Genomic DNA, 69,927 nt, shown 5'->3' on the forward strand with positions numbered 1-69,927 from the left:
GGACCAATATGAACAAGGTCACCTTCGCCACCTCTTACCTGGAGGAGAAGGCAAAGACATGGTGGATTCTCATCTCCCTGAATTTCCATTCCACCACAAGGGGACACTACCGATATCTCTCATGGCCAGTCTTCAAGCAGATGCTAAATGACAAGTTCATTGATCCTGCAGTGCAAGAAGTACACAAGCAGAAGATCAAGAAGTATAAGATGGGAGATAAAGTGGCAACAGAATGCTTTGATGAGTTAGAGAGACTCATGAAGCTAGCCAGAATCAGGGATGACATAGGAAATGATGGCTGAATGGTCAAAGCCCTCAAAAGAGGAGTTCCCCCTTCATACCTCATGATGATTTCTGCTATGGGTGTTAAACTTTAAATGCCTGTTGGCTACAATCAGTGGAAGGAACAAATCATCGAGATGTACAAGGAACGACAAAGGCAGAAAGCAGAATCGTTGACACTGCAAGACTATGCCAGAAAGCCAACCCTGCCAACCCAGAACAAGACTGGGGAAACTGCTGGGAAATCATCAGGATCCTCAATAGCAATGACTTATGGCAGTCAGAAGACCAGCATGGGAACCACATACACTGGTGCAGAAAAACCAATAGATATAGACTGAATGAAGAAGGAAGGCAAATGCTTCAATTGCGGGCAGAAGGAGCACATGGCCAAGGATTGCTCAAAGAAGAAATAAACCTGTGAAGACATATGAGCACAGATAGCTGAGCTACAGAAGAAGGATGAAGAACTTGGGAAGGAAACAAAAATTGAGGAAGTAAAAGACAGGGCCAATCAGTGAGCAATTCCACTGAGTTGGCCAAAGAGCCTTATGGTGTGCCAATACTAGCCACTAGTCGGACTGACAATACCTCTGTAGTTACACCCATGTTACCACTATATATGCATTCGAATATACTATGATCAGTCCCCACACACACCAATAAATCGCAAGAAAAAACTCAAATGCCTATGGGCTGAAGCAGGGCAGTGAGCCCCCCAAACTGGCTCAAGCTGTTCAACACAGAATGGACCTGGAGGGCCATCAAAGAAGCAGCTGATGACAATACGGCAAGGGCCATATTAGGAGGATGAATACACAAGACTCAGACTGGGGAGGTGATCAATAAAGTGATAACAGAGATATGAAGCACCTCACAAAGCAGGGCCCTTGAATGGCTGGATAAGCTATGGGGACTCCGCAAGTTTATCAGGCACACCAAAACCCCTGGAAGAGACTTAACCACAAAGGCTCAAATCAAAACCCTAACCAACTGGTTCATACACTCGGTAACAGCCCTGATCGACAGTGGGTGCACCAGAAGCTTGATAAACAGGGCTTTTGTTCTCCAAAACAAACTCCCAACCTGATCCACTGCTGCCTCTATCCTGGTATACAACACCGATGGGACTAAAAACCAAGCAGAATCGATCACAGAATTTGTTGAACTCTGCCTGACCATTGGGGATCATTCTGAACAGATTGACCTTGCAGTAATAGATCTCGGAACAAAGAAATTGTTCCTGGGACATGATTGGCTCATCTGACACAATCTGCTTATCAATTAGAAAACCAGATGAATCACCTTTGCCTGATGCTGATGCTGGAAGATCCCATTCGAATTGTCCGATGAAGACCCAGAGGATAGATGGGATGAGAAAATGGAGGATGGAGAGACCCTCTTAGTGGTGGACTTACAAAAGGAGGTCCACATTCAGGCCATCCATCATGCCAACAATCTGGCAGCCAAAGCCAATGAAGGGAGAGAAGAAAAGACATTCGAGAAGTTAGTACCAGAGTGGGTATGAGACTACAAGGACCTCTTTGACAAGGAGAGTTTCAACAAACTCCCAGATCCGAAACCCTGGGATCACGCCATAGAACTAATCCCCAATGCTAACACCAATCTGGACTGCAAAATATACCCCCTCAGCGATCAGAAGCAGCAGGAACTCAACAGATTTCTTGATGAGAACTTGTCCAGCAGATGCATACGACTATCCAAATCACTGATGGCATCACCATTCTTCTTTGTAAAAAAGAAAAATGGTAAACTTCAACCAGTTCAAGATTATTGAAAGCTAAATGAAATAATGATCAAGAACCAATATCCCTTACCCCTAATCTTGGAGTTGATGGACAAACTCCAAGGTGCCAAGTACTACACCAAGCTTGATGTTCGATGGGGATATAACAACATGCGAATCAGAGAAGGAGATGAATGGAAGGCCACTTTCAGGACCAACCATGGCTTATTCGAGCCCAGTCATGTTCTTTGGACTTATCAACTCCCCTGCCACATTCCAGTGGATGATGAACGATATATTTAAAGATCTCATCACCACCAGAAAAGTCACAATCTATCTTGATGATATTCTGATAATATTGAAAACCAAGGAGGAACACTGGAACCTGATACAACATGTACTCGCCCTCATGAGGAAACATAAATTATTCCTCAAAGCTGAGAAATGCGAGTTTAAGGTATTAGAAATAGAGTATCTTGGGGTGATTATCAGTGAAGGAAGTATTCAGATGGACCCAATCAAGATAGCAGAGGTGGTCAAATGGCTGGAGCCGACCAAGAAGAAGGAGTTAGAATCCTTCCTTGGATTCACCAATTTCTACCGACAATTTATCCATGATTACAGTCAAATTGTCAGGCTGATGACTCAACTCACCAGCAATACCCTGTGGAGATGGGAAAGCCCCCAACAGCTTGCCTTTGCTGACCTAAAGCAATGACTAGCCAAAGACATCGTCCTCACCATACCATCTCAGAAAGAAAGGTTCCAGGTGGAGGCAGACTCCAGTGAGGAAGCCATTGGAGTGGTACTCTCTCAGGAGCAGGACAGAAAATGGCGCCTGGTTGTATTCCTCTCAAAAGCATTAACTGTGATGGAGAGGAATTATGAGATCTATGATAAGGAGCTACTAGCAATAATGCTTGCCTTGGAAGAATGGTGACACTATTTAATCGGAGCCTCCAAAACCTTTGAAATCTGGACTGACCACCAGAATCTCTGATATTTCTGACAACCCCAAAAATTAAATCGCTGACAAGCCCAATGGGTTACAGAGCTCACCCAATATTAATACACCCTTCATCACAAAGCAGGGATGGCCAACAAGAAGGCTGACCTCTTATCTTGGTGTGCAGATTATGATCAAGGAGGAAATAACAATGTAGGAGTCACCATCTTATGACTCGAGCATTTCCGAGCAATGATAATGCCTACGGAGGAGGAAATCCATGAATGGGTCAAAAGTGCAACCCACAACAATCACAAATGGGGCCAAGAGGTCACCCCATCTCTTAATCATGAAAGAGGAATGATCAAAGAAGATGGAATGATCTGCTACAATGGAAGGATCTATATCTCTAGAGACCAAAATCTCTGGGGAGAGATCATCACCACCTGCCATGACCATGCAACCACAGGACACCTGGGCATTGCCAAAACCAAGGAGTTAGTCCTACAGGAATATTAGTGGCCTAAAATGGGATGCAACATCACAGCATATGTTAAGGCCTGTGAGACTTGCCAAAGGGAGAAAACTTCAACACAACCACGAGCCAGTTTCCTTCACCCGAATGAAATTCCATCATCCCCATGGACCCACATTTCAGTCGACATGATCACCAGATTATCTGATTGCAATGGGTATGATGCCATCCTCATCATAGTTGATCGATTCTCAAAGGCAATCATCCTGATTGCCTGCTCAACAGAGCTAACCTCGGAAGGATGGGCAAAAATACTGTGAGATGAGGTATATGCCAAATACAGCATGCCCCAAGTTGTTATCTCAGACAGGGGACCACAATTCGTCTCCAAATTCCTTGGTGACCTATACAAATTATTGAATATCAAGCAGAATGCCTCCATGGTGTATCATCCACAAACTGACAGGCAGACAGAATGGGCAAACCAAGAAGTTGAAAAATACTTGTGACTCTTCATCAATTATCAACAAGACGACTGGGTTGAATAGCTAGCACTCACAGCATTCCAGCATAACAATCATATCCATTCAGCAACCAGAAAAACCCTGTTCTTTGTTAACTATGGGTGACACCCCAATGTCACCTATTCCAAGTACCACCAAACAATGACCCCGACATTAATGGACTTCGCTGCCGATATGGTAAAAATCCATTCCAAAACGAAAACCACCCTTAAAAGAGCCACAACAGCAATGAAATCCCACTATGACAAGCACCGACAACCAGCACACATATACTCTCCCAACAACAAAGTCTGGTTAGACATGACAAACCTACACCTACCACAACCAAAATGAAAATTAGTGGATAAACACACTGGCCCCTTCCCTATTATCTCAAAGATAGGGGCAAGTGCTTACAAACTCTGTCTGCCAACCAGTTGGAAGGTGCATAATGTGTTCAACGAAAGCCTCCTCTGGCCATATGTGTCTCCAGCATTCCCAAATCAGGAATGGCCACCACCACTCCCATCTGAGCTGATTAACAATGAAGAACATTATGAGATCGATCAAATTTTAAACCACAAACTCCAAAAAGTCAAAGCAAAAGGCAGTGGCATAACAATGATGGTGGACTATCTTGTCAGTTGGAAAGGGTATGAATCTGAATCCAACCAATGGGTAAATGAAAAGCAAATGATGGCAGACGACGCAATCTACAACTATGAACTATCTCTAAATTAAGCCATCAGGATGATGGTCTTAAGGAGGGGGTAATGTTATGAATTTTCCCTTTCCCTACAGTTTTACCCCTATCTATGCTTAGTCAGGAGAAGTATAGGATCACAGGAAGGTTTAGTCAAACACAACTAACCCACCCAGACAACAAATGCTCGATGATACAAGCAACCTTTTATATATGGTAACGATGCTCAAGGACAATGGGCACCATGGACACAGAAAGACACAATGAGTAATAGTATTATTAGCATGACTTGTACAGTATTTAAGACCTACAGCTCTCACTGGTATACCCCAGCTTCAAGCTAAAGTTTATATTCACCATTCTACGTCGAGTCTACATCTGACCTTGAGTCACTCTGATCCAGATACACAGTCAGTGAACTCAGGTGATCCCTTGAAGTGTGAAGGGATGCCTGTTTATCACATGTATCTAGTCACATGATACTTGAGCCTAACAGACTCCTAATGAATAGTTAAAACTATTTGACACAGAATGGACCTGGCAGAGGATCAAAGATGCCAGGACCAATGAGAAAGCAGCAGCAGCTTTACAGAGATGGATCTACTGGATATGGATTAGCAAAGCCAATGATGAGCTGATCAAAGAAATAAAAGAAGCAGGATGAGAAATAGCACTGGAATGGCTGGATGAGTTAAAAGGTCTGAAACAGTTTATTTAGTGACAGAAGACCTATAGATAGGATCTCACCATGAAGGCACAAATACAAACACTCACAAACCAAGCCATCTTTGCAGTTATAGCACTGATTAACAGCAGCTGTACTAGAAGCTCCATCAACTGGGCCTTTATTGACAGGCACTAACTCCCTATCTAAGCCACAGCCATCTCTATTCCAGTCTATAATGCTGATGGAACTAAAAACCAGGCTAGTTCAATCACAAACTCTGACTCACCATCAGAGATTATTCTGAAAGGATTGATCTCACCATCATGAAATTAGAAACTAAGGAACTATTCCTCAGATATGATTGGTTAATACAACACAATCCACTCATCAACTGGAAGATCAGATGCATCACCTTTGTTCAGTGTTATTGTTGGAAAACACCATTTGTACTTCTAGATGGTGATCTAGAGGACTGATAGGATGAGGAGATAGAAGATAGTGAGATGATTCTCACAGTCAACATAAATACTGCACTACATCTACAAGTGACCTATCATACCAATGATCTAGCCATCAGAGCTAATAAAGGGAAGGAGAAAAGAATGTTTGAGGAGATGATCTCTGAATAGGCCTGAGACTATCATGACCTATTTGCCAAAGAAAGTTTTGATGAGTTACTGGACTCCAAACTATTAGACCAAGCAATCAAACTGACACTGAATGTGAGTGCCAATCTTGACTGCAAGATTTATCCTCTCAGCTATCAAAAACAACAGGAACTCAACAAGTTCCTTGATAAGAACCTGACCAGCAAACAGATCTGACCATCTAAATCACTGATGGCCTCCCCCTTTTTCTTCATTAAGAAGAAGAATAGCAAACTCTGACCAGTACAGGATTACTGAAAGCTGAATGAGATGACTATTAAAAACTGATACCCACTCTCACTCATCTCTGAACTGATGAATAAACTCCACAGGACACAATACTATACCAAACTTGATGTTTGATGAGAGTATAACAATGTGCAAATCAAGGAGGGAGATGAGTGAAAGACAGCTTTCTGGACTAACTGGAGACTGTTCAAGCCAACAGTTATATTCTTTGGGCTGACTAACTCCTCCACAATCTTCCAGTGGATGATGAATAATATTTTCAAAGATTTAATTGCCACTGAAAAGATAACTATTTATTTGAATGACATACTAATTATATCCAAGGATAAGGAAGAACACTGGTGATATGCTTGGTAATGGCTAAGTGACTAAGAGAGATGAATGAGGAATGAACTTTTAAACACCAACACCTAACCACTCAATACACAATCACCAAATACAGTTGAGGTCAGTTGTTTTGAGTATGATAGAAGCACTCTTGCAGTTTTAAGTAAAATCAAAGAAACAGTCAATAAAGACAGTTATTCAACTCTATCTTGCTTTCAAAGATGCAATACTCATGAGAGTAGTTTATAGCAATGTTTAAGTATAATTAGGACTTAGAATCAACACAAAGTTGCACTCCAAATCAACTTAGAATATTCTAAAACCCAATGAACTCTAAAACCCAAATACTAAGTCTATCAAGCACTTAGGCTTGACTAGCTGCACTCTTGGCTGGCTAGCAGTCCTCAAAACCAAAGAACCTGTATTCTGATGCCAAAACCCTTATAGTTTAGAATCCAAATTAATCTGAAACTCAAAATACAGTTATTATTCCAATCCAATCCTCTCTAAGTGACAAAGCAACTTAAATAAATCACTAAGTTGAAGCAGAACTCAAAATCCATGGTCTCAGGAACTAGCTACAGTGGGCTAGAAGGCCTGAGCATAGGTGTGTATCGCTTGCCTGCTATTTCCCTCCCATTCCCTTCTTTTATACATCAACAACAGATACAGAATCTATAAGTAAAGCATTCAAAATAGTATTTCTCCTGTTTTAAAGTGGAATCACACTATTATCCCAGAAGGGCAGCACTCCTGGACTCCCCTAGGCTTGATCAGACCTGCCTGGCCACCACACAGCTTTATTTTAAGCCTATAGTGTCTGTGGGTACCTAACTCCTTTCTGTCTACTCAGAGTTTTAATCCTCTGAGTTATTCTTAGTAGCTTGATTGATCAGGCCTGGTCAGACACAGTCAACTGGTCCTATCCACTCTATTCCTCTCAATTCTAAGTCCCTTAGATCACCTGATACCTAGAAAATTTGGACTTAGGCATTTGAGTCAAAATTCAGAGTGCTAGCCACAGATCATTAGGTCTCTCTTCTTACTGCTCCTGGATGATGCTATCTTTACTCAATACTCCACAACTGGCTATGGTATTATACCCCTAGCTGTCTTGGAATATACTTGTCTTAGTGGCATGTAGAATTGGCCTCAGTTGAGGTACTATTTCAGTCCAACTTGGACTTAGTATTTTCCAAGGTGTGGTGCAGAACTTTTCTAAGTTCAAACCTGACTTAGGATTTTTATTCTTAGGCCATATTATTTTTACAAAGTCCAATTTGGACTTAGTATTGGTGACTAGCATGACTATCAGCTTGAAGCCTCAGCCATAGTTCTCTACTGGCCAATGGTCTTCAGTTACTAGCATATTCTAGTGTGTTATGCAGAATTCACAAATTATAGGGCTGAACATGTACCCTGCATATCACTGAATGCTATCAATCAATGTCTCTATCTCTGACCTCACAGATGACTTTCTTAAGCTACTAGCTTCTATCATTGGAACACTCTTAGGCTTACTTGCCATCATCCAACTTTGCTGCAGACATCAATCAATTACAGCTTGAGTAGTCAGGCACTACCATTCCTTCCAACAGATACAACAGATACTGCAAAATGTCACCCCCAATCTCCCCCTCCACAATATCCCTCTCTCTACTAGAATCTCCTTTCAGCCCACATTCAGAACTGTATCCAAAGCTGGGCCTAGTTGCTCAAATGAAAGAAGTGCTCAGAAAGAAGAAGAACCCTGATGAACTCATGTATCCTCTTGAACAGCTAGCAGACACAATGAGCATTCAAACACAGAGTTCTGAAACCTATGGGTCTCACTAGCAGTCTCAAACTATGAAGATGAAGATCTCTCCAACAACTTCTTTGAGGAGTCACCATCCTCTGACCCTTTCACTGCTTTTCCTGAGCCCAGTATTGGAGACCATATCAGGGATGCCATTATTGAGGTACAACAAACTCATGGAAGAAGGTTTAAGTATATCACTCTTCAAGAAAGCCCAATCTTTCCAACCTCCAGCCCTCTCCCCTCAATCTCCAGTGACATATACCTATCTGGGGCTGACTACAGTGCTCACAGGGACATTAGGCAGATGGAGTGAGAGAGATGCTTTAACCAACTTGAAGAAGAAGAGCTTAATCATTGGCAATAGGAGGCTGATAAAGAATATTATAATGTTCAGTTCAGACAACAACAATGAGAACAACAGGCAGTAGAGTGGGGACCAGCCCTACTAGAGCACTACAGATTATACACAGAGAGCAAGGATGACAGACTTGGAGAAATCCCTGCTGATGAGGCCCAGCAGATTGGAGTCACCAATCCTCCACTCTTCAGTCCCACCAACAGCAAAGAAAGCAGACTCTGAGAGTGGGGTTCAGACAATGAAAATGATCTATGATCTGGCTCAGCTAAAGTTGTCACTATCAATGAGGTCCATGAAATCAATAATGACTATGAGCCTCCCCTCTACCCCTCTATGAAAAAAGCACTAGTAACAGCAATAGTTCCCTTCCCTCTGATGCCAGCTCTATTCTTGGCAGATATAGTATCTGAGTACCTTCAGGAGCCAGAGTCTCCAACTGAGCTCTCTGATGATTCCTACATGAATGTATTGCCACCCTCTTTCTCAATGAGCAGTTCTATGGAGACTTCCACCAATATAGCCAGAGAGTGGAGAGAGAAAGAGTATGCCAGGCAGACTGAGAGGCCAGGCCCTTCCAATCTCATCAGCAGTATTCTACTGGAATCACTAGCACAGGAATAAGACATCAAACCAACTGGAAGCTTTCCAGTGATAATCAGAGCTCCTGAGCTGCTCACCTACAACCTGCTCATTGACTCCCCTGAGAAGGATAAGAAGGACAAGAAGGATATTTCAGCCAAAATTGATTCATAGACACAGTACAGAGATACAGGTAAAAAAGCCCTCAAAGAAGAAATCTGATGTGCTAGAGAAAAAGAGTTTAAGAGATTGTACCAAGAAGAGACAGTGACACTATGGAAGAATATCAGCTGGCTGATGACTCCTCTAGAGAGGAGATATCCATCTGCAAGCAATAATGAGAAGAGATATATATTACAGTATGCTGCCACTGATCATGCAATCTACATTTACAATAAGACACATCTGAAAGATCAGTTGAAGGCCCTGCCAGCCTTCAAATATCAAATCTAGCCCATGCTGAATATTCCACCAATGCCACCAAAATGAGCTGCATACACAGCTCCTTCAGTGCAAACTACCAGCATCTGATATTCTCACTCCACAATGACTAGCTGAGCTGCCACATTCTGAGCTACTTGACCCAAGCTCTAGGAACCACTATGATCCATCAGCTTCTGAAATCCATGGACAAGACAAGGAAGCTGACTCTTAGAGGCTCAACCCTCAGCTGATGAAGCAACTGGAGAAGATGATTCTGAGGCCATATAACCCAGCTTCATTATATGTGATGAACATATTGTATAGAAGAAAGTCCTGCCCAGAGGGAGCCTGAATGATGATGATGGTTCTTTGCACTTATTCTCAGGACCCCTGACTGAATGGTGATGACCTCTCTTTGATGAATATTCTAACCCAATAAGAGCATTACTACAGAATGCTGCCATGCTTTAATGTAAACCTGATCTGCTCTAGACCCTCTGACCATTCAAAGGCACTTCTGATGATATAAATTGCTTTCTAATTGATTGCAAACAGTATTTTGAAGTCTACATTGCATACCTAGATGCTGACATGAACAAGATAGCTTTTGCTGCCTTCTATTTTAAAAGCAAAGCCAAACGATGGTGGATTCTTATCACCCTGACCTTCCACTTCACCACTTGCCAGCACTACCAATATCTGTCCTGGCCCATTGACACACTCTGTCCATGTTCAGGCATGTAAAATTGCAAAAATTGAGAATACATGGACTGCATTCCAGTCCAGTAAGCATGTAACTGAGAATAGAATAAGAGTGCACAGAAACCTAGCCATTATAAGGCTAAACTGAAGTAACAATAAGCAGAGTGCATGGCCTAGTAGCAGACTAATACCAGAGAGGTTAGACTGCATGTGAGATGCTAGCACTTAGCTCTAAACATGCCAATACCATTATAAGGGGACATGCTAAAAAGGAAAAGAATATCAAAATATGATCAGCAATTCTGATTACATTGATCAAGAATTCACAGGCATTGATGCACTGATGGGACATGCTTTAGAACAGAGAACTGAAACTCAAAGAAAGGTATCTGAATAATGAGATGTTGAACAGAGAAATGAAATGATGGTAACAAAGGAATAGATAGAGAAATAGTACTCTCAGAAATGAATAGCACACATACTACTCAGAGACTTACACACATACCTATAGTGCCTTAGCATGCATAATACAGCAAGAGACTCTGCATCATACTGAGGTATGACACATACCTATTGGATTAGTTAATTAATGCATGTCAGGCCAGAAACAGTGCATTTTGTGAGCTGGATGGAATGTCAAGATACTGGAAAAGAGAACATAATCATTGTGGCTGACTCCAGACATGGGAGATAACTCTGGGGGTCTGAAACAGTTTACTGCTGTCAGGAATGTATCATCAGGGCTATAAGAAAGTGAGCAGACTTGGCTAGACCAGCTAGTTGATGTCAGCTAGCAAGGAAACAGTGGGCAGTCCTGATCCAGAAGAGAATAAGTGTGGCAGCTATAATACATGTGCAAATAATACCCATGGGATCTGGCATAAAGTCCCATGCTTTGAAGATACCATAGTAGGATTGTATTAGTAAGTACCACAGTAGAGTATTTAAATATAGTATTGTATGAGTAGGAAAAAGTTTCTGACTCTCACAGTTGCAGTGTATTGGGCACAGAAAGCCTTGCACTCTAGCTCTGAGTTTGTGTTTGTAACTTTAGATGAGAGAATAAACTCATTATTAAATATCATTGAGAGAGCTTTGATAACTGAGTAAGATATTGAAGCTTGTAAAGGACTTGAGCCTGGTTTGATAAGAGGTTTTGAATTGTGCTCTAACCTGAGAATAAGAGAGCAGTGTCTGAAGGGCATCATCTTGAGTTTTGAGGTATTTGTGATACATGATGCTACAAGTGGCAGAGGTTCAAACTCTTTGGTCTGTCAAATGGTGTTTTCTTATGTTTTGTGTCTCTGGATCACATAGGTTTGAATCCTGTGGATCTATAATCAGTTTGAAAACTTGTGAACAGAGATCTGTGCTCTTTAGCATTAGTAGACATATTTGTGATTGGTTTTTACTTAGAGCATAAAGCTTTGAGTCATATATTGAGTGTGTTAGAGATTTTGAGTTGATCTGAGCTGTGCTTAAGACCTCTTGAGAGTTTTGTGGGAGTGTTTCAATGTATTGTATTGAGCTGCAGTCTCTTTGTCTTGAGGCCTGACAACATCTGTTGTCACCTCTTATTTTGATAAAATAAAAAGCTTTGAGACTTAAAGAGATCTAGGACTGTCGTACACATGCTATTGCTGTTTATGCACTGTGGATTTATTGAAGAAGACAATTATATTTGTTAATTACTACTTTTATTGCATTATAATCCCCCTATGAACTAAGAGTTTTGTGTGTGTGTTGGTGTGAGTGTGGTCAGTGGATAGCACTCTGCTGTATCCATTTTCACCTTACACACACTCAGATCCTCTTCACTGGCCCAGGATGGTAAGTTCTGAATCAAAGCCAATTTCAGTGAAGGGGCCATAGAGGTGGTTCTCTCTCAGAAGCAGATGAGATGATGGTGACCAGTGGCATTTCTCTCTAAGGCTCTAATGGTCATAGAGCAAAACTATGAGATATACAACAAGGAGTTGTTGGCTATTATGCATGTTGGCTGAATAGTGGCACTACTTGATCAGAGCAACAGAGGTGTTCAAAGTGTGGATAGATTATCAGAACTTGCATTACTTCTGACTTCCCCAAAAGCTAAATTGATGACAGGCACAATGGGTGACCAAACTGTCTGAATATCAATATACTCTTCATCACAAAGCAGGGGCAGCTAACAAGAAGGCTGACCTGCTGAGTCAATAAGCTGACCACAATCAAGAGAAGGAGGACAATAATAGCATAGTGCTGTTGAAATCAAAACACTTCAGAGTGATAATCATACTAATGGAGAAAGAAGTCCATGACAAAATCAGAAGCAGCACCAGACAGCCAAATCTCTGGAACCAAGGAATTGTCATCTCATTAAATCATGAATGAGATATAACCAGGAGCAACAATCTCCTCTACTATGATAGACACATCTATATCCCTCAAATTGCCTCACTGCATGGGGAAATCATTGCTATGAGCCATGATCATGCAACAGCAGGACACTCAGAAATTTCCAAAATGAAGGAGTTGGTATTGCAGGAGTATTGGTAGCCAAAGATGAAAATAGATGTGGAGAAGTATGTGAAAGGATGCAAAACATGCCAGCAAACTAAAATATTTACACATGCATGTCTGACATGCCTGCATTCAAATGAGGTCTCCAGCAGACTCTGGATCTATATCTTGGTTGACATGATTATCAGACTCTCAGACTGCAATAGCTATGATGCAATCATCATTATTGTTGACCAGTTCTCAAAGATGATCATTCTGATCACCTGCTCAACTGAACTATTCTCTGAGGAATGGGCAAAGATTTTATGGGACAAAATATATTCCAAATATGGTATGCCACAGGTCATCATCTCTGACTGAGGGCCCCAATTTGTCTCCAAGTTCTTTAATGACTTATATTGGCTTCTTAGCATTTAAAGCAATGCATTGATTGCCTACTATCCACAAAGTGATGGGCAGACAGAGTGCATCAACCAAGAAATCAAAAAGTACTTGTGAATATTCATTAACTATCAGCAGGATGACTGGACAGAATGATTGGCCCTAGCAGCTTTTTAGCATAATAATAGGATTCATTCTGTAATAGGTAAAACCTCTTTCTTCATCAACCATGGTTAACATCCTGACATCACTCAAACTTCATGCCATCACACAACTACCCCTGCTTCCACTGACTTCACCACAGAAATGGCAAAAATCCACATTGAAACCCAGACAGCTCTCAAGAAGGCTGCCATCACTATGAAACAGCAGTACAATAAACGTCACTGAGCCTCTAATATTTATCACCCTAATGATAAGGTGTGGTTAGACACCACTAATCTTCACCTTCCACAATCCAAATGCAAGCTTTCCAACAAACAAACAGGACTGTTCTCTATACTGGCAAAGATCAGCATATCTGCTTATAAACTGCATCTCCCAACATCCTGGCAAATTTATGACATCTTTAATGAATCTCTTCTCACTCTGTATATTGCCTCTGCCTTTTCAAATCAAGAATGATCATCTTCTTTACCATCTGACCTGATTAATGATGAAGAACATTATGAAATTGATCAAGTCTTACATCATAGAACATGAAAAATACATGCCTGCAGAGAAGGCATGACCATGACAACTGACTACTTTGTCAGCTGGAAGGGATATGGATCAGAGTCAAACCAATGGATCAATGAGAAATATATGAATCTTGACAACACCATCTGTAATTATGAACTATCTCTAAATTAAGCCATCAGAACAATGGTCTTAAGAGAGGGGTAATGTTATAATTTTTCACCTTCTTTCAGCCCCTATTCACACTTAGTCAGGGCATCTAGATGAGTGCTTAGAACCATGAGACAGTCTTAGTCAGCATAATCAGTCATTGTCTCAAGACACATAGCAATGCTCCAACAACAGAACAATCTCTCTTTTGTAGGTAACTACAACACTCCAGGATAATGAGCACTATAGCTTGAGTATATACAATTAATAAGACTATATTTATCTACAAGGACAATAGTATATAAGTAGCATAGATGATATCATATATCTCTAGTCTCAAGCCATCCTTTATCTTACCATTCTATCTCAAGTCAACTTGTAATGACCTTGAAATATAACACTACTAAAGACATCAAGTGAATTCAGATGTGATTGTATGAATGCAATACAGCATCTGTCTATCATGTGTTATTAGTCACATGTCACTTGGGCCTAACATAGTCATAGTCAGCAGGTTGGCTATTTTATTTGCTGTTCCAGCCTTATGCTAGAGTGTTAAGTCATACTTGGCTAGTTCTGTGACTTACTATGTCTGGCATCAGTTCAATTTTTGGAAAAGGTGGAAATATTAGAGATTCTGATGGTCTGTTCAAATCTTGAACTTCTGGATTGCACCCATGAGATAATGCCACCATTTGGCCAGGGTGAGCATTATGGCAAGTAGTTCCTTGTCATAAATCTCATAGTTCTGTTCTGTCACTGTGAGGGCTTTAGGCAGAAAGGCAACTGGTCATCACTTCCCATCTCTCTCCTGTGATAGAACAGCACTGATGGCTCCTTTACTAGAGTCTGTCTCCACTTGAAATCTTCTATTTCCAGTTGGGATTGCCAAAATGACATCTTCTGCTAATTGCCTTTTTAACCAGGTGAAGGTGTTAGATTGGGTGATACTCCAGGTCTATGGGGCATTGCCAGTAAGCTGGGTCATCAGGCAGACAATTGTGCTGTAGTCTTTGATAAAACAATGGTAGAAGTTGGTAAATCTGAGGAACAACTGGAGCTTCTTCTTCTTTGTCAGTTCTGGCCATTCCATCACCCCTTAGACTTTTACTGGGTCCATATGGATACTTTCTTTACTGATAATAACCTCTAGGTATTCTGTTTCAAGTACCTCAAACTCACATTTCTCTGCCTTAAGGAATAGCTTGTGCTTCCTTATAATTATCAGAACTTAGCAGACTAGGTAGGCATCAGTGTTCTTCCTTATCTTGAGACATAATAAGGATGTTGTCAAGGTAAATGGTGACCTTTCCAGTAGTGATGAGAATATAAAGTGCCCAGACAATGGCACAGGCAACACTAGGATAGATGAGACAGAGATGAGGCTAATAAGCCAGAGTGGTCTATAGAGAAATGACACTGGGCATACAGGCATGCACTTTAGACCAAGGTGGCCCAGATAACTTTTCATTTACTCTGTCTCACTCCTTTGTAGCATGTAGCCTTGAACAGTTATAAAAAATACCAGCCATACCCCACTCCAGTGGAATTTTCTATCAGGCAGAAAATAGTGAGCAAGACAATAATATTTTTACAGTGCAAGTTAAGAGTATGAGATGCTCTTGAAGTCAAGGTATATCTCTTACTTTCCATCTTTTCTGTTTCAAAGGTTAAAGAGTTACAGTTCTTCATAATGTTCAAGATATCACTCATGAAGTCCAATCCCTGATTTTTCTTTGTCAAGGCTGACAGTGTTGCTTGAATTCTACCATGTCTCCAAAATGCATAGCCACTAACCAGCTAGAAGCATAGGCTGGCTCTCTCAAAGGCCTTGTTGATTAGCATTTGATCTGTTAGCAGGCAATTCAATTCTTTGCATACTGCCCTTATAAGTTGCCTGGGCTTTTCCTTTTCTTGGCATCCTAGGCAGAAGGCTTACAAGGTCTAGTTTGTGAACTATTTATCTTTACTTTCTCATCATTCTGAATTGATATGTTTAGGATGATCAATGATGAAACCTTCATCAACACCTTTAGCCCCTGGTTTCATATAGTGTCAGCTTGACCCTTGGCACCTATTATCTCTATCAACCAGCTAGAGACAGATCCTTATGTCTATGGTAGCTGACCATGTGAAAGGTTTGTGACCATATTATACACCTGCTCTTGTTCTCTTCAGGGTGTGCTTTGTGGACTAGAACCTCTTATAGGCCTTCCACATGCCTGGATGATACAGTGAGCCTACACATGCAATACAGAATTCTTTTGGTTCATTCTCTGGACAAGTTCAGTTTAGCTGGATCCAGTATCAAGTATTATTTAGTATCTTTCTAATAGGTTTCTGCAGGTGGTAGATCAGATAGAAGGAACTATTGATCAACCCTTCAGTAAGCCATCATCAGAGTATTTCAAGTTATTTCACTCACATGTTCATTCTCATAGGTTCAGCAATGTTTCTAAGTTTTTTCTAATGAGACTGCACTACTCTAAAGATCAGCTGTCATCGCTGATACAGTTGCCCACAATTTGCATGTGAAATTCCATGGACTCTGGCACAGCTACTAGACTGGGGCTACATCAAAACATCCCCAACTAGATACAATTGGTGTGTGTCATGACTTTTTTTTTGCAACATTGATCTCAGTCCCTGACTTCAGGTATGATAGGTTGTGAATTTCCTTTCCTGTCTGAGATAATAAAATATTCAGTGTGTACCCTCGTGGTGGGGGCAATCTTTTTCTCATGGAGACAGAAGCCGTGTTTCCCAGTCAGAGTGATCTCAGGCCACATGGCCAAGTGAATGCCGATAAAAAGCTTGGCGCTATCGGCGAAATAATGGAACAAGCGTTGCGGCTGCGGACGCTGCTGCGGGAATTGATGTATGAGCCTCGAAGATACATCCGTTATGGGAGGGGTGCCGCCACCCGATCAGACACAATGTATGATGTCGAGCAAAAGACAAAGAAAAAAAAAACAGAAAAATTTAATTGTTTGTGCTCACGGAAAACAGCATATAGGCTGTCGAGTTTCTCCCTCGCTTTCCTGAGGGAATGATGGATGGGATAATGGATATCATTGTCCACCTGGGACTGGGACTCAAGCCTGAAACCAAGAATCTATCACTACCCGTAGCCTCGTACGTTTTACGCAGTCACTTGTTCGCTTGGCTCTAATTTTTTATGCAGAATATAATGTGGCTTCATTGTATTCTGATTGGCAGGCTGTCAACAGGGTCGGTGTTTACCTTCTTCGATGTTTCCTCGCAGATCATCGTTCGACTGCGCTTATGTGCACGTACTACGTACACTCCGGTAAAAAGGGAAGATGAGGAAATTACAAAGATGTCATGAATTTTGAGCTCCCTCAGGTAGAGTGTTTTCTTGATATGGAGTGGCCTACGTTGACAATGATGATACAGTGCTTCCGGCAGCCTTCGTATTTCGGTCCTGTGAGTGTTTTTCCGTCTGTATTCCCCCCTCGGTAACTAACCTGGTGGTATCGGAATTAGGTATGGCCATTTGACCAGATAACCCCGGTGACACTCTAATGACACCGTCGTCATTGGCTTCTGCGCATAAACATTGGCTTTTTCTTGGACCGCATTCCATCAGATTTGCACAGCGAACAGCGACGATACACAACGTTCGCCCGTATGGCTGGAGCACCCACCCGATGTCGAAGACGATCAGCCAATAGGATATCGCGAATTGGACCAACGCCATAGCTAGGAGCTGCGCCCGGTGGGGCTATATAACCAGGCATATCTCTTCGTCAAAGTCCATCCATCTCCAACATGGTCTGTCTCACGTCTCTTGTCTCCCTCGCTCTCCTGGTTGCAACCAGCGTCGTCGCGCACCCCGGCGAGACTCCTCCGACTTCAGTCCAGCTGTCTCGTCGCGCTCAGCTTGAGACAGCAACCGGCCGTTCCCTTGCGGATTGTCAGAGCCATTTTGCTCGACGTGGATACAAGGACAGGTCAGCTGCTCGTCGTACGGCACTTGCTGAGGAGCTCAGACAGAAACGTGGCATTGCCACTCGTTAGCATACTCCTCTCTCCCTCACCTTATACATTTAATGATTTTACTCTCCTCGTCAGGCGCTCCTTACAAACGCGCTCTTACCGTCGAAGAAGTAGTGGACACGAGCCACCTATCGAACGTAACGGGCCTTACCTCCGACTCTGACCCTTTCTCCTCTAACGCCTCTTGTGTGCTCACTCCCGAGCTCGAGCAAGGCCCGTACTACATTCAGGGCGAATACGTCCGTTCAGACATGCGAGAAAGCCAGACCGGAGTGCCCGCCTATGTGGACATTGAGTTGATCGATGTCTCCACTTGCGAGCCTATCCCCGGCGTCTATCTTGACGTTTGGCATTGTAATGCGACTGGGGTCTACGCTGGAATCGTCGCCTCGGGCAATGGCGACGATACAGATGAGAGTAATTGGGTCAGTCGGATTTTCGCTCTGGTTTCTCCTTTCCTCTCCTCTGATCGTTACTTGTTAGAACACGACATTCTTGCGTGCGATCCAGCCGATAAATGATGAGGGATATGCTCAGTTCGAGACCATCTTCCCTGGTATCTCTATTTTCTATATACTACATTTTTTCACGGACTGACGGCTGTTTAAGGGCACTACTCTAACCGTGCGACTCATTTCCACATGATCGTCCATGAAAATGGAACGATCTTCGATAACGGCACATTCTCTTCCGACGGCCAACAACACATCGGTAAGCCTTATGAGGCCGCGTCATCTGTAGTTCAGTCGCTGATACCACCCACAGGCCAAGTGTTCTTCGACCAAGACCTCATCACCGCCGTCGAGGCAACCTCTCCTTATGTTACCAACACCATTGCCATCACGGAAAACGAATATGATCGCGTGTTCACTGCGGGTGTCGAGCCTGACAGTGGAACCGGTGTCGACCCGACCTTGGAGTACGTCTATCTCGGTGATGGCCTCTCGGACGGTCTCCTTTTGTGCGTGTGTATCGTCTTCTTCCCTTTCCCTCATACTGATGCTTGTCGCTCAGTTGGGGAACAGTCGGTGTAGACCTTACAGCCAGCTACGAGTCTTCTCCTGGCGGTTACCTTACTGAAGCTGGAGGCGTCGTAAACCCCAACGCCACTGCTATTGGTGTTAATGGAGTTTCGTCTTCCTCTGGGATGAACGGCACTGATACCGGCTTTGACGGAGGGAACAGCACGACTACTGACAGCTCCACGACCCAGTTGCTCTGCACATGTACCTCTATCTAGACGTAGTGACGCTGACATTTATCCGGTGGAAGCTTTAGCCGAAAATTTCAAATTATCGTTTAAGCGTTTTAGTAGCCTATTTGTTTTGATATTTCGAATGAGTACCGAAATTTCAGCTTGCGTCTGTCTTGAAACAAAATGAATAATATCGCTAAAATCTCGACACTTTTTTAGATGGTTCATGGCGTCGCGCTTGGTAGGTTTCGATCTTCCCATAGCATTAACAGTCAGTCACCGTTGGGTTCTCGAATGGATTTACTTACGTGTTCATTCCTTTCCGCACGGGTTTGGCAGTATATAAGCTAGTATTTTTCTTAGTTAGCTCACATGGCGCATTTACCCCAGACGTGACACATTTTTGCTACTTACTTGGTTTGAGTACGACTTCTCAATTCTGACACATTATTCGAATGTATACATCCAAGACACGCCAATATGGGCTAGACAGCACCGGATATTAGAATGATAACGTACAGACGCGTGCTTCTCATATTGATTCCATTCATACGCACAGCGGAGATCGGCAATGAACACGAATTGGAAAAGTCGACCACAAAGTTGCCGTGGAAGTTTATTGTAAACAATGGAATCAGAGACGTGGTGGAGACTGTTCTCCAGGTGCTACATACAAATGGCAAGGCTCTTTATTGCTATCGAGGATGTTCACATTCATCAGGGGAGAATAAATGAAAACTTCAAGGACGAAATCGGATGGAACACGCTGGAGGTTGGTTGGGAGGCGTCAGTATGCTTTCAAGAATGAAACGAACGCAGGTCTTTTCAGCAGGAATCAGGATTAAGTATCGTTTTCAAAGGAATATGGGTAGTAGATTATGGATGGAAAGCCATCGCCCTTCCAAAATAGTGATGGAATCCATCAACAAACCTAGAATTGACAGCGAGAAATGATTCTCGCGCACCTAGGATAGCTACGAGAGAGTCCAGTCTGGAAAGCATTTGACAAGTTACTTGAATGCAAGCCATTGGAGAAATAATCTAGTAACAGTTAGTCAACCTACAATAATGTTTCGAGAGATCCAACACCTTTCGGTGAACACTGTATCTGAGAATTCGTGGGAGCCTACTACGTTCAGGGAAAGATGGATCTGGCCGAAATCAGAAAACGCGCAGTTGATCTCGAATCCTGGAAGGCAATAGTTTGAGATGACTTGTATCGATACTTATTCATAAGAAAAGGAGCAGAGGAAAGCCAACGAGGAGCGGCCCGAATTCGTCGTCACTGGCTGAAAGGTTCGCGACCTAAGCAAAACTATCCTGGGATACCAAGTCGACCACGATCATAACTGTCAATCTCTCCCGCGAGACTCGAAACGGCGGCGGTCTCCGCGCTGTCTTCTCGGCTAGGCAGACTAGGGAAAGCTATTCGGGAGGATTTTGATTTTCGTGAGCCGCGGAAGGGAGGCTACAATTATATGCCGAGGAACAAGTGGAAGGAAATAGTGAAGGATACGTGCAAGGTAGAACTTCCTTGGACGATATCGAGAGAAGGATTCATGCTTCAAGTCGTGGGGGATGTAATTGTGAAGGAATGTCGGCTGGAGACTTCTAGAGGAGATCACAAAATTGAAGTTGGCGTCTGAGAATGAGAGGAGCACTTTGGTAGATCCGGGAGTTAAATCCAGCCTTCTTGAGGGGCGGGTCCCAGTATACATTGCGACACATTTAATTTGCACAGCCAGCAAAGCAATGGCGTGCTTATAGTCAGTCGTGTCTAGGAGAATGACAATGGCGATATTTTTCAGAGATGTATGTAGTACCTGTGACCACCTAGCCCTTCTATGAATCTTATTCCTCGCGTAGAGCCACAAAAAGTTGTCGGGGTATAACCAAAGTCCTAGTGATTTCTCAATAATAATGTACAAAAAAGAATTGTAGTATCTTCTGTCCAGCAGATAGAGTGTCCTTGCACATGATATTCATCCTCGGGACACCGAAGGATAAGGTTTAGGTTTCGGCTTAGGCTTAGGTTTAGGGCCTCTGACTGGTCCGCCAGATACAGGTCCTTCGATGGGTCCTCTAGGTTTCTGGTCCCTTCATCCAGCGTCAACGTAGCATTTTAGCAATAGAGATACTGATACTCACGCGTCATCTTCCTCCTTGTTGGATTTAATAAAAGTAGCGGAAGAGCAGCGGTTTCGAATAAATAAGAAAGGCTTCAGGATCCTGGGTTCGTCATTATGGCCAGGAGGTCGTTCTACTGAAAATGTACTCACCAGCGAAATATATTTTCCACTCCTTCCATCAAATTAAAGGCTGATCCCTTCTGAGTCTCTGCCGTAGCTTCAACGGTCCGACTCTGAGCGGCCAACATATTAATATCGTTGTTCTCGACGCCGCCGACGCCGCAGGTAATCTCCGTGGCACCAGTCACCAGTTCTCTGAAAATGGAGTCACTGCGAGTACAAACGCGGCCATGTCGGAACCGACCTCTCAGTAGGTTCCAGTTCGAAGGGAGGCATTGTGAAGTGGGGGATTCTCGAGCTGTAAAAAAAATTAAAAGGTTTTTATACGGCTGTGATGCATGGCTTGCCCGTATTCATTGCAGTGAATTCTTTTCTTGAAGCTGTTCAGTGGCATTCACTACTTCTGGCTGTTTGTTTACAGCGCGCTAAAGCTTAAAGTGGCCAAGCGCAACAGATGCCATATGAAGCCTGTCAAGCGCCCATAAACTCAAGTATTGCTTTCCAGTAGAACCAGGCTCAGGTAGGTGTCCGTATAAGATACAAATGGAATGGTGACAGAAAGCGTCGAGCTGGAGGCCCGTGAGCCACATGCACGTGATCACAACGAAATTCAAACCACGGTCGCTGAGCACTCGTATCGCTAAGCGCATCTTTAACTCTGGCTGCATGCGGGCATCTCTTGCTCTCACAACTGGGAGATCTGAATATCATCTCCTGACAATCACCACAGAGTTAGCACTGAATCATTCTTTACAACTTTTCCTGTTTCTTAAGATCTCCTTCTCCCTCCCCTCAGACCTTCAGCGCTGAATCGCACTCATGGAGAACCCAAATATTGTATCTGTGCTGTTTGCTGTTTTGAACGGGAAGGAAGACGAAAGGCTTCACAATTTCTTGTTATTGGCGGTGCTCTCACGAATTCCGAACACAGCAAGGCTCGGTATGACCGTTTTTTTGTACCGCTTCGTGTCCGTTCTGTGCACTTCACGCAATGTTTTACTGGTTACTTTCTAACAAAACAGTCTAATGAATTGCCGCGGCATATGACATAATCAAAGCTGTTACGCAATGATGCCTTCAGAGAACACAAAATGTGCTTTTTCCCTTGTTACGGAGTAACAGCATTTTTCTTAAGGCGCTGTACTTACGAGATCATTCTTCCTTGTGAACCAGGCAGTGTCTGTGGCTCTGAGCAGTAGACGCTCATACGGGACACCTGTCGGGCTTCCCCGGTTTCTCGGTGATTGCCTAATCGCCGCAAGGTATTACTTCATTCGCAACCGCGGAAATCTCTCGAACTGAATACGTCTTTTTTCTTTCAGGCAAATACTCGGGCAACGATTGTCATTAGGAGCACCCACCGATGCAAGGTGAGGTTGTGAAAATGCATATTCTCCTTGGTTTGCACCTCCGGCCGGGACCTACTGAAGTAATGCTGTCTGTGATTCGCTGTTTAATTGAAAAGTTCCATGATACAATGTCCCCAGTCTCGATTACTCGTGTGGCTTCTGTTGATTTTGGCTTGGAGAAGCTTCTGGCTATAACTTTAAATTCGTGATTTGTCGTTATGGAAGTGTGACTTGACGTTCTCTCTGCTCGTGGCCTCGTGTGTTCTAGGCGATCCATTATTTATAACATCTTGTCGTGTCGCTTGTAGATTCATAGTGAGATGCTTTCTTCTACATAGATTTCTCCTCGACTGAAATTCTTTCGAAGACTGCCTTTTTCCGTTTCGCACATGGATCGTTCTCTATCAGTGGGCGCTTATGTCTCAGTGTACCTCGTTTCCTTCGCGTGTTGATGTAGACCACAGGACCTGAACTACAGGCTCCGAACTGTCCCTATATTGTAAACGTTGGATACCGTAGCTAATTGATAGAGCAAGGGTTTAGTAGTCGAGGTACGGGAAGTAAGAGAACAAGAGCGTGAGCGTGACTCGTGAGAAGATAGTATCCATGAGCGAGGCATGGGTTCGAGCGAGCTCGAGGTAATCTTACAGGTATCTTGAAATAAATTAGCAGACTAGCGCGAAGCTTAGTTTCCGTGGCTTCAGGTCACGCAAAGTGTACGGTTCAAGATAGGTAGTAAGAATTTGATACCTAGTACATGTAGCTATGTTTATATACAAATGGGTGTTACTAGAAGGTTCAATAAGTTTCGTGAAGTCATGAGTCATAACGAGTTCATTAGGTTGAGTAAGAGAAAGTACAGAAAGGGATAGAAAGGAAAGGAAAAGGCTTCAAGCGACTGGAGACTTCTAAACGTTCTGGGAATTCCATCGATACACCGAAATCCATAACACCCTAAGGCCCCTCCTTTATGGCTGACATGCACAATGTCTACGGAACGAATTCAGCTAAGAAATTTATGGTCGCTACCGACTCGTTAATCGGTGTGATATAACCCTATACGAAGTGAGCTCTCCAATTTATTTGGGGATCCATCCAGCTGATAAGCAAACAGGATCTGATATCCGTCGTCCACAGCCACTTCCCGAGCATCGACAGACAATCCAATCAATTAGATGTGTGTGCTGGGCAGTGGGTCGATATTCCCCCAGACACTTGGTGGGAAACGAAACAATTTATCGATAGGATATTGGTTATCAGTCGTACGCCACGCCTTCCGTGTTATTTATCATTCTCATTTTCGGGCGTAGGACCAAGAACGAACCCAGCTTCGTCTAGCAGGACCTCACAGTTAATAACGATCTGGATACAGACCATTACCGGAAAGAGGAGACCGGTGATACTATCGGAATCATCATCGGTTTCTGATTTGGCGAGGATGGTGCAGAAACCTGAGGGGATACAGCCAGAACAACAGCGTCTGTTCTATAGGGAGAGGGAGCTCAGATTCGAATACACCCTATCAACTTATGGAATTCATGATGGATCGACGATCCTCGTTTGAAAGACGGGAAGAGATCCCAGGTTGAGCCAGATACATCTGCTGCTGGGTTCACGACGATAACTAGGGAGGGCCTGATCGAGGATGCTCGGCTGTGAAACACTCTTTGGTGTATTTTGGCATAGGAATGAAAACGAGCTCACGGTTTATTCTCTGCAATGACCATAAAGAAATCCTTTCTGCGCGCTACTTAGACTCCCGTAGCTTTCCCCGGAACAAAGTGCGGAATTAAACCAACTATGTTGATCAGGTATGTTCTGCGTGCAGGCACTATCCTCGAGCTATATCCCCTTTAAAAGGGGGCGCTGGAGCCGAGGAACGCACTTGTATAGCCTCTGTACCTTGTGGACTTGACATCGATCAATCGAAGCGTGTATAGGTTTGGTGCGGAGAGGAATTAACGAGGTTATGGCGTTTCTGTGGGGCTAGAAGTCTTATCAGCAGAGGATAGGTCAGCAACAGAGGACCTGTGCACACTGATTCGGTTCCGCCGGCGACGCAAGGTTTCCTCTTCAATCACGATCATGCACTCGGAGACGAAACCTGCTATACTACGGTTACGCTCTCTTGACGTATGTCTTTCAATCAAGTCCATTTACGGGTACCCAGTGAATCACCCGAGAGATCTCCATTTCAATCGATCTTCCTTCTTCTGTCGCTCAATGTTCGCACAGCCGTCAATTCTCAGAGAAGTCGAACACAGCCCCACGGGCGACGGACATACTTCTAACGTATTTCCGAGTTGTCATAAAATCCAGTACGAAGGAGCAAAAGCTATCCTGACCGCCCCTCCTTCTTCCTCCTCCACCAAAGATGTGCGACCCAGCGATTAAAAGATACATCGTCGCTACTGACGGAAACACTCGTGTTTTTGTCAGTAGATCTGAAGTATCGCAGTACGCGGTAAGCATTTGACATCGATGAGAAATGCTCTGACTCACGCGCTGCGTGGAAGGATTTTGTTGGCATCACTCGGCAACATTTCTTTCCAGGCTCGGACTCCTTGGCACTGGTCGTGCAAACTAACGAGCTGGACATATGCGCCGGGCACTACGTCGACATCCCACCGAGCCTATGGCAAGAAATGAGCGAGTTCGTCTCTAACATCAGAGTCGTCAGTCGTGAGTACCAGGATGTCATTGTCATCCGTTGGTATACTCACTTGGGGGTAGGACTCGCTCCAGCGACGTCTCCACTGATGGCGATTTGCGTGAAGACGATCGCTGGGAAACAGATTCCGCTATCTCTACCTCAGTCGGCATTGGTCGCCGACCTAGCAGCGCTGGTACAGGAGTCCGAGGGTCATCCGCCGGAGGAGCAGCATCTGATTTATGGGGGACGATGGCTGGCATTCGAAGATCGTCTTTCATCGTATGATATTCGTGACGGAACGACGATTCATCTCCTTATCCGAGGAAAAGGTCGCGCATGACGGCTTTGGACGATACCCTGAAGGACATTATGGACTGTGCTCTTAACAAACAGTAGATTATTGTAATTCTTTCATATACGGACAAGCATAGCCGGTCACAGATATACCTAAAAGTAAATTAATTTCAGGAGGTGTGGTATTTTACAATATAAATGAGCCATAGAGGCCTAGGAATAAGAGTACTGTCTAGGAAATATCGCTACATGATTCATCCATATACTCTGGTGCAAAATATGTGTTCTGACTTATTCATAGTTCATTTATATTTTAAAATACCACACCTCCTGAACATAATTTACTTCGGATGCTGGGCTCAATATCATTTCCACTACACAGGGCGATGCAGGTAGAGAATTGGAGGCTTCGGATAGGGCTATCGCAGAATGATACAAGAGAGAACGTCCCATTGATCTCCTCGCTAGTCTCTCCTAGACAGACGACGATATACCTTTTTCACAGGATGAGGACGGTATATGTAGTCTGCTGCCTAACTCGGTCAAGTACCGTGCGACTGACCTTATTATGTAAAATATGATAACGTGACCGTGACGCGTCATTAATTTGACGCATTGGCTTTTTGCTATCACTCGTTTCACGCGATACCAGTGTCGTATTTCCTCGTGTGTACTTCCCTTGTATCCATGTATCCTGAAAAGCGGAAATGCTGCAAGATTTCTACAACAACTCTACAAAAGAGGCATTAATGAGATGTGCTTCCTCAACACAAGCGTTCGACCAGGACCCATCCGACTTGACAATCACCTGCCATTCCTTCTCGTTCAAATGCTCAGGATCTGTACAGATACCTTAATATTTGTTATATGAAGTAATTTCTTCGACAAGATTTATGCCGGTTTGCCGGACCTCCACCACTGTATCATGACAGAGAGATATACCTCGAAGGTGGAATGCTTCGAGCTCAGAGATCTGCTCCGGTATATTTTCAAGGAAGTAGGAGATGGATACGCACGATGTCGAATCATTGTTCTGATAACAACGCCAACTGGCTTCCTTTTTGCCTCAAATCCAGCGTAGAATTCGGGGTTATCGCGTACTTCCAGATGTAGAGAGTGAATTCTTGCTGGTGTTCGCGTAGTCCATCTTGTTAGTGAGATACAACATGTTTGAGGGAATTAGAACCTTTCGAGGTCTTCCATGAAATAATATTAAATTTAGATAGAGGATATTGCTCGAGGGGGGGGGGGTCGACGAGGTAGATGGGAAAGCCAGTGTATTGTCAGACTATGCAATAGACCTAGTCACGCGGTACTTAGGGCGCGACAACTACAAGACTACCTTCTCGCATCACCTTCGTGCTTGATTACATGGTTCTTCCTCCTACCAAAGATACAACGATGGGAGGAGGTCGGTTCCCGGGAATGGGACGCCCTCTCTGGTAGCGTTCTAAAATTGCGCTATCCAAAGCCTCTAATTCTCTACTCACACCGCCTTGTGTAGTGTAAATGATATTGAGCCGAGCATCCCTTGGCAGGGAATCCATTATGCGACACAGGACCGGCATTGCCGAACTCTGCAAGACGTCCAGAGTCACCTTTGACAGGTTTGAGTGCCGGATAAGGCTGGTTAGCGATATTTGTGGGAGTTCGTTACCGGGCGCTGTCCTCCATTTATGAGAGATAGACAAAAGAGGCCCATGTAGGAGGACTTACTGTACCCATCAAACGCGTCGCAAATGACTCGCAATTCCTGTAGTTTGCTTCGGGGCTCCTCGACGCTTCGGGAAAGATTGTCCCTGAGAAGAGTTGCGATCTCATACTTTAACTCAGCACTAAGCAAAAAGTTGGACGTGGGGGCTAGATCGATGACCAGCTTTCGTAGATGACGGACGGAGAACTTGATTCGAGAGGATTCCCGGATCATCTTGAGAAAATCAACCATATAAGCATCAGGGAAGTTGGAGACGGAAAATTCTTTCAGATGGTGTCCTTCGTTATCTATTACAGGCTCTGCTTGCCTACTGGGAACTTCTGTAGAACTGAAGCGAATATCTGCAAGAGTGAGAATGTCGAGCGTTGGGCAGGAGCAGATAATTCGATATAAAATATCCCGAGATAAGAATACCTTTGAGAACTTCAGGTAAGCCAGATTGGAGGTCCAGCTGAGAGCGTCCAAATTTCCGTCAAAGCGAAACGGGACAATTTGGTCAATATCGATAAAGAACACACCAAGGAAAGGCTTCAAAATATTTGACCACAACCCGAGGTTCAATAACGCCAGCTCGTCGATAACCAGTATGTGGAAATCCGGGTCACTGTGACGGCCAGCTACTGGTCGATTGAGGGAGGTCCGGAACCTCGCATTGGTTAAGGTGATTTTTCGGAGGTCTCCATGTGCGGGTGCGACAGTAATCGCGGAATCTCGGAGACATAGGGCCATATCATCCATGTCGTTGAACTCTATGGAAGGAAGTAGAACGGAAGTGTATCCAAGGTACACAGGATTACGCAGGATTGCCGAAACAAGCGAGGCAGTGGCAAATGACGGAAAGGATATCTTCGTTAAGACCCCCGTGCGCTGGTACTCATCACGACGATAGCCATCCACAAAATCGAGGACAGCGCCGAGGGAGGTACGGTCTGCGCGAAGGGCGGTCATCTCTGTGGAGCCAGAAGGGATATGAGTGAACAATAAGGATTAATATGTACTTGATGCGTTCACGCTGCGTTTTATAGCGAGAATTCCGAGGATACGTCATGTACCAACACTGTGCGGACATACCTTTTCTCATGAAAAACACGTTTCCAGTGGACATATGGCGACGTAGTGAGGTGCGAACCACGCAGTCTTGCGAATAGATAGTCCCGATAGAATATGCTATTAAAGCAAGGGGCGCCTCCGAATAGTGTACGACAAACTTGGTAACGACAGCACAGCTTTTGTAGTCGTCACCACATCGTTGTGGGAATTGTATCGTTGCTATCCTAATAAATATGATCATCAGTGGTCATCACTTCATGGTATATAGAGATGAAAAGGCTGTGGCGTGTATAGAGGAAGAGATCCAGTACTGCCTTCGTGTAGTCGTAAGACAAGCCGACTGGGGAAGTAACCGGTTTCGGTACTTCTCAAGAGAGCAAGATAGCGAGCTTGACAAGAAGGCAGCCGTCCTTTTGCCGTACAGAATCGTGTAGATCTCACGCCTTTCACAGATTCATCATTCGGCACATTATGCCAGTCGGCCAATACCAGGTATTTGAATATATATCATTATCATCAAGCCAAATTTCATGAGGTCCTGACCATGCCCGACGTGCCACCAGGAAACGAAAACAAAAATTTTCTGATGGCGAAATGAGCAAGAGTCGGTGAGAATCAATGAAAGGGGTCCAGTAGAACGCTCCGCTCCCATTGTCGCATACAGTGAAGTTTAGCCCAACAATCGAGACGGGAAAGAAACAAACCAAAGCATTAGACCATCGCAGCATCTCCACCCCCATAATGTTGTGAAACGGCGTCAATTGGTGCAAAATCGAGGAAGCTGTGAGCATTGCGTCCGAGGCAGATACCACGTGCCGCCCGCACGGGATGCCACGTGGTTATTGCCACCTCACTCTTTTCCCCTCATATCAGCACCAACGAATCGAACATTGCCTCAAAGGTCGTCTTCAACCGTACTCATTATCGTATTTTTATAATTGTCAGGACACACTGATGCGCGAAAATTTCCGGGTACTGGACAACAGTACAATATTTCTCTGATTATCCGTAACTTATTGTGACCTAGCATTTTGTAGTCGTTAGGTACCGACAGCTGGTTTTTCAATGGGTAAGTGCCCCCCTCGCATATTATTCCTAGAGTTGACAAGGATGTCAATAAGGCCCCGTTCTTTGCTTGAGTCCTACGGACCCTTCAATCTTCATACAACTCAGATTCTGCGGCGTGTCAGCATATAACAGATTATTAGCTGTTCCTCGCTCATTCCACCAAGTACAACTAGAGAAATTAATGTTACAGGCATCGGCCTATTTCACAATTGTGTGTTTACTTCGATTTACTAGACTCGGAAACGTTGCATTCAGACACACATCTATCCTGACAAGCGGACTTGTGGCTGCATCGAATCGACGGCGACGCAGGAATATGCTCCAATTTTATAGGAGAAAGGTTCTGTACCCGCAACGCGCGACCGGCACGAAAGGTCCGTGAGTGATATCTCCCATCGGCGATAATGAACATATGTTTCAGCAATTGAGCAGACGACCAAACCGCTGCCGTTGGCATTGACGTGTGACGTCCTCCCCAAGAAGTCATATTCTCCTTGGTATGTCATTCTTTGGCGTTTCCTGCATTCAAATAGCTGACCGCTATCATACATTATGATGAAAAGACACCTGGGTAGCCATGTCTTCCATGACCACCTGAGCGGGTGTCCGGAGCGGTGAGGACATCTGGTTATCATATTTTACTCCGATCTTAGGAGAGGATAGAGAGTATCTCGTTTTCTTTGGATAGACCGCCGTTTCCATCTCGGATGATAACGAAACTAGCTTGGATGCCTGCGGCCAAGTCGGCGAGTGCTTCATCGTACAGAAAACCTTATTCCCCAATGGACTGGATCTGGTCTTGATGGAAGGTCGCTATCGCGCTGGCTCTATACGGATGCTGCCGTGTGCGAAGTTAATTTAGCACTTTCTTTACCCCAAGGGGCAGTGGCCTCACGGCCATCCATCCCTTATCGTCTTGGCGTCAAGACACAAGGTCTTTTGCGGATTATCCTAGAAAGCCAGTGGTCTTTGGAGACAGGCCTTTATTCCTATGAACCACTGCCCGCTGACCACGGCGAAATCTAGACGTGATATTATTAGGTGACATTGGTTCCATTCGACTGGACGAGTTCTACCCTACATATTTCTCCCTCGAGTGCTTGGTCACCTTAGTATCTTCTATCTCTACTGTCATATGCCCCGCTCAGGCTAAACATTCTCTGACTCGGTTCTATCAACCGTTATTTTCAATCTCACATCCTACGGAACAGCGGGGTCTCTGTCTGCTCTTCGAGCACTTTACCGGCCTTGATTGTGCCATATGTCATATGTCTTTACTGGGAAATATTGAAACCAATAGTGAGTGACACATTCTCTGTTCGAAACCGCGTTTTCTGATATCGGATAAGATACCGGTGTTTTGCGAAGAATACCGCGACGAGAAGCCGGATCTTCGAGCTACTTTCTTATTTTACGATATGTTCCGATTGAAGTGAAGCGAATATTCTCATATGCTACGCTTCAGTGCTCCCGATTGTCTTCCATTCCTAAAACTCGACATAGCGAATAGACCGCAACCTCATCCTTCTAATCAGCCTAGAGGCACAACCGACCAGAGATATAAACCAAAGTTTGCTTTACGGCTTCTCTCTGTGACTGTTCTATGAATCACCAGACCCTTCCTCCCCTCGGCCCCATTTCCGTGTCTCGAAGGTCTTAAATTAAATATGAAGAAGGAAGAAGCCGAGTCTAAATCCCAGTTCCAGCTCCACAGCAGACGATAGGTTCAATTTCCGAGGACGAAATAGCTCCCGTTGTCGCCATATTTGGCTCTAGTATTGTTGTTGCAGAGCCTCCATGAATACAAGGGCGTCAAATTCGTAACAACCAATTATCTTCCCATCATAAAAAGCAGTCGGATGACTAGATCAGCGATCAGGAGCTATTAATACTTAGGGCGCAGCAGCCTCCACAGTCCAGAAACACATCCGTGGTATCGGATTTCCAACCCCCTTTCAAGGATCCACTGAACGTTGCCGAGGGTACCCAGCTGATCACAAACGTCGCCCCAGAGCAACCGCGCGGGCCGAGAATTTTTGAAAAAGAAACGAAGCGGACCGGATTTCCGGTGTTCTGACCGTTGTGGATCGCAACCCCAAATCCATCAGTTTCAGTATTTAGGCACGGCTGCTGGGTATTTAAAGACGTACAAGCTGATTGCCCTCGGAGTCAAATTTCTGCCATGTCGACCATCTCGAACAATTTTGACGCCATTTCGGATGCCGTAGACAGAGGTAGACGCTAATCGATTTATTGAACCGACGAACGCTGACTGCTAGAGCGTTATCAGTAAACATTCTCAAGGGGACAGCTAATGTCTGGGACAGTCAATCCGAGTTCGACGAAGGTCTCGACAAGACACGGTTCCGACAGTACGCCAACGCATGCGACCGCGTTAAAGGATTTTATCAGGAACAGCATGGTATGTCTGTCAACAGAGATTTCTCAGAGCTACCCCTCTTAGTCATGCTATTTTAGAGAAGCAGACCGTGCATTTTAACCTCGAGGCGCGCGCAAACTTGAAGAACAATGTACGTGCGAGAATGGGTGCGTTACAGGATAGCGTTTTGAATTGTCAATGACACCGACAGCCTAGGCGTATGGGAGGCTCTCGAGCTCCTCAACACTCTCATAGACGAGTCGGATCCCGACGTACTTCCCCCACCCCCTGACTGCTCCCGCCCCGACCCATTAACCCTCCCCACAGATTGATCTCTCCCAAATCGACCACCTCCTGCAAACCGCCGAGTCCATTCGTCGTGACGGCAAACCCGAGTGGATGCAAGTCACAGGTCTTGTACATGATTTGGGGAAACTGCTTTTCCTTTTCGGTTCAGAGTGAGTTGGTTGCCTATGTCTAGGACGCGTGCCTAATTTTGATATATATCATCACATCAGGGGTCAGTGGGATGTTGTTGGTGTGCGTTGCTAGCTTTCCATGTGTCTTGATACTGATGTCTGTCATATACATACAGGATACATTCGTCGTGGGATGCCGTTTCTCTGACAAGATCATCTACCCTGAGACCTTCAAGGCGAACCCAGACTCCTCCCACCCTGTTTATTCAACCCACTATGGGATGTACGAGCCGCACTGTGGGCTGGACAATGTCATGCTCTCGTGGGGACATGACGAGGTCTGGATCTTATTCGTTCATGGGAATTATGGTTTCGCTAACAGCGGCCCTTGTAGTATCTCTACAATGTTCTCAAAGACCAGTCTTCTTTGCCAAAGGAAGGCCTTGCTATGATCAGATACCACAGTTTCTACCCGTACGTTACGTTTGTCTCCATATCTGGCACCGTTGACCCTGACAATGAGCATCAGATGGCACCGTGAGGGAGCGTACTCCCATCTTACCAACGAAGAAGATGAAAAGTGTCTCGCCGCTGTTCGAGCTTTCAACCCATACGACTTGTACAGCAAAAGCGATACTCCCGTGGGCGTAGAGGCGGTCAAGCCTTACTATCAAGCCCTGATTGCCAAATATTTCCCGCCTGTTATCAATTGGTAAATGTAGCACTGTAGATCGGGAGCCCATTTCGGGTAGTATGCCATCGACAAGGAGAGGGAGAATTTATGCGATAGTTTTTCTTGTTCATATTTAGTGTCACTTATGGCTAGTAGTACGAATCTTTTCTTCTGAAAACAGCGCGGCTTTCGCTGGAGATAGTTTCATTCGTTAGGGCGGAAACGAAGCCTTATAATGAGAGCAGCGTCTTCTGTAATAAGCTCCAAAACAGGTGGCAATCGCACTAGTTAAAAGTGATATACACCTAAGTCTCCAATGATGTTTGCTCCACGGCACAAGAATCAACTTTCCCAGTCCGTTTTCAGCGGTGACGCCTAAGAGCCGTTCCCTGGATAGTATTGCATTGTATTTCGAGGCGCAACGTCCCGAAAAGTGGCCTGTTTTACCGCATCTGAGCGCTCAGTGACGGGAACTTCTCTGCACAACTAGGATGACTATACACGAGATCATGTATGCGAGGCTCACCACACGGAGTCTAATGATTGACGTGATATTGGAGTTGCAAATGTGCCTGTAGTCAGGACCCTTATTTCTCCATGGACATATATTATTTACACTTTATTTTATTTTATTTTACCTGTCTATGTACATGCTTGCTATATACATATAGTATATATGTCGTAGTTGTATTCCGCACCTCAGATGTATCTCTCACATTCCGAGTGCGTGTATGACTTATCTTATTAATTAGATATCTGCACAACACTCTAACACGCGTATTACATGAAAATTGGGTATATGTAAATGCAGGTACTAGTGGACCTTACGCGATACTAAGGCGAGGGCTTGAACGTTGATGCATTAAATGGTAGCTGCGACGCCAATGTCCGATCCGTTCCCACGATCCGGCAAACATCTTGGACGCAACGAAGTTGAGCGAGCCATAGTGAATATGGAATACATAGTGTTCATAACTGCCGCCAAGGAACATGGACCAGTGTAGGATATGCCGACACCCAGTGCGATGATTCGTAGAAGTCTAGCGTTGGAAAAAAAGTATAGAACCAGCAATATCACGACATATTCTTACCCCAGAAAGAGCCCCCTTTTAAATGCATCCGATCTGAGAAATAACTGTTGGGCAGTTGAATCATCTCTTCGGTTTACCACGTCCTTTGCCCACCCTCTGCCTTACGTCATCGAACAAGTCCTGGAAGATCCTCCCTGTAATCACCGCGGCTATCGTCATTCATGCCTTCTTCCTCGTCTGCATCCTCGCCCCTAACTCACTCAAAATCGGATGAACATCTCCCAGAAACGCCCTCCCTCTTCGTACCGATGACCATCTTCTTCATTGGACTTTGGGGCCGAGTCCAACGTGTCGTCAAGCAATTTCATCTTGATGAACCAGACGGAGAGGACGTTCAGTCAGAATTGGAGGATCATTGCAATAGAACGTTACGGTTGCGCTGATCAGTTCGGATTAGAATACCACGATGGCGGAAGTGTCGGTGGCGCAGGATCTGCTGGTGTGCGTGTGTATCATTCACAGAGGCTGTGGATCATCTACGACCCGGAACTACAAGTTAGAAGGGGGTACTTGGAAGACGAGCAGAGAGAAGATTGAGAGACAGGTCATTGCTGCAGTATGATGGGCAGGGCTTGGATTATCTGAACCTTTTTCATGTATTTCGGCTTGCCAAGGTTGGTACGGATGGAAGTGGACCTTGAGCAGAATTAAGACTGACTGTTACACAAGGAATGAAATTAAGGTTTTCCTGGAGAGTCCGACTCAAAACCATACTGGAGCAGAGCTTGGGAATACTCATTTATACGCAGACATAGAATGAAAGGGAAAGTACAGTTCTCGGTTAATTATCGTACAAGATCTACCACGACACTATCCCTTTGTAGTATCCATACTGAACGTCTTAATTTCGGCCTTGTTTCTCTCGATCTTCTCTATCAACGCCCCATGGATCCCAGCTTTATGGTTGGCGGCCCTTTCCATATCCTTATCTTTGTACCACAACTCAACTTGAAGCAACAGCAATTCATTATCGCTGCTCAATCGTTGTCCCAAGTCTTTCCACGCTGCGACCTCGATATCAGGGCCAGCATCAAGAATGTATACCGGGATACTAAAGTACATTGTACAACGTTGAATCCCCAGGGCTGCATAGTCAAGCTGTGGCCGAATGGGCAAACCGGCAAAATTATCGATGGTCATGCGTTCCACAATGCGATTGCTTTTGAGAAGGGCGGTCACTGAAACATGCGATATCAGACCAGGGGACAGATGTAAATTAGGTCATATACACTCATCCCGGCCGAAATGTATATTGCGAACACTAGGGACGGACAATAAGGTCTTCAGAGTACCAAGGTATCTCTCTGTCCCTTGCTGTGCCGACGACGGTCTTTCCGTGGAAGTAGATATCACATTCAAGGAGTGTAGTTCACCTAGGTCTGCAGCCTCCATCATTTACATAACCCTACATATATCCTCCTGGCTCATGTTCTTCATGGATAGATCGCACAGATGTGTGAGATCGGTCTTTGTGACCTAGCGAAGAGGAATTGGTTCTGCTTTTTGTAGCCGCATCTTGTCCAGAACCAAGTTTCTCAAGTCAGGGGAATGGCTGAGAATCACTTTCATTGCCTCAGGTTCGACTTTTGATATCGATGATAGAAAAATCTTCAACCATGAATAGGACGTCCAAATTTTTACTAGGGTCTTTAGTTATAGAACCGATGCGTCCAGTGCGTGTGCGGGTAATATTGATGTATTGAAAGTGTGCCAGGATATATGACCATAACCACAGATCAATATTTGTCGACGTAACAATGAGATGGCCGATATTGAATTTGGAGTACGACCAAAGCTGAGAGCATGCGGACTTGTCGACAATAGTTATCATGTGTAATGACACTGTGCAAAGACTATCAAAAGTCCTAAGTCCGTCTCCCAGAATCAAGGTCTCCAGCTGCCCGATATTCTGGAATTCCACATTCTCGATGCGGAGGGAGGAATAATTGCGCAGGTGAGGAAAGTTCTGACATTCAGAGAGGAAGGATAGGATGCTGTCGAGAGTGTGAAATTCTAATTCTCCGTTGTGATCAGGTCTTCGACCCACACTGGTGAGATGGGAATGGGGAGAAGTGAGAGACGCCATGCGCAGGGAAAATAAAATCAATGAGGAAATAGCGGATGATAAAGCAGGTGAGCGTCCATAGCCCTTATATACGCGTTATGTTCAGTCAGCTGCTTGTGATGTGTAGCGTTAGCGAGAGTGAGTAGTTATCCGAAAACGACCAGATCCCACATTTCGACACCTTATTGAATTGAACGTAATGGGAAATAGAAACATAACAACGTTGGAAGGAAAGAAGATGCGGCACTTTTTGTCGGTGGCGCGTTGTTATCTCTCCGTTTTCAACGTCCCACGTACGATTAAAAGTAGTTCGCAAAGAAGAATACCTCAAAATAAAAGAAGTGCCGTCGCAGTACTCAACCGTTAGGTCTATCCGAGCGTTAACTTTCCCAGGATCTTGGATACGAGCCACACCGCTAAACACGACAGACCGGACAAGGAGATGTATCATTAACTCTTAAGGAATGTGATGTTAGAACTACCAAAGATCATAGTTTGCCACCAAATTGAGACAGTTCAATAACAGAATAGAAAATCATTGGAAGTTGTCACGCAACAACAAAAGAAAATGCCGCACCTTTTGTTTGGTGGCGCATTATTACATCCCGGTCGACTGTCGCTAGTGACCTATGGAATATAATACAGAATGACCTGAATACCCTCGGTATAATACATCCACGACGTGACCAGAGGTTATAAGCGACGGTTGTGGCAAATGAAGGAACGTCACAGTACGATGGACAAATCGATATATACCTCCTTCCTCAGTGCGCACGAACACGACATCAAGATTCCTAGCAACCCATCATGTAGACCAACCAAGTGATGCAGCGAAAGATGGATGAGATACCAACTCTCATCCACTCCCAGCCTTCTGGTGGCGCAGATTCTGTTGGAATTGTTTGAATTCAAATTAAGAAGAACAGACGATCAATGCGTACTCGCAAAGGTGACTGAAACACCTCTGACCTCCGTTCTAAACATAAAATAATTCACGAAAAGACTAATGCCGAAAAAATGTTTACTCCATGGAGACACAACAGGAAAAGGTGTGAAACTTACTAGTCTTTGTGTCACCTTAAGAGCCTGAATAGCAGAGGAATCGTGTGCCCATTGATATTGAAGAATTTAGTGGCTATATGGAAAGTAAACAAGAAATGCACACTTCGAAGGAAGGATGGGACTGAGAAAATATGGATGCATTTCGTCTTCATGAGGCTCGATATGAAACGACCGGAGGTGGGGATCACGGCCAGCTGTGGAAGGAAATGTGCAGTGATTGCACCTGCCGCTACCTAGATATAATAACCAACGAAATGGCTGAACGCAAAGCTGAAAATCGCGTACGCTGAGTGAGGTTATCCAGAACCTAAGTATATCCGTGGACGACGGCATGAGGATGACAGCACACGCTGTATTTTGTGTGGTACGCACGGTACATCAGATATGATTGTGCAGTGACCACTTCTCCGCAGAGGTCCACTTTTCCATAACATTAAAAAGGGATGTATAATCTAGAAAAATAAACTACAGAACGACGAAACTCACATGGAGACTTCATTAGCCGCAACATCGATTCGTGACTCTGAAAGACCATAGAGGGAAACCGTGTCGTTCCTGAAGAGTCCATGATAAATGCTGTTTGCTTCTAATCCGGCTGCTTGAATAGCGGAAGCGGCCCGTAGGTCCAGCAATGGTATAAAATGTCTAGTATTTTGAATATAAGAATCATCAGACGGTCTGTACCTGCATTAAGCCCTCACAGGATGCTTTTTATACACCTCTAGTATCGTATCGTCTTTCTCCATTAAAGTGGCGACCTCGACCCTCGACGTTACCGCCAAGGGATCAACGGCGGTATTCTTCCTGTATTGTACAGCCTCGAGATGTACGGTGTGTAGACGGAGCAAATCCCTAACCGGTTCTTGCCACGTGCGTGGACCGGCCTGGATCTTCGGCATTCGAGTCCCGCGTTAATAATCTGGCTATGACACCCTGGTAATTCAGCTGAATCCCTGGCGCTGCGCTTGTGCGTACTCATACTCATCCTGTCTGGTAGTTTTATTTATTGTACACAAGTAATATGCTTTGAAAATACAGCAAAATTTCTTTCCGAGGGTATTTCTCTTACTATACGCTTCGGCGGCGTATCACCGCGGCCCTTTCCACCAGGCAGGGTATTGTCCCTCCATGTCGCCGCCCTTACGCCAGCAACGAGCCTTCGAGTGTCCCACCGTACCACAATTTTTACAAGCATTAGAAAACGAGGCAAACGGATCAACTGTCTTCACAGGTTGGGCAGGCTGCGTCGATGTTTGTGTCGGTCCTAGTCATGCTTCAGTAGTTTTGATCAGCAAGGAGCACCGTCACGCACGAGAGATAACCTTGATATTATGAATCTGAGGGCTAACCTCCAGCCACATATCATCCTCAATATCAACATACCGTCCAGCGCAGATACCCAACTCATTGGTTTGGATGATCATTGACTCTCTGGCGATACTCGGGAAACGTTGGTGAAGAATAGAGAGAAAGTTCTGGGAATATCATGAACGTATCATCATCACCGACTTTGGAATGCTCACATCATAATAAGTGGCTTCATGTCTACGGATGAAAACATTTGTGTCGCCATGCGTAGCGACGATGTACTCCGAAAAAGTGGTCATTGTTGATAGATGTGAGAGAAGAAGGGGAGCCGTGAGAGCCCATATATAAAGCACGGGCTGCCGCACCCATGGCCTCATCTTGTGACCCACAGATAAAGTTCAGATAGATGCCCAAGCATCCCGCAACATTCACCCAGTAATATGCAGGTATCGCCTATATATAGCTCCCGTACCCCCGGTGGCCACATACATTTACCGTTACACGACATATATTTGAACTGTATAACCGTCTCACTGGGTCCAACGAGGAGAATGGCTACGATGTAAAATATGCTACCTAATGTATATCACTGCCCACTGGTAATGAGCGATGACTCTTTGAACGGTGATATCCTACTGACCGGGAAACCAAATGGTGAATTGGCGAGGAGTGAAATAGAGGAATCGCAAATATGTACTAATACAGACAGAGAAGAAGAAAAGGAAAACAGAGGTGATATAATATACAGGGGGAGGTGCGAGTGCGAGCAAAAACATCAACAAGAAGATAAAAGAATAAGATTTTACTGCAGTATGACGACGGGGATGACGACGGTGAAATGTGGTGAACGACGGCGAAAGACGATGTGAAGATGACTCGTAGAGGACTCATTTCGATGTCATCCCCAGCCCGGCACCTGCCAAAATCATGGCAGCTGACTGAGAACAAAATGAGGGCGCGGCAGAGGTCATCTGAACGCTGGAACACTGAGCCCGCACAGAAGCCTTCGAAAATGCTCCGTATCCACGGAACCCGCAATTACGCCGAACTTGTGTACAGACAGTAATCCACTTTGGTCGTCCATATAATCCTTATCGGCGACACTGATTTCATGTATGCGCTGCCTTGATACACAAGGTCCCTTCTGACACCACACCCGAATGGAGAAGTCGAAGATTAAAACTGAAAATACGTTCGAACTGCATCGCGGGGTCCAAGAGAGGGAAATAGCGCTACGCCATGTATAGCTAAGCTAACAACGAATCAACGCTAAAGCCCGCCCTAAATTCGTGATCCCTGCGGGTGCCGGATCTCCTAGTCCAACATCAGGTCAGCATCCAACAAACGACGACGATAACATGCTTACGAAGATAGTATCCATCTTGCCACCAGTTGGAAATACCTGGTATAACAGAAATGGTTAGGTCAGTAACTGTGATGGTCGCAGGGAGCAACTTCTTACAGATAGCCTCCAGAGTACAGTTAGCCATTGCGACAGACCTGTATTACCAGCTATGCGTTTCATGTTTGTCAACGCGAATCATTACAAATATTGGATAATAGAAACCCAGGGAAAGAGTAAAGGGAGAAGGAGGGACGACGATGACTTAAGATCAGAGATGGTGGGAGGAACTTTTAAGAGAAGGATCGGATCGGATCGTATGACATGATCAGTTTGTTGATAAACGCATGGCCCATCAGAAATCAAGGGATGTGCTATATCAGGTACAGACTGATCCATAACACTATGAATGAACTATTTAACATGTTCCTGGTATCAGAGAGCAAAATCCGTTGACTATACTATTAAATAAAGGTGATCCCAACACATTTTGCTTTGCATAAAAGCCTCGCCAAAACTCTAATTATATTCCAATCACTCTCCCTTGCTTTATGACTGGTGAAAACTAGTCAGGTGTCAGGACTGTTAAGATTATGAATCTTATGATAGTCGCACTATTGGGCTTCTATCAGTACCATCTGAATTGCTTACCGGAGAAATGATATCAGTGACATTGCCTCATTCAGCATCAGTCTCTGATCTAGAGAAGATGTGTACAATTGCAGTGTGTATTTTATGTATTGGGATGAGTGGTTAGAATCTTACTGCAAGCTATCTGCATATAATATTCATGGAGGATCAACAGTTCATCAAGTTGAGTATGACTCTCAGGCTTGGAGGTATGGCGGGGATGGGTCAGAAGCATATGGTATTTGGTGCAAGCTTTCCCTGAGATTCACCACGTACAGTGTGTACCTTACCTTTACCTATGAAAATAAATTATGCTCTTTCATCTCTTGGGCCATATGAGGCAGTCCCGGAAAAAGTACAGTTATAAGTGTACCTCAAGTTTGCTGACTCCAATACATGTTGCCTTGCACTTTATCTGTAATAGCCAACGATGGCAATCTCTGCCAATGACATGGGGAATCAGGTCCTCATTGTCCCAATGCGAATGTAATGTGAAGGACTAAGTATCATAACTCCGTGTAAGACCACCTCCATAACATAGAAGAGCACAGCTAATTTGCAAGTATATTTACTCAACATCCAAGAATACAGTAGAACTTGAGATTAGTACCCCTCCTGCAGAACCTGAATCACCATATCATCTGTAAGAAACTCATAATGCCCTTCACTCACAGAGACCACCCACGCATCTGGTAGACATCTCTTCACCCCAAGATCCACCCACTCCTCCCGATCTTCCTTTGCAAATGACGCAAGAGCCTCTTCTTGGGCAACAACAACAATGATGGGGGCCTTGATCGTCCTCAGCCATCACACCATAGCTTCCATCGAAGCTCGGCCATCACTATCAGTAGTCAGGTCATAAACAAACTCAGCGGTGGCGGTAATATATGTTTTGAGATTATAAACCCCGATCTTAAAGACTTTGTTAGTATCGTTCCCATTTCATGCCTCCAGCAGCTTTTTCATAGAACAATTGAGTGACTCCCAATTAGCATCCCTGTTCATCAGTCCGCCGATCGCTTCAATACCACGGTTGAGGATCACCTTCAAGTTCGCCGGAATCCTAGAGTCTGGGTTCCCAGACTTATTCGCAAAGTGAACGAATGATGTGGGGAAATGATCGAGCATTACAGCTTGCAGGACTGTGTCCCTCTGATCTTCGAATAGCTTGACCAATACAGTGAGGAGAATGCTAGTGGATGAGTATGAAGCAAAACGATAAGGACCGTGAGGTCATTCTGCCTTGATCTTTTGGAAGTAGAATGCGGCCTTCTCAGTGAGAGATCTTAAAGGTGTGTCCGGCATTATTTGGAGAGTCCAAACTGCTGTACGGAACTTCTCAGTGTAAGATGCATATTCAAAGAAAAAGCCTCCAGCACCTAGGTATGTGATGATGAAGGTAGAGATCGCATGGAAGTCAACAGAACTGATCATGAATCATAATAAGTGGTGGTTTGTTTCCTTCACGAGGCTTGACAATAGTTTGTCCTTGATTAGGGACTGCATTGGCTTCGGGATAGTATGGCTCAGCCTCCTTCGAAATATCGTTCCGTTCACCAATGGTGCTCGCTCCCAATATGATCTCGTGAACAAAAACACCGAGTGCCACGATCGTGGGCAGATCAAACACAAAATTAGGTAGCAGCGATCTGATGACCCCCACTGGCATATGGGATTTCCGCAGCACTCCCACAATGGAGTTTCATATAGACATTGCCGTTAAGCTATCCATGACCATTAATAAGCAAACAAGAGACTTCACAGAAATGTGCACCTGTCCCCTCCAAGAGTAAAGATATTGTCATTGTCACTGACAATGTCTTCTTGCAATGTGCCTTTGACGATATCGCGAACGACATTAGTGGCTATTTTCAATGTGAGCATCTGTGGTATGGGTATATCTGGAGACGCTGCATCGACAGCTTTATACATGTCTTGTATTTCCTGCTTGTATGCTTTTAGAATCACTCTCCTTCATAACGATTGTTTCGCTGTGAATTCGAAGGGTTTGTCCAGACTCGCGACAAGGATCATCTTTGGATGGAATCAATCAGCTATCACTCGAACATCCCCATGGGAGATACCCACCTCTTTGTAAACCCTGGAATGCTATGGTGCTTGTCCGTTGATTTGTGCAATGGTATCCCTGTCAGAGTGACTGAGTCAGCACGAGTAGAGCAACATGTCGAAATAGATCCAACCAGATAAGGGACCGATACTCCACCAGACGCTTTGTATCCTTCAGATCAAAGACATATTCTGCAGAAGGCTGTATGAGTACACCTGGCTGGAATCCCCCTCGTCCAAATATGACAGCTCCCGAAATGCATTTATCACTTAGTAAAGCTGCTTCTACAACACAGGGTGATGTTAGAACCATGTAACAGCAAATGGGAGATTTTACCAATGGGGCCTGGGTTTGTCTATTGAATTTGACCTATTAGAACTGAGGACACTTCAGGGCCGAGACTTACCTTCTCCTGCATGTGATGAAAGATCAGATCTGTAGCTCGGAAAGAATTGAAGACTTACACCCGTACTATGCATAATTTGGTCATCTAAGCATCGGATGAATCGGAACATAGTTTATCTATAGCAGTTATAATCATCGTACCTGTGCGCCCATACACCTTCTATAATTTCGGGTTTGATGGATGCAGCTGGACTAGATCCTTCGTGTCGAACACCAGGACACTGTCTATGTCAGAGTTCAAAACTGTCAGTGTGCAGAATGCCGATTTCTATGAAACAGTTAGCCATGGACCCATCTACGAAATACGCTTCACCTTGATGAACAATCGATAGATATCTCTTTCTTCAGTAGGTACGAAGGTGGCCTCAAGATTCCTAGCAAGCTATAATATCATGCAGATGAGCTAAAAATGAGGCAATGGAAGAAGGACGAGATATTGACTCTCATCCATTCCCAGCCTTTCTGTGGCACAAATTCTGTGGGAAACGTTTGATTTCGAGTTAAGAACGTATGACTCATGCGTACTAGCAAAGATGACTGAGACCCCTCCAATCTCCATTCTAAACATAATTTAATCCAAGAGACGACTCGACAAGAAGGAAAACACACAGTCCAAATGCTGAAATTAAGTTGACTCTATTATGGGATAATAAATCACCAGCATCTTTCTACAGAGGCCCTCCACAAAAGACCTATATTTGTATCAGCTTGATAAATCACGAAAGAAATGGTCAGACTTACTACTCCTTTTGTCACCACTGTCAGAGCCTGAATAGCAGCAGGATCATGTGCCCATTGCTATACAACAGATTATTTCCAATTGGAAGACAGACAAGACATTATGTGTACTTCAAGGAAAGAGAGGACAGAGAAAATATAAGTGCATTTCATCTTCATAATGCTGGACAAGAAATGATCAGCGGTAGGGATAATGGCTGGCTGGTGTGGAGGGAAATAAGCAGTGATGGCACCCACCCCGATCTTCATCTGACGGTGAATGAAAACTGATAAACGTAAAAGCTAGTATTACATACACTAAGTGAGGCTGTCCAGAACCCGAGCATATCTACAGAAAGCAGCATAAGAAGTTGACAGGACATGCTGTATTGTATGTGTGGGTACGCACGGTACATTGGACATGATTGTGTAGTGATGACTTCACCGCAGAGGTCCACCTCACTGTCATCTGAAAAAGGAGATGTATAATATGGGAAAACCAGAGCACAAGGAACACTAGCAAGGAGATCTGATCAACCGCACCATCGCTTCGTGACTCTGAAGGATCGAAGAAGGGAACCATGTGGTTTCTGACGAGTGCATAATAAACGCCGTCGACTTCCAGTCAGGCTGCTTGAACGGCAGAAGTGGCTCATAGGACCCGATGAAGATTTCGCTGAATGTGGGCATTGGGATGGTGGTGGTGATTTTCTTGTCGTCGTTTTGGCGGCAAACAATGTCAACAATCTTCTGCACTGGACCATCCGGGGTGACGACGAAATACTTAGAATTGGTGGCTTTCATGAGGTGCATGACTGCAGGGACCGAGTTCCAGATGGAGATGGCGAACAGCATGTGGCCCAGGCACATGATACCGAGAATTGTCGCAAAGAACATAAGGGTATCTAGGCTTCTTTGAGCATTCCCGTGGCACCTGTTGGCCAGATAGCTTACTTGCATTTGCCAAAATGCTGATCACAATAGGACTCTCATCGTCATAGAGGTATTTCTTGATGTATTGGCCAGCAGTGTGAAAGGCTGCGATGCCTTCGCTCCAGAGAATCATGCAAACGTCCTCGGTATCGGGATCCTCATATCGAAATAGCGGATGGTTTGGACTATGCTCAGCATTGTAGTCTACTATCTCTGGGAACGTCAACGAGCCGTCTAGAGGGGGATGATTGAACATGGGAGATGAGCGGCCTTGAGGAGTTGGGAATGTCATACTGAGCTTACATGGAAAGCAGTCTTGAAGAGCCGTGCTTATAGATGAACCTGCATGAAATGCTTACGTGCGAACTGTACGTCCCCATCGCATGAACGACATGGAATAGGATGGCGAACGGCGATTTAGTCGATGCTGTTTACTTGAAAAAGGTCGTCTGTGAGAAGAAGAGGTTAATGGATGTCATCAGTCATGAGACCGAATGTTTTGGGTCATCGGAGAGGACGACCTTGCCATCTCCTCAACTCTTTATTCTAATGGAGCAACAATGAATGGAAAGCATGGGACGGTTATATTTAGCTACACACTGGTAATACGTGAGCCCTTCTGTAGTGCCCCTTTATTATATTCATACAGCTTGTTGAAACATCAGGCCCTTTTGGCATTGCTCAATGATATATTTCGGCGACCGAGATAATAAAACGTACATCTCATGGATATAAGTATATGCACAACTGCATAAGTGAGTGAGGCTATAAATAGCTTAACTATGAGCGTCTGCAGTCTCGCCACAAAAATGGTGTGATCAGCAAGAGTATTTGTTACCGTCGGCCTGCATAGAGTGGATACGATATAATATCGGTTCATCCAGCTAGAAATTACCTTTTTATCATCACTCAATGACAATAGAAACAACAACAGAAATTGAATGGCAGAGAAGGACGAGATCCGAGATTCCTGTGCGGACTGCAGGATCAGAAAGAGTTTCACAAGGTCATGCAGAGGGTGTGACAATGCACTGTCACCTCCGAACATTCACTGATTAGCATGGCATGATGCATAAAAGATGGTGATGAAAAGAATGAAAAAGAGGAACCGGGTCAATCTGAAGGTTCGACTTCGGCAGTTCCAAAAGCCTGGTTGGAATCGAGGTCTAACATTCCCTTTTCTGCCATTCCACATTCTGTAATCTTACTTGCCATTTCCTTCAAGGATACAGGAGGGCCTGCAGGCTATTATGAAAGGAAATAAGAAAAACAATCACCTCCGTGCATTAGAATCGAACTGTTCCAAAGGCCGATCCCTCCAATGATCTAGAACAGCACACGAAAGGGCTTTTGATTTGACAAGGAGTGGAGAGACAGATAACACGGCCATCTAAAATATCGCATTTGGCCTGCATATTGGTCCTACAATTAGCTGTAGAAATCACACTCCAGACAGAATATAAAAAAAGACCATATGAATGCGAACACTGGTCATCTCTAAAATGATCGCTGTCAGAACTAACGCCTCATATCTCGGTGAGGAGTCCACTGGAAGAACACAGCCAAGTGAACAAGCAGAGGTATTGGCAAGGACTCCTTTCTAACGGCGAGACATTTTGGCACAGATCCAAGAGATTGCTTGAAGTATGTGTCCAGGGGCCCAAGGGAGCCGGAAAAATATCTACAGGCAAGTGTAGAGGATTTTTTTCCACTACGTGCACACATTGTCCATTGTCTTACATGAGGGCCTCAGCCTGCAGCTATTACATTGTCCACATCATTACTCACCTTTTAACCTGTCCTTACTATCACTACTTTTATTATTACTTGTCTTACTTACATTATGCCATCCATCAGGCCACTAGCTATAGTCCATAGATTTGGGAGCATCTCTCCCCATCAGCTCTCACAATCCCACTCTTCTTCGAGTGCAGAAGGAATGAAATTAAGTTTGTTCTGGAATCATACTCAAACACAAACTGAAGCCGAACTCGGAAATTTTTGATTAATATTCATATGGAGACATAACATGAGGTGGAGAGTACAGTTCTCGGTGAAGTATCATATAAGAGTACTACAACACCATCTCTTTCTTTGTGACTATATTGAACACCCTAATTTTGGCATTCTCTTTCTTGATCCTGTCTATTAATGCCCCATGGAGCTCTACTTTATGTTTCGTAGTCTTTGCCATATCCTCATCTTTGTACCACAGCTGAACTTGGAGGAGCATATTGCTGTTTATTTGTTGTCTTAGGTTTTTCCATGCCACGCACTCAATATCGTCACCAGCATTTAGAATGTATAGCTTGATAATAACCATCTTTGAGCATGCGTTAATTCCCCATGCTGCATGGTTAAGTTGTGGAATAATTGGCAAATTGAAAAAAATATCGATGGTCATGCACTGTACAATGCAATTGCTTTGGAGAAAGATGGTCACTGAAATATGCGATATCAGACTAGAGGGCAGAGGTGAATCAGGTCACATACATTCATCCCGGCCAAAATTAATATACCCAAGGTTAGGGACATGGGGTCTGGAGATAAAGGTCTTCAGAGCATTGAAATCTCTCTCTCTCTTGCAGTGCAGGCTGTGTTTCTTCCGTTTTGGAAGTAGATGCTGCCTTCAAGTTCAAGCAGCGTAGCTCACATAGAACTTTGACCCCCATCAGTTCCATAATTGTATGCATATCCTTCGAGCTCATCTTCCTCATCATTAGATCATGGAGATGGACAAAATGGATGTTCGTGTTGTAGCGAAAAGAAATGTTCTCTGCTTTCTGCAGCGCTGTCTTATCCAGAACCAAGGCTTTCAACTTCAGGGAATGACTGAGACACACTTTCATAGCCTCTAGTCACACTAGCATGCCAATGATAGCGAGACTTTCGACCATGAACAGGGCATCCAAAGTTTTACCATAGTCTTTAGTTATGAAATTTCCATTCAGCCAGAGTGGGCACTCAATCTTGATGTCTTGGAAGGATTTCAGGATATATGAACATAAGCACATATCAATATTTGTCTAACTAACTGTGAGATGGCTGATATTGGATTCTAAGAATGTCCGACCCCAAGGGGAAGTGGATGCCACATCTTTTCATTGGTGGCGCGTTGTTGTCTTCCTGTGTCCGACGCCCCATGTAAGTTTAAAATTTTTCGCAATGAAGAATACATGAAAAGAAATGAAGTGTTATCATGGTAAGTACTCGTTCGTTGGGTCTATTCGAGTTTTAACTTTCCCATGATTTTACATGCGAGCACACCACTAAACACCACTGATAGGACAAGCTGATGTTATGCAAAATGCAATGAGTTCCCATTATTGAATCTTAAGGAATGTATTATCAGAACTACCACAGATCATATTTCGGCATCAGATTGAGACAATTGAACAAGAGAATAGGTGATATTTGGAATTTGTCACACAACAACATGAGAAGAAAGAAAAAAGCCCCTCTTTTTGTTTGGTGGTGCATTATTACATCCCCATCGACTCGCTAGTGACTCATGTGCATGTAATTGACAAATTAGCTAAATAACCTTGGTACAATATATCCATGAAGGGCCAAGAGGTCATAAGCAATGGTCATAGCAAATGAAGGAAGGTTAATGAAATCTGAACAGCCAGTGGATGCCTTTGTTAAAGAGTCTTCCGTTCCACACATTAAAATGTTCGTTTGTTTCGATGTGCTAGAACTTGAGTATATCGGAGGAGATTGGAGCCAACGAAGACTCTGCGAGGGTATAATGTCAATGCCAGACATTGCTAGGGTTTATATTGGTAGTAAGTTATAAACAAAACCATGTACACGTACATTGTGATAAAGGAACAGCATATATGGATGTTTAGCTCAAACCAGTTTCAATCAAGAATGCTTGACCTGAAGTTTGAGTTGCAAAAATCAATAGCTATACTGTTGTCTACAGAGCAAGTGATGGAGCAAGAAACTGATATATGTAGGCCAAAAATCATATTTGTTCCATATATTTCCCCCAAAGGTTGCACACGACACGTTCGATGCAGTCCAGTCCCTCTGTAATCATGTGTGCATTAGGCAGGATTATCATACTCTTCCATTCTTCGTAGCCTTCATCCCACGACTATCACTAGCACTCTCCCATTCTCTTTCCTAATGAGACTGTCCTACCCGCAATCCTCTATATGCCACATACTGGTGCACTCAAGAGTCAGCATGGAATTTGATGTCACAGGCATGTAATCCACACATGTGGTTCAAGTCACCATTGAAAAATGACAGACAGTGGTTTTAGCAACTTTTCTTTACCTTGCCACAGTCAGTATTTATTCTTCATGCAGGCCTAAGAATAAGCAACACCGAACTAGCTGAAAGGCGTTTCAGCCATACGAATATAATCAACTAGTGCACCAGAAGGACTCGCATAATACCGGTCAGTCGATAAATATAACCATTCCATTTTTGTCATTCATTATTCCGCCATCAGAATAAAGGGACCAGGCGACAACCTGATCGTCTTCTTCAGTACTCAAAACATGCAGTCCCATGACTGGTGACATCCTTTACATACCCAATATAAGTCCTTCTTCTCACAGATGACCTTTTTCAAGTAAACAGCATCGACTAAATCGCCGTTTGGCATCCTATTTCATGTTGTTCATGCGATGGGGACGTATGGTTCACACGTAAGCATTTCATGCAGGTTCATCTATAAGCACGGCTCTTCAAGACTGCTTTCCATGTAAGCTCAGTATGACGTTCCCAACTCCCCAAGGCCGCTCATCCCCCATGTTCAATCATCCCCCTCTAGACGGCTTGTTGATGTTCTCAGAGATAGCTGACTACAATGCTGAGCATAGTCCAAACCATCCGCTATTTTGATACAAGGATCCCGATACCGAGGACGTTTGCATGATTCTCTGGAGCGAAGGCATCGCAGCCTTTCACACTGCTGGCCAATACATCAAGAAATACCTCCATGACAATGAGAGTCCTATCATGATCAGCATTTTGGCAAATGCAGGTAAGCTATCTGGCCAACAGGTGCCACAGAAATGCTCAAAGAAGCCTAGATACCCTTACGTTCTTTGCGACAATTCTCAGTATCATGTGCCTGGGCCACATGCCATTCACCATCTCCATCCGGAACTCGGTCCCTGCAGTCACACACCTCATGAAAGCCACCAATTCTAAGTATTTCGTCGTCACCCCGGATGGTCCAGTGCAGAAGATTGTTGACATTGTTTGCCACCAAAACGATGACAAGAAAATCACCACCACCATCCCAATGCCCACGTTCAGCGAAATCTTCATCGGGTCCTACGAGCCACTTCTGCCGTTCAAGCGGCCTGACTGGAAGTCGACAGCGTTTATTATGCACTCGTCAGGAACCACACGGTTTCCTTCTTCGATCCTTCAGAGTCACGAAGCGATGGTTCAGCTAATTAAAACTCCATATAAGTTTCCTCAGGCTCTGTCTCATCAGTGTTATACATACATTTTACAGATTATGGTGAGGTGGACATCTGTGGTGAAGTGTGTTGTAAGTAGAGAGCAGAGTAATGTACAGAGAATTAGAATTGGCCTCTCGAGAGAGAGACATTCTACTTAAATACATTCTTTACTACTTCAAGATCTTTCTATGAAATACTAAATAAGTCTGGATCACGATCCAAGTCAGCTGCTGCTGACTAGCATCGTATCTTCGAGTACATTCTCATACTTGCTTGGGATTGCTATCCCGACACTCCCTCTCAATTCTGAGTTCCTAGAATACCTGCAGATAGATACTCATGTAATGGTCTTGGTAGGCCTTTAGTGAATATATCTGCTAAGTTCTCCTCTGATGCACAGTGCTGAACTTTGACTTTGTTTGAAGCCATGTGCTCACAAATAAAGTGGTGCCATATATTTATATGCTTCAATCATGCATGGAATATAGGATTCTCAGTGAATTTGATTGCTGATTGATTATTGACAAAAATAGTCATTGCTTTGTAAGGTGGCAATCTTAATTTGGTTAAGAGTGCTTATAGCCAAATTACTTTCCAGGTTGTGTGTGCAAGAAACTCCCTGGTACAAGAAAGATGCATCTGCTCTTGCAAGTTCTTTTATAATTGCAAGGAGGAAATCCAGCAGTTCAGAATGGATCTGACAGAATCTGCCTAGAGCAGATGGCTCATTGGTAGATCAAGCTCTGGTGTCCACTTTTGAGGGTGGATAGGCAGGGTAAGAGTGAAATGTGAAAGAGAAAAGGGAGAGATACAAGAATACCAGGCTCAAAGGCTTTTAGGTATGCTTATGGCTTCAGCTTGTAGAAGACTAGCAGAATTTTTATTCCTTAGCTTTGTACCATAAAAGTTGGTCTCTTTCTACCTACAAGATTATCCCTTTAAATACCAAGAGTCTGAAGATATGTTTCCTTATCAGCTGTAGCTCCTATAAGTATCTAGGCTATTTCTTTTTGGCCTTATCTGACCTATATCAGCATGACACCACTAATCTGCTCTATGGGTCTGCCATCTATGCTCAAATCAGCTACACTTTCTGTATATGATGCCTTCTTGAATAGCTTTATAAGGCTATCCATGTCTGATCTGTCTGTGATTGGATGAAGCTTCCATCCATGCACAGGCTCTGGCTGATAAGCATCTGTGTCTAAACACAGATGCAGGATTAAAATTTGCATGCTAGACACAAAGAGACAGCCAGTGGACAGCCATCTGTCATTGCTTTGCAGGTTATTGATTGCACAGTGGATCCCCAGGCAGGTTGTGTCAGTGTTCTGTTGCTTGAGCCATAGTGGAGAATAGTTTCTTGTTTTGAAAGTAGGATAATTACTGCTCAGCTTCCTTGATGCTGTAGTGGATCTAGAGCCAGGAAAACCAAAATTTGGTGCCCATGATATCATAGTGCAGCACAGTAGACATAGTTTGAAGGATTATCTCTCTAGGAAAGAAATATATAGTATCACAAGATGAAGAAAAAATTGACATTTTACAGTACTGCACAACTGAATGGGCTATTTATCTGTTCAACAATGAATACCCCTATAATACAAGAGCTGAGCTATCTCTCTATCAGTCTCACTTCAAAGTCAGATCTATGCTGAATATACCACTCTGACCATCCAAGAGAGCCATTTACATGGCCTTCTCAGTCCACTCAGTGGCACACTCACTTTTTCTTCAGCTATTCTCAGCTATTTCCCAATAATACTCTTTGCCAAATGGCTGAGAAAGCCAATTGTTGGCTGCCCAACCCCTTCTCAATGAGGCTAATTCCAGCAACTCTGAACCTGCTAAAGAGGAGGGCAATGATTCTGAGGCTGATGACTTTGAGATCAGAAACAACTTTATCTAAAAGAAGAAAGAGAAAGGAGGACTTGGGAGAAGTCCTATCACCAATGATCACTCCCTTCATTTGCTTCTGCCTCTGTCTTTTGCCTGATGACTCCCACTATTTGAGGACTATCTGAATCCAATGACTGCTCTAAGCCCTGAAGCACCTCTTATCCAGTGCAAACCTGAACTGATAAGGAAACTCCATCCCTTCAAAGTGGTATCTGATGAAATTGATCATTTTCTTGTGGACTGTGAAATGTACTTCAAAGTACATGCCACCTATCTAACAGCTGATGCCTACCATATCATGTTTGCTATCTTTTATTTCAAAGACAAAGCAAAAGAGTGATGAGTGATGAACCTCATAGAACTATACTTGACCATCTGAGAGCACCATCAACTGCCATCCTAGAAACACTTCAAACAATCAGTCTATGACAAGTTTACTGATCCAGCAGTCTAGGATGTTCACAAGGCCAAGATGTATAAACTGCATATAGGTAGGTGATAAGACTGCCAGTGAATATTTCAGTGAACTTGAAAAGCTTGTCTGACTTGCCAACCTCTGACATGACATTGGCAAAACCAGACACATAGTCACTGCATTCAAAGTCAGAGTCTCTCAGTACTACATAAAAATCATTACAGATATTGGCATCAACATTCCAAAGGGCTATGATGCTTGGAAGGATTGCATCACCATTATGAACTGCAAACAACAGTGCCAGAAGGTAGCCAACACCATGAACCAACAGCATGATAAAAAGATACTATCTCATCACTCCCAACCCAATCAGAGAAAGGCACCAATCTCTAGTGCCACATCCACCTCCAGTGACAAAAAGATAAGTATCAGAACTATGTATGGCAGACAGAAGAAACCAATGGATATTGACTAAATAAAGAAGGAGAGAAAGTATTTCAATTGTGAGGAAAAAGAACATCTTACAAAGAACAGCCTGGAGAAGAAATAGACTCATAAAGAGATATAAGTACCAATCAAGGAGTTGCAGAAGAAAGCAGATGCCATAGAAGAACCAAATAGCAAGAACATGAAAGTTGAGGAGGTAAAAGAGAAGGCTGACAAGTGAGCAATTCCACTTGCTCAGCCAAAGGACTAAATGGTGTGCTATCAATAGCTGCAGGATAGACTCATGCCATGGATTTGGGTACCTATAACATATTTATACATTTGAATATATCTGATTCCACTTCATCAACTGCACTCAAAGAATTGCAGAAAAAACACCAAGCTCACATATCTACAGGCCAAACCAGGGGCAAAGAGCCTCCAAACCAGAAGCCCTCTCAATGGTTAAAACTATATGAAACTGAGTGAACATGGTATACTATTAGAGACACTAGAATGGAGGAAGAAGGAAGGGCAGCCCTCAGGAACTGGATACATAAAGCTAAGACAGAGGAGATTGATGAAATGATCAAAGAGATGAGGAATGTAGAAAGAAGCCAAGTGCTGGAGTGGCTTGATGAGCTGCAAAAACCTTGAGGGTACATCCAGCAGCAAGACATCAAGAGATATCATGTATTAATCAAGACACAGATTGAAACTCTAAAGGACATATCACACACACTATCACAGCCTTAATCAACAGTAGCTGTATAGGAAGCTTCATCAACCAGAACTGTATCATAAAAAACTATCTTTCAACCAAAGCCAGTGCCACCTCTATCTCAGTCTATAATGCTAATAGGATCTGAAATCAAGCAGGGACCATCATTGAGTTCATCAAGCTCTGACTAGTTATAAGAGACCATACAAAATGAATCAACCTGGCCATAACAGATCTGTGTGCTAAGGAGATCTTTCTGAGACATGACTGGATGATCCACTATAACCCACTAATCAACTGGAAAACTGAGAAGCTCACATTCACCTGGTGTCAGTGCCAGAAAACTCTGTTTGTCCTGTCAGATGCTGATTCTGAGAATGCCTAGGATAAAGAAATGGAGGAAGGAGAAATGATCCTCACTGTAGATGCTACTGAGATCATCACCATCAGAGCAGTGCACTATGTGAATGACTTGGTAGCCTGAGCCAATCCTGTGAAGGTGAAGAAGACCTTTGAGAAGTTGGTATCCAAGTGGGCCTAAGACTTCAGAGATCTATTCAGTAAGGAGAACTTTAATAAGCTCTCTGAACTAAAACTCTGAGACTATGCCATCAAAATAATCTCTAACACAATAATGAACTAGAAGTTGTTTGTTAACTTTCTCTGCAGGCAGAAAACACAAAACCTATATTGGAAAGTGAAACCAAGACACAGAATCTGAAGGCTGGTCTAAGCAAGTCTAGTTGTGTATCTTCATATAGTGACTAATCTCCAAAGAGATGCAGCAAGAGGTGGCTACAAAGGTGTGAGGTTCTGAATTGTTTACAATGACTCACAGTATATATATGTGAATTTTTCTATAACAGGAATATCATATAAGGATCTGGATACTGAATGGTGCAACCTATATGCAGCATGAACTTTTAATGTCAGAATCCTATATGTGGTCCTAGTGATATCTAGAGAAATTGTTAGTGTCATCTAGTTACCCTTAAAGGTCTTTTTTAGGTCTGGTGAGTGTGAGAATGACATGCAAAATCAGCAAATCCCATTCATGTTTTTGAGAATAAAGCAAGACAAGTCAATATTTCACAAATTAATAAGTTTGCTAGTGTTTTATGCAAGCCTCCAGATAGAGTGTAAGGTTGTTGAGATGCTATAGTGCTCTCAGTCAAAGGGTATTGATCTATATATAATGACACACTCTCTCTATATTCAGGCATGTAAATTTGCAAAATTTGAGAATATATAGACTATATTCCAGTCCACTAAGCATGTAACTGAAAATAGGGCTAGAGTGCAAAGAAACAGCCATTATGATGCTAGACTGAAGTAACAATGAGAAGAGTGCATAGCCTAGTGATAGACTAATATAAGAGGGATTAGACTGCATGTGAGATCCCAGCACTTGGCTCTGAATATGCTAATATCATTACAAGGAGATATGCTAAAAATAAAAAGAGTATGATCAAAATATGATCAACAATTCTGATCACATTGATCAAGTATGCATAGCCATTGATGTACTGATAGGACACACTTTAAAACAAAGAACTGAGATCTAAAGAAAAGTATCTGAATAACTGGATGTTGAATAGAGAAATGGAATGATGACAACAAAGTAATAAATAGAGAAATACAACCAAGAGATAAATAGCATGCATAGTACTGAGAGACTTGCATGCATACTTATGGTGCCTTAGTATGCACAACACTGTAAGGGACTTCACATCATACTGAGGTATGACACATAACTATTGGATGGATTGATTGATGTATGCTAGATCAGAAGTGGTGCATATTATGAGTCAGATGGAATATCTAGACACTGAGAAATAGAGCATAGTCATTGTGGCTGACTTCAGATATGAGAGATAACCTCATGGGCCTGAAACAGTTCTCCAGTGTCAGAATGCTTCACTGGAGAAATAAGAAAGCAAGCAGATCTGGCTAGGCCAGCTAGCCAATGTTAGCTAGCAAGAGAAGAGCAGGCACAGTTCTGGCCTAGAACAGAATAAGCATGGAAACTGTGATATGCATATAAATAATACCTGCAGGATGTGGCATGGAGTCTCATGCTTTGAAGATACTATAGTAGGATTGTATTAGTAAGTACCACATTGTATGAGTAGAATATAAGTTTCTGACTCCTCCCCCCCCCACAGTTGCAATGTATTAGGCACAGAAAGCCTTGCACCTTAGCTCTGGTTTGTGTTTGTAACTTCAGGCAAGAGAATAGATCTATTATTGGTATCATTGACAGATATTTAAGGACTGCACAAGGCATAGAAGCTTACAAGAGATTTGAATTTGAATTAATAAGAGGTTTTAAATTGTGCTATAGCCTGAGAATAAGAGAGCAGTGTCTGAAGGACACTATTTTGAGTTTTTGAGGTATTTGTGACATGCAGCACTACAGATGGCAGAGGTTCAAACCCTTTGGCCTGTGGACAGGGTTATTTGTGATATTTCTGCAGAACAGCAGAGATTCAAACTCTTTAGTCTGTTGAGCAGCATTTACTGTGTTTTATGTATCTAAATCACATAGGTTTGAATCCTGTGGATCTACAATTAGTTCAGAAGCTTGTGTATAGAGATCTAAGCTCTTTGGCACTGGTAGACATGTTTGTGATTAGTTTCTGCTTAGAGCACTAAGCTTTGAGTCATGTATTATATGTGTTAGAGATTTTGATTTGATCTGAGCTGTGCTTGGAACCTTTTGAGACTTTTGTGAGAGTGTTTTGACATATTATATTGAGCTACAGTACCTTTGTCTTGAGACCCAGCAATATCTGTTGCTATCTCTTGTTCTGATAAAATGAAAAGCTTTAAGACTTAGAGAGACCTAGGACTATTGTATATGTGCTATTGCTATTTGAATGTAGTGGATTCATCAGAGAAGATGCTTGTACTTGCTACAGCTACTTTTATCATATTATAATCTCCCTATAAACTAAGAGTATTGTGTGTGGGTGTGATCAGTGGATAGCACTCTGCTGTGACCATTTTTACCTTGTGCATATGCAAAACCTCTTCAGTGGTCTGTGTAACTGATTCTATTGAAGGAGTGTTGCACTGGTGTACAGTTTAGTATGAGTGTCAAGTAGTCTCCATATGACTTGTCTCTCCTTTGTTGGGTCTCTTCTGTATACTACTTATACTATCTTTTTACTAATATTAAGTATGCAACATTTAAATAGTCTTTGTAACTGCAGTACTAGCTTAGTGAACATAGCAAACTTTTTATTTTGTGAAGCCTTCAAGGCTGTGAGGCATTTAGTAAATTTAGCATATTTAAAAGTTTGCAAGGTTGAGAAAAGTTCACAGATAAAAGGAAAGTTTGTATATAATATATAATCTTTGCACACAAGAGGAGGCCTGTGAATAATGAATAGTTCTTGACAAAATTTGTTATGATTTCCTATCTTTTTTCTTTTCTTTTCTTCTTCTCTACTCCTATTCATGCTTAGTCAGAGCATCTAGACCAGTGCTAAAGCCATGGGACAGCCTTAGTCAGCATAAGACTATTGTCTTGTGACATGTAGTGATGCCCCAACAATGAGACAACTAGCCTTTTGTAGGTAACCACCATGCTTCAGGATGATGAGTATCATAGCACAGACATTCACAATGGGTAGCACTATATTTATCTAGGAGATAAACAGTATATAAGTAGTGTAAACAGTGTCATATAACCCCAGTCTTGAACTATTCTTTAATCTATCATTCTATCTTGAGTCAACTAGTATTGATCTTGAGACACAATGCTAGATATTCACATATAGTGAATTTCAGTGTGATTGAATGAATGTGGTACAGCATCTGTTTATCATATGATTATAGTCATATGTCATCTGAGTCTAACAATTAGTTTGAGACTTTCTAATTTTCTTTCCCTATACTTATCATAAGCAAAGAAAACTGAATGCCTACCATTAACATTATAACTACTGATCTAACTGACAACTTCTTTAAATTGATAGCTTTCATCATTGGAATACTTCTTGGTCTACTTGCCATTATCCAACTTTGTCATAGACATCAATCAATTACTTTTTGGATAGTCAGACACTATCACTTGTTCCAACAGATCCAGCAAATCTTATAAAATATCACCTTCAACCTCTCTCTTCATGACATCCTCCTCTCTGCCTGAACCTGCTTCCAGCCTATGTTTGAAACTATACCTAAAGCTGAGCATAGTAGCATGAATGAAAGAAGCACTGAGAAAGAAGAAGAACCCAGATCAACAGATAGATCTGCTTGAATAACTAGTGGAAACAATAAGCATTGAAACACAGGATTCAGGAACTCCTGAATCCTGCTGCATCTCTCTGCAGTCCTAAACTATAAAGACAAAGACCTCTCTGACAACTTTTTTGAGGAGTCACCATTCTCTGATCCTTCAATGGCTTCTCATGAGCCTGGCATTGGAGACCATACCCAGGATTCCATTGATGAGGTTGCAAGACTTGCAGAAAGAGGCTCTAGATATATCACTCTCTATGAAAGCTCCATCCCCTCAACTCTCAGTCCCCTTCCTTTGACCTCCAGCCACTTCAGAGAAACTGGCACACACTACAGTGCATGAATGGAGATCAAGCAGTGGAAAAGAGAAGGATACAACCCCTCCAAGAAGGAGTGAGAATGTCTTGAGTGGAAGGCTGATAAAGAAGCTGCTCAATGAGAGTATGAGGCAGACAAGGCCTACTATGAACATCAGTACTGACAACAAGCCCAAGAAGAGCAAGCAGCAGAATGGGCCTCAGCCCCATCTAAGTATTATAGAGGGGCAGAAGGAGATTTATACTATAATAGGAAAGGAGAAAGGATTCTCAAAACCACTGCTGAATGAGCTCAAAGATTCAGAATTGCTGATCTATCACTTCTCAGCCTCACTGATAGTAACAACAGTAGACCTTATAAGTGGAGCTCTGATAATAACAATGATCCATAGTCCTCCAACCACTGGGCCAATGCCAAGATCCTCACTGCAGATGAGGCCAGAAACCTCAACAATGACTATGAACCTCTGCCTCTCATAGGGACCTATGAAGAAAGTACTGGAAGCAACAGCTCCCTCCCATCTGATGCCAACTCTATCCTCAAGAGATACAGAATCAGAGTTTCTTCAGAGGCAAGGATTTCTGATCAAGCTCTCTGATGATTCCTTCACAGATGTATCACCACCCTCTTTCTCAATGATGACTTTTACAGGGACTTCTGCTGATATAGCAAGAGAGTGGAGAGAGAAAGAGATTGAGAAAGAAACTAGAGAGATAGAATGTCTGAGCCTTTTTAACCTTATCAACAGCCTTCTTCTCAGACCAGCATATGAACTTGAGCCAACAGAGAGCTGCTCAGCAATGATCCAAGCCTCTGAGCTGCTCAGCTACAATCTGCCTGATGACTCCCTTGATGAGGGTGAGGACAGCAAGGAAGAGAAAATAGATGAGACTAAGAATGAGAAGGACATCCCAGTAGAGATTGATGTCTGGCTACCATATGGCAACTCAGACCAGGAGGCACTCAAAGAAGAAATTAACCATAATTGACAAAAAGAGTTCAAGAAACTGTATCAGGAAGGGATGGCTTTACTGTGGAGGGACATTAGCTGGTTAATAACCTCACTGGACAGGAAGTATTCAAAAAGCACAGACAATGAGAAGAAAGAACACTTATTACAGTACATGGCTATTGACTATGCAATCTATATTTACAACAGGATATATCCTGAAGACCAACTGAAAGGCTTACTGCCTTATCAGTATGAAATTCAACCCATGCCAAACACCTCATCAGTACCACCAAGACATGCTGAGTACATGGCACTCTCTCTCTGAAGCATCAGCAGCTGACCTTCATGAAACACTATGGCTAGCTGAGAAGCTGCTATATAAGCTGTATGACTCAAACATCAGGAGCTCCTATGATCCATTAGATTCCAAAATCCCTAGACCAGCTAGCAAGGCTGACTATTTGCTAGAGCAGGATAGGCACCAGCAGATGAGAACACCAAAGAAAACAACCCAGAAGCCATGAGGCTTGAATTCACTATACAAAATAGAAGGATAGTGAGAAAGGAAGCTCTGCCTGAAGGTAGCCCTGTCACTGACAATGGCTCTCTACATTCACTCCCAGAGCCCCCAATGGAATGGAAACAACTGTTGTTTGATAAATATCTCAATCTCATAGAGGTCTTATCCCAAAATACTGCTATGCTCCAATGTAAACCTGATCTCATCTGAACCTCCTGATCATTCAAGAGCACATCTGATGATATTGATCACTTCCTCATTAACTGCAAACAATACTTCAAGGTCTATACCACCTACCTCAGGGCTGACATGAACAAAGTTGCCTTTACTACTTTTTACTTTGAAAGCAAGGCAAAGCACTGGTGGATCCTTATCACTCTGACTCTTTGCTCTACCACTCATCAACATTATTGCTATCCCTCTTGGGCTATCTTTAAACAGATAGTCTAGGACAAGTTCATTAATCTGGCCATCCAAGAAGTCTACAAAAATAAGATAAAGGAACTCTGCATGGGCAACAAGGTTATCAGCAAATACTTTGACAAGCTGAATCAAGCACTGAATTTATAGAACTCTGACTAATGATCAGAGATCATTCAGAAAGGATTGACTTGGCAGTCATTGATTTAGAAACAAAGGAGCTATTCCTTGGCCATAAATAATTAATACATCACAATCCACTTATTAACTGGAAAATCAGATGGATCATCTTCACTCAGTGCCAATGCAGAAAAACCCCTTTCACTCTTCTGGATGCAGATCCAGAGGACTGATGGGATGAGGAGATGGAGGATGATGAAACCATTCTTGCCAGCAACATCGACAAAGCCCTACATGCAAGAGTGGTCTATCATGTGAATGACTTAGCAGCAAAAGCAAATGAAGGGAAGGAGGAAAAAACATTCAAAGAAATAGTCTCTGAGTGGGCATGCAACTACTGAGACCTCTTCTCCAAGGAAAGTTTCAATGAGCTGCCAGAGCCAAAACCTTGAGACCATGCTATTGAACTGACACCAAACACAGATACAAACCTTGATTGCAAGGTTTACTTCTTCAGACACTAGGAACAACAAGAACTGGATAGATTCCTGGATGAAAATCTCACCAGTGGGCAGATTCAACTGTCCAAGTTCCTGATGGCTTCCCCTTTCTTCTTTGTCAAAAAGAAGAATGGTAAGCTCCAATCAGTACAGAACTATCAATGGTTAAATGAGATAACCATCAAAAATTGATACTCCTGCTATTAATCTCAGAACTTATAGACAAACTTCAGGGTGCTGATATGCAGGCTACATGTTCAGCCCTATAATTTGCAAATTCTGCATAACACACTAGAATATGCTAGTAACTGAGGATCATTAGCCAGTAGAGGACTATGGCTGAGGCTCTGAGCTGATAGTCATGCTAGTCACCAATACTAGGTCTAAATGGGACTTTGTAAAAATAACATAGCCTAAGGATAAAAATCCTAAGTCAGGTTTGAACTTAGAAAAGTTCTGCACCACACCTTGAAAAATACTAAGTCCAAGTTGGACTTAGAAATGGTACCTCAAATGGGGCCAATTCTATATGCCACTAAGACAAGTATATTTTAAGACAGCTAGGGGCATAATACCATAGCCAGTTGTGGAGTATTGAGTAAAAATAGCATCGTCCAGAAGCAGTAAGAAGAGAGATCCAATGATCTGTGGCTAGCACTCTGAGTTTTGACTCAAATGTCTAAGTCCAAATTTTCTAGGTATCAGGTGACCTAAGGGACTTAGAATTGAGAGGAATAGAGTGGATATGACTGGTTGACCAGGCCTGACCAGGCCTGATCAATCAAGCTACTAAGAATAACTCAGAGGATTAAACTCTGAGTAGACAGAAAGGAGTTAGATACCCACAGGCACTGTAGGCTTAAAATAAAGCTGTGCAGTGGCCAGGCAGGCCTTGGAAAGCCTAGGGGAGTCCAGGAGTGCTGCCATTCTGGAATAATAGCATGATTCCAATTTAAACAGGAGAAATATTATTTTGAATGCTTTATTTATAGATTCTATACCTCTTGTTGGTGTATAAAAGAAGGAAATGGGGGGAAAATAGCAAGCAAGTGACCCACCCCCACATTCAGGCCTTCTAGCCCACTGTAGCTAGTCCCTGGGACAATGGATTTTGAGTTCTGCTTCAACTTAGTGATTTATTTAAGTTGCTTTGTCACTTAGAGAGGATTGGATTGGAATAATAACTGTTTTTTGGGTTTCAGATTAATTTGGGTTCCAAACTATAAGGGTTTCGGTGTCAGAATACAAGTTCTTCGGTTTTGAGGACCACTAGCCAGCCACAAGTGTAGGTAGTCAAGCCTAAGTGCTTGATAGACTTAGTATTTGGGTTTCAGAATATTCTAAGTTGATTTGGAGCACAATTGTGCATTGGTTATAAGTCCTAATTATACCTAAACATTGCTATAAACTACTCTCATGAGTATTGCATCTTTTAAAGCAAGATAGAGTTGAATAACTGCCTTTATTGACTGTTTCTTTTATTTTACTTAAGACTGCAAGAATGCTTCTATCATACTCAAAACAACTGACCTCAACTATATTTTGTGATTGTGTATTGAGTGGTTAGGTGTTAGCATTTGAGAGTTCATTTCTCATTTGCCTCTCTTAGTCATTTAGCTGTTACCAAGCACATTAACAGGCTCAGCTTTTGTATCATGCTTCAGACCTTGGAGTGGATCTCTTTTTCTATCAGCATGATCATTGCATGAAAGTCTTCTGGTTTTAGCAATATGATTCTCTCATTGTACTCTCTCTCTTAATCATAGTCAGCACATCAACTCAGAAGGTCAGCCTTCTTGTTGGCTGCTTCTGCCTTATGATGCAATATGTAGTGGTATTTAGAGAGTTCTGTCACCCATTGGGCATGTCACTGGTTTAGTTTCTGAGGAAGGTGGAAGTATTGCAGATTCTGATGATTCATCCATACTTCCAAGATTTGCATTGCTCCAATCAAATAGTGATGCCATTCAGTGAGTGCCAGCATAATAGCCAGCAATTTCTTATTGTAGATCTCATAGTTTCTCTCCATGATTGTCAGGGCTTTAGAAAAGAATGCCACTGGTTGCTATTTCCCACCCTGTTCTTGTGAGAGAATGGTGCCAATCACTCTCTTGCTTGAGTCTGCTTTGATCCTGAACTTCCCATCCTGTGTTAGCATGGCCAGGACTACATCCTCTGCTAGTTGCCATTTGAAGTCATTGAAGGCCACTTGCTGGGACAGTCCCCATGTCCAGAGGGCACTTCCAGTGAGCTGGGTCATAGGTCATATGATCTTACTGTAGTCATGTATAAACCATCAATAGAAATTGGTAAACCCCAAAAAGGCTTGCAGCTTCTTTTTCTTTGTTGGTTCTGGCCATTCAGTCACTCCTGCTATCTTGATAGGATCCATCTGAATGCTTCCCTTGCTGATAATGACCTCCAGATACTCTGTTTCCAGCACTTCAAACTTGCATTTTTCAGCTTTAAGAAAGAGCTTTTTCTTCTGCATCAGTTCCAGGACTTAATGCACCAGTCATCAGTGTTCCTTTTTGGTTTCTGACATTGTGAGAATGTCATTGAGGTAGATGGTTACTTTTCTGATGGCAATAAGATTCTGGAAGATATTGTTTATCATCCATTGAAAGGTAGCCAGAGAGTTGGTTAGTCTGAAGAATATAACAGTTGGTTCAAATAGTCCTTGATTTATTCTGAAGGCCATCTTCCACTTATCACCTTTCTTGGTGTGAATATTGTTATACCCCCAGTAGACATTGAGTTTCATATAATAGTGGGCACCATGGAGCTTATCCATCAGCTTGGAGATAAGAGGTAGAGAATATCAGTTTTTAATAGTTATTTTATTTAGTTTATGATAGTCCTGAACTGGGCAGAGTTTGTCATCCTTCTTTTTTACAAAGAAGAAGGGAGACACCATAGGTGATTTGGACAATTGGATCCTTCTGCTGGTAAGGTTTTCATCTAAGAACTTATCAAGTTCTTGTTGCTCATGATGATCAAGAGGATAGGTCTTGCAATCAAGATTGGCATTAGCATTTAGTATCAATTCAATAGCATGATTCCATGGCTTTGGCTCAGGCAATTCATTGAAGCTTTCTTTAGAGAAGAGGTCATGGTAGTCATGGGCCCATTCAGAAACTATTTCTTCAAATGTTTTGGTCTCCTTCTCTTCATTAGCTTTGATGGCTAGGTTGTTGGCATGATAGATTGCTTGCAACTGTATTGCTTGGTTAAGATCAATAGCAAGAATGGTCTTCTCCTCTCTCATCTCCTCATTCCATTAATCATCAGGATCAGTGTTGGAGAGCATGAATGAGATCTTTTGACACTGGCAGCAAGCAAAGGTTATGTGACCAGTTTTTCAGTTGATTAGTGGGTTGTGGCAGATAAGCCAGTCATGCCCAAGAAAAAGTTCCTTGGTTTCCAACTCTATGACAGCTAAATTGATCTATTCTGAGTGGCCTTCATGTTAGACCCAAGCATCACATGAGCAGATACACATGATAAACAGATGTCCCTTTACACTTCAAGGGATTAGCTGAGTTCACTGATGCATAATCTGATCAGTATGTTGCAAGGCCAAAGGAAATGGCTTGAGAGAGGATGGTATAGAATAAACTTTAGCTCAAAGCTGGGGTTTTCCAGCAAGAGCAAGTCTCTTAAGTACTATACAGGTCCTGTCTTAAATATACTACTACTAATTGTGTGTTGTTAAGTCTTTTATGCTCTTTGTCCTTAGGCATCGATACTGTATATAAAAGTGTAATTGTGCACTGTCAGGCAATGCTGTTGCATCAAGAGACAATGACAGACTCAGCTTTAGTTGTGATGACTAAGCTTCATCTCATGATCTTAAGCACTTGTTCTAGTGCCCTGACTAAGCATAAATAGGGGTTAATCAAGAGAAAGAATAGAAAAATCATAACATTACCCCCTCCTTAAGACTATTGTCCTGATGGCTTAATTTAGAGATAATTCATATTTGTGTATAGTGGCATCTGCATTCATCTGTTTTTCATTTACCCATTGGTTAGACTCTGGCCTATAACCCTTCCAACTGACAAGATAGTCTACAGTTATCATTGTTCTGTCCTTCTTTGCTCTGACTTTTCATAATCTGTGCTGCAATACTTGATCGACTTTGTAGTGTTCTTCATCATCAATCAGATTGGGAGGCAGAGCTGGGGGTCATTCCTGATTTGGAAAGGCTGGTGTGATATATGGGGTTAGCAATATTTCATTAAAAACATTGTAGATTTTCTAAGTTGGCAGTAGTTTGAGTTTGTAAGCACTGGCTCTGACTTTGGTGAGTATTGGAAATGGGCCAGTGTGTTTGTCTGCCAGCTTGCATTTGGAGCATGGGAGATGAAGGTTTGAAGTGTCAATCCATACTTTGTCACTGGCAGCATATATGTGTGCAGGTCGATGGTGTTTGTCATATTGTATTTTCATTGTCAAGGCTGCCTTTTCAAGAGCTGCCTTTGTTTTGGCATGGATATTGGCTATGACAGTGGTGAAGTCCATGGATGCAGGGGTGGTCATGCAATGTTATTCAGTTTGCATGACATTTAGATGTCTGCCATAGTTGATGAAGAATGGAGTTTTCCCTGTGGCTGAGTGAACTTGGTTATTATGTTGGAAGGCAGCAAGGGCTAGCTATTCCATCCAGTCATCTTGTTGATAGTTAATAAAGAGGTGGAGATACTTTTCCATCTCTTGATTTGCCTGTTCTGTCTGCCCATCAGTTTGGGGATGATATGCCATGGATGCATTTCATTTGATGTTTAAAAGTCAATAGAGATCATCTAGGAATTTTGAGATGAACTGGGGTCTCTGATCTGAGATAACTACTTAAGGCATGCTGTACTTGGCATAGACCTCATCACATAAAATTTTTGCTCAACCCTTGGAGTTTAATTCCATTAAACAAGCAATCAGAATGATAGCCTTTGAGAATCAGTCAACAATGATGATAATGGCATTGTAGCCATTACAGTCTGAGAGTCCAGTAATCATGTTGATTGAAATGTGAGTCCATAGTGATGATAGTATCTCATTCAGATGAAGCAGAGTGGCCTGTGGTTGCATTGATAATTTTCTTCACTGACAGACTTTGCATGCTTTAATATATGTGATAATGTTATTGCCTATCTTTGGCCACCAATACTCTTGCAGTATCAATTTCTTGGTTTTAGCGATGCCAGGATGGCCAGCAGTTGTATGATTATGACAGGTGGCAATGATTTCACCATGTAGTCCTTGGTTGTAGAGAATGTAGATGCATCCATCATAGCAGATGAGTCCTCCCTCCTTTATCATTCCCCATTCATGGTTAAGAGATGAGGCCACTTGCTGATCCTATTTGTGACTGTCCTGGATCATGCTTTTAATGTGTTCATGAATCTCTTCCTCTGTTGGCATTATTATGGCTCTGAAGTGTTTAGGGTGTAATAACATGACTCTTTCATTATCAGCTCCTCTCTGATCATAGTCTGCCTGCTGGCTGAGAAGATCAGCCTTCTTGTTTGCCATTCCTGCTTTGTGATGCAGGGTGTACTGATATTGGCTGAGTTTGGTAACCTATCTGGCTTGGCAATGGTTGAGCTTCTAGGGCTGTTGGAAGTATTGAAGGTTCTGATGATCTGTCCAGATCTTGAAAATCTCCATGGCCTCAATTAAATAATACCACCATTCCTTCAAGGCAAGCATGATGGTGAGTAGTTCTTTGTCATATATTTTATAGTTTTGTTCAGTGATGGTAAGCACCTTAGAGAGGAATGTGACTGGGTGCCACCTGCCATCCTGCTCTTGGGAAAGTATGGCCCCAATCACCCCTTTGCTAGAGTTGGCCTTGACTCAGAATTTTCCTTCTTGGATTGAGATGGTGAGTATAACATCCTCAGCCAGTTGGTGTTTTAGGTCATTAAAGGTGCTTTGTTGGGAGAACCCCCAGGTCCAAGAAGCATTGCCAGTCAACTGTGTCATTGGCCAGTGACATGCCCTCTTCATGTTCAGACATGTGAAATTGCAAAAATTGCAAATACATGGACTGCATTCCAGTCCAGTAAGCATGTAACAGAAAATAGGACTAGAGTGCACAGAAACCTAGCTATCATAATGCTAAACTGAAGTAACAATAAGCAGAGTGCATAGCCTAGTAACAGACTAATACTAGAGAGGTTAGGCTGCATGTGAGGTCTCAGCACTTAGCCCTAAATGTGCCAATACTATTACAAGAGGATATGCTAAAAATAAAAAGACTATAATCAAAATATAATCAGCAATTCTGATCACATTGATCAAAGATGCACAGCCATTGATGCACTGATGGGACATGCTTTAGAACAGAGAACTGAAATCCAAAGAAAGATATCTGAGTAAATGGATATTGAATAGAGAAATAGAATGATGACAACAAAGTAATAAGTAGAGGAATGAATAGCATGCATACTGCTTTGAGCCTTGCACACATACTTATGGTGCCTTAGTGCACATAACACAGTGAGGGACTCTGCATCATATCAAGAAATGGCATCTTTTGGTGAGTCAGATGGAATGACTGGCTGGACACAGAGAAGCAGAATATAGCCATTGTGGCTGACTCCTGGCATGAGAAATAACCCCAGAGGTCTGGAACAGTTTACCACTGTCAGAGAGGTCACCAGGAAAATAAGAAAGTGAGCAGACCTGGTAAGGCCAGCTAGCTGGTGTCAGCTAGCAAAGGAACAGCAGGCACAGTCCTCACCCAGAAGAGAATAAGCATAATGACTGCAATATGCATGCAAATAATACCCATGGGATTCAGCACAGAGTCCCATGCTTTGAGAATACCATAATAGGATTGTATTAGTAAGTATCATAGTAGAGTATTTAAATATGATATTGTATGAGTAGAGGACAAGTTTTCTGACCTCTACAGTTGTGGTGTATTGGGCACAGAAAGCCTTGCACTCTAAGCTCTGGGTTTGTGTTAGTAACTTCAGGCAAGAGAATAAACATATTGTTGAACATCCTTGAGAGAGCTGTGAGAACTAAATGAGGCATTGAAGCTTGTGAAGGACTTAAGCCCAGTTTGATAAGAGGTTTTGGATTGCACTCTAACCTGAGAATAAGAGAGTGGTGTCTGAAGGGCATCATCTTGAGTTTTTGAGGTATTTGTGATGCATGGTGCTACAGGTGGCAGAGGTTCAAACCCTTTGGCTTGATTAGTGTGCACTTTTGTGTTATTTCCACAGATTGGCAGAGGTTCAAACCCTTTGGTTTGTCAGACAGTGTTTTATTGTGTTTTGTGTCTCTGGATCATATAGGTTTGAATCCTGTGGGTCTACAATCAGTTTGGAAGCTTGTGAACAGAGATCTGTGCTCTTTGGCACTTATAGATGTGTTTGTAATTGGTTTCTACTTAAAGCATGAAGCTTTGAGTTATGTATTGTGTGTGTTAAGGATTTTGAGTTGATCTGAGCTGTGCTTGGAACTATTTGGAGAGTTTTGTGAGAGTGTTTCAATGAATTGTATTGAGCTGCAGTACTCTTTGCCTTGAGGCCTGGCAACACCAGTTGCCACCTCTTGTTCTGATAAAATGAAAAGCTTTGAGACTTAGAGAGGCCTCAGACTATTGTAAGCATGCTATTACTGTTTGCACACTGTGATCTCATTAAAGAAGACAATTATATTTGTTGATTGCTACTTTTATCATATTATAATCCCCCCACAAACTAAGAGTTTTGTGTGTGTGTTAGTGTGAGTGTGATCAGTGGATAATGCTCTGCTGTATCTATTTTCACATTGCACATGCTTAGATCCTCTTCACCATGCTTATTCTCTTCCAGGCCAGGATTGCACAATACTTTCTTGCTAGCTGGCCTTGGCTAGCTGGCCTAGCCCAGTCTGCTTGCTTTCTTCTTGCCTCAGTGACACATTCCTGACAGCAGTAAACTGTTTTGGACCCTTGGAGTTATCTCTCATGTCTGAAGTCAACCACAATAGTTATGTTCTCTTCTTCAGTATCTCAACATTTCCTCCAGCTCATAAATTCTACTGCTTCTTGTTACAATTTTTCCTATTTTCTTTTCTTTTTCCTCAGAAATGACCCCTATCTTTGCTTAGTCAGGGTGCTTAGGCCAGCGCTTAGGACTGTGGGAATGCTTAGCTCAGCAACCCAGTCAGTCACTCTCCTATCACATTGCTGTGTGCTGTGAAGGGAGAGACAATGTTTCTTTTGTCCTTCAACTGCAGCACAGCAGTAACAGCACAACAGCAAGACAACAGCTTTTGTGGAGAGTCTGGCAACAGCAGGAGCAACAGCTCTATGACAGACAATATCTTTTGTGAACAGCTATTAATAGCCAGATAACAGAACAGTATTTAAGTAGCTTAGTTCTCGCTGTAATACCCCAGCCTCAAACTAAAGTTTATTCTTCACTATTCTATCTCGAGCCAACTACTTAACACCTTGATTACACAAAGCTGATAGCACATCAGTGAATTCTAACAGTATAACCCAAAGTGTGAGGTTCTGTTAGTCTATCACATGTTATCAGTCACATAGAGTTTAGGTCTAATAATTAGTTCAAGACTTCTCCTTCCCTTCCTCAAGCCCAATTTGGCTAAAGGAACTGAACATTTCTTACTGACCTCTTCTCGATCAACCGAACAAGACACTATATGTTTTCCATCAACAGCTCTATCAACTCTGAAGTACCCCCTTCCTCCATTGAATTGCTGACTGTTTTTCTAGAAACTCTAACAATCAGGATAATCAGAGATTATCAAGCAAAGGATGATGTCATCCAACAACTCATCAATGGCCTCTCTACTGAGGCCTGAATCACCAGAGACAGACCCAGACAAGGGTCTGAAGGCATGAGCCAATCAGATCCTTGCTAAGAGAAAGAGGAATCCCTTCTCAGTTCCCCACAAATCCTGACCTCTGACCCTGACTCCACTGACACATTGGTGGAAAAAGAGGAGGTCGAGCATAGCCAGCAGTGGGGAGATGAGCTCGATGAAGAGTATTAACAGTTGGCCGGAGTTGGCCGACCAACAGAGTGAGGCCCTGCCCCAAGAACTCAGGAACACCGTGAATGGCCTCTGAGCACTGAGTGGGATGAAAATCCTGAAGATGACCCCTACACCCCAGATCACT

General features: G+C 43.1%; 14 protein-coding genes across 14 annotated transcripts; 6 read left to right on the forward strand and 8 right to left on the reverse strand.

Moving 5' to 3' along the window:
- Window positions 1–16,230: 16,230 nt before the first annotated feature.
- BT62DRAFT_921659 (uncharacterized protein) lies at window positions 16,231–17,666 on the forward strand (the record flags this gene model as incomplete). The annotated part of the gene is made up of 10 exons (XM_043184333.1): window positions 16,231–16,258; window positions 16,299–16,354; window positions 16,467–16,506; window positions 16,562–16,571; window positions 16,635–16,724; window positions 16,828–17,065; window positions 17,137–17,255; window positions 17,340–17,430; window positions 17,538–17,567; window positions 17,628–17,666. The coding sequence occupies 10 exons, from the start codon at window positions 16,231–16,233 to the stop codon at window positions 17,664–17,666; spliced, it is 741 nt and encodes a 246-aa protein (XP_043037201.1).
- Window positions 17,667–17,912: 246 nt separating this feature from the next.
- Window positions 17,913–19,287, forward strand: BT62DRAFT_825776 (aromatic compound dioxygenase; the record flags this gene model as incomplete). Its single annotated transcript, XM_043182381.1, has 6 exons — window positions 17,913–18,156; window positions 18,216–18,565; window positions 18,624–18,696; window positions 18,750–18,851; window positions 18,906–19,101; window positions 19,155–19,287. Coding segments are annotated over 6 exons (1,098 nt in total), but the record flags the coding sequence as incomplete, so codon positions are not given.
- Window positions 19,288–21,315: 2,028 nt separating this feature from the next.
- Window positions 21,316–22,114, reverse strand: BT62DRAFT_934660 (uncharacterized protein; the record flags this gene model as incomplete). The annotated part of the gene is given in 6 exon segments (XM_043186764.1): window positions 21,316–21,432; window positions 21,484–21,564; window positions 21,615–21,779; window positions 21,829–21,882; window positions 21,921–21,925; window positions 21,939–22,114. The coding sequence occupies 4 exon segments, from the start codon at window positions 21,858–21,860 to the stop codon at window positions 21,318–21,320; spliced, it is 393 nt and encodes a 130-aa protein (XP_043037203.1). The 5' UTR covers window positions 21,861–21,882; window positions 21,921–21,925; window positions 21,939–22,114.
- A 2,179-nt stretch (window positions 22,115–24,293) lies between these two features.
- BT62DRAFT_901793 (uncharacterized protein) lies at window positions 24,294–25,926 on the forward strand (the record flags this gene model as incomplete). Its single annotated transcript, XM_043183473.1, has 3 exons — window positions 24,294–24,491; window positions 24,528–24,543; window positions 25,679–25,926. Coding segments are annotated over 3 exons (462 nt in total), but the record flags the coding sequence as incomplete, so codon positions are not given.
- A 675-nt stretch (window positions 25,927–26,601) lies between these two features.
- Window positions 26,602–28,642, reverse strand: BT62DRAFT_1033178 (uncharacterized protein; the record flags this gene model as incomplete). Its single annotated transcript, XM_043178349.1, has 5 exons — window positions 28,113–28,642; window positions 27,597–27,935; window positions 27,371–27,478; window positions 26,897–27,007; window positions 26,602–26,720 (listed from the first exon to the last, which is right to left on the reverse strand). Exons 1-5 carry the CDS (start codon window positions 28,540–28,542, stop codon window positions 26,602–26,604), a joined length of 1,107 nt encoding a protein of 368 aa, XP_043037205.1. The 5' UTR covers window positions 28,543–28,642.
- Window positions 28,643–30,440: 1,798 nt separating this feature from the next.
- Window positions 30,441–30,738, forward strand: BT62DRAFT_1008760 (uncharacterized protein; the record flags this gene model as incomplete). The annotated part of the gene is made up of 2 exons (XM_043177481.1): window positions 30,441–30,472; window positions 30,522–30,738. The coding sequence occupies 2 exons, from the start codon at window positions 30,441–30,443 to the stop codon at window positions 30,736–30,738; spliced, it is 249 nt and encodes an 82-aa protein (XP_043037206.1).
- Window positions 30,739–31,614: 876 nt separating this feature from the next.
- Window positions 31,615–33,453, forward strand: BT62DRAFT_934663 (DUF706-domain-containing protein). The gene is made up of 9 exons (XM_043186765.1): window positions 31,615–31,946; window positions 32,003–32,134; window positions 32,191–32,259; window positions 32,309–32,364; window positions 32,420–32,550; window positions 32,611–32,632; window positions 32,688–32,849; window positions 32,906–32,985; window positions 33,041–33,453. Exons 1-9 carry the CDS (start codon window positions 31,895–31,897, stop codon window positions 33,225–33,227), a joined length of 891 nt encoding a protein of 296 aa, XP_043037207.1. The 5' UTR covers window positions 31,615–31,894; the 3' UTR covers window positions 33,228–33,453.
- Window positions 33,454–34,922: 1,469 nt separating this feature from the next.
- BT62DRAFT_1033182 (uncharacterized protein) lies at window positions 34,923–35,667 on the reverse strand (the record flags this gene model as incomplete). The annotated part of the gene is made up of 2 exons (XM_043178350.1): window positions 34,923–35,453; window positions 35,505–35,667. The coding sequence occupies 2 exons, from the start codon at window positions 35,665–35,667 to the stop codon at window positions 35,086–35,088; spliced, it is 531 nt and encodes a 176-aa protein (XP_043037208.1). The 3' UTR covers window positions 34,923–35,085.
- A 181-nt stretch (window positions 35,668–35,848) lies between these two features.
- Window positions 35,849–36,361, reverse strand: BT62DRAFT_1008764 (uncharacterized protein; the record flags this gene model as incomplete). The annotated part of the gene is made up of 1 exon (XM_043177482.1): window positions 35,849–36,361. One exon carries the CDS (start codon window positions 36,359–36,361, stop codon window positions 35,849–35,851), a length of 513 nt encoding a protein of 170 aa, XP_043037209.1.
- Window positions 36,362–36,931: 570 nt separating this feature from the next.
- Window positions 36,932–37,970, reverse strand: BT62DRAFT_1033184 (uncharacterized protein; the record flags this gene model as incomplete). The annotated part of the gene is made up of 7 exons (XM_043178351.1): window positions 36,932–37,229; window positions 37,282–37,316; window positions 37,418–37,475; window positions 37,506–37,635; window positions 37,688–37,752; window positions 37,775–37,822; window positions 37,889–37,970. 7 exons carry the CDS (start codon window positions 37,968–37,970, stop codon window positions 37,135–37,137), a joined length of 513 nt encoding a protein of 170 aa, XP_043037210.1. The 3' UTR covers window positions 36,932–37,134.
- A 418-nt stretch (window positions 37,971–38,388) lies between these two features.
- On the reverse strand, window positions 38,389–38,971 carry BT62DRAFT_934666 (uncharacterized protein). The gene is made up of 3 exons (XM_043186766.1): window positions 38,926–38,971; window positions 38,715–38,877; window positions 38,389–38,666 (listed from the first exon to the last, which is right to left on the reverse strand). Exons 2-3 carry the CDS (start codon window positions 38,824–38,826, stop codon window positions 38,491–38,493), a joined length of 288 nt encoding a protein of 95 aa, XP_043037211.1. The 5' UTR covers window positions 38,827–38,877; window positions 38,926–38,971; the 3' UTR covers window positions 38,389–38,490.
- A 2,314-nt stretch (window positions 38,972–41,285) lies between these two features.
- BT62DRAFT_981906 (acetyl-CoA synthetase-like protein) lies at window positions 41,286–45,100 on the reverse strand (the record flags this gene model as incomplete). Its single annotated transcript, XM_043189644.1, has 18 exons — window positions 41,286–41,474; window positions 41,499–41,605; window positions 41,657–41,877; window positions 42,022–42,064; window positions 42,108–42,371; window positions 42,497–42,657; window positions 42,887–43,098; window positions 43,352–43,426; window positions 43,472–43,540; window positions 43,600–43,634; window positions 43,684–43,718; window positions 43,768–43,826; window positions 43,900–43,956; window positions 44,008–44,139; window positions 44,193–44,224; window positions 44,285–44,391; window positions 44,414–44,780; window positions 44,830–45,100. 18 exons carry the CDS (start codon window positions 45,098–45,100, stop codon window positions 41,286–41,288), a joined length of 2,436 nt encoding a protein of 811 aa, XP_043037212.1.
- A 1,782-nt stretch (window positions 45,101–46,882) lies between these two features.
- On the reverse strand, window positions 46,883–47,952 carry BT62DRAFT_921670 (uncharacterized protein; the record flags this gene model as incomplete). The annotated part of the gene is made up of 4 exons (XM_043184334.1): window positions 46,883–47,157; window positions 47,462–47,640; window positions 47,671–47,785; window positions 47,844–47,952. 4 exons carry the CDS (start codon window positions 47,950–47,952, stop codon window positions 46,883–46,885), a joined length of 678 nt encoding a protein of 225 aa, XP_043037213.1.
- A 1,502-nt stretch (window positions 47,953–49,454) lies between these two features.
- On the forward strand, window positions 49,455–50,234 carry BT62DRAFT_921671 (uncharacterized protein; the record flags this gene model as incomplete). Its single annotated transcript, XM_043184335.1, has 4 exons — window positions 49,455–49,475; window positions 49,678–49,813; window positions 49,863–50,187; window positions 50,210–50,234. 4 exons carry the CDS (start codon window positions 49,455–49,457, stop codon window positions 50,232–50,234), a joined length of 507 nt encoding a protein of 168 aa, XP_043037214.1.
- Window positions 50,235–69,927: the final 19,693 nt, after the last annotated feature.

The sequence above is a fragment of the Guyanagaster necrorhizus genome (genome assembly GCF_019112545.1).
Source record: "Guyanagaster necrorhizus MCA 3950 unplaced genomic scaffold BT62scaffold_21, whole genome shotgun sequence".
NCBI classification, from domain to species: Eukaryota; Fungi; Basidiomycota; class Agaricomycetes; order Agaricales; family Physalacriaceae; genus Guyanagaster; species Guyanagaster necrorhizus.

Coding starts and splice junctions, on each gene's coding strand:
- BT62DRAFT_934663 (XM_043186765.1), top strand. CDS start 31,895: ATGTCGACCATCTCGAACAATTTTGACGCCATTTCGGATGCCGTAGAC. Junction 31,947..32,002: donor TTCGGATGCCGTAGACAGAG/GTAGACGCTAAT, acceptor GAGCGTTATCAG/TAAACATTCTCAAGGGGACA. Junction 32,986..33,040: donor AGATACCACAGTTTCTACCC/GTACGTTACGTT, acceptor AATGAGCATCAG/ATGGCACCGTGAGGGAGCGT.
- BT62DRAFT_934666 (XM_043186766.1), bottom strand. CDS start 38,826: ATGATCATCCAAACCAATGAGTTGGGTATCTGCGCTGGACGGTATGTT. Junction 38,667..38,714: donor TAATATCAAGGTTATCTCTC/GTGCGTGACGGT, acceptor AAGCATGACTAG/GACCGACACAAACATCGACG.